At 32.8% G+C, this 72,089-nt stretch overlaps 1 protein-coding gene and 2 long non-coding RNA genes across 3 annotated transcripts in view; all 3 read right to left on the reverse strand.

Annotated features, from left to right (window-relative positions):
- The window catches only part of LOC148614892 (uncharacterized), a 3,687-nt gene extending 3,167 nt beyond the window's left edge, over positions 1–520 (reverse strand). The window contains exon 1 of the long non-coding RNA XR_015923791.1: positions 1–520. This exon is cut by the window's left edge and continues 1,225 nt beyond it. This is a non-coding gene — a long non-coding RNA (uncharacterized LOC148614892).
- Positions 521–37,796: 37,276 nt separating this feature from the next.
- LOC148614893 (uncharacterized) lies at positions 37,797–43,680 on the reverse strand. Its single transcript, XR_015923792.1, has 2 exons — positions 43,544–43,680; positions 37,797–40,913 (listed from the first exon to the last, which is right to left on the reverse strand). It is a non-coding gene; the product is annotated as an uncharacterized LOC148614893 (long non-coding RNA).
- Positions 43,681–50,437: 6,757 nt separating this feature from the next.
- Positions 50,438–53,982, reverse strand: LOC148614894 (uncharacterized). Its single transcript, XM_088589390.1, has 3 exons — positions 53,442–53,982; positions 52,408–52,510; positions 50,438–52,052 (listed from the first exon to the last, which is right to left on the reverse strand). Exons 1-2 carry the CDS (start codon positions 53,887–53,889, stop codon positions 52,437–52,439), a joined length of 522 nt encoding a protein of 173 aa, XP_088445516.1. The 5' UTR covers positions 53,890–53,982; the 3' UTR covers positions 50,438–52,052; positions 52,408–52,436.
- Positions 53,983–72,089: the final 18,107 nt, after the last annotated feature.

A 72,089-nucleotide genomic window follows, 5' to 3' on the forward strand; every position in this document is an offset into this window, starting at 1 on the left:
AATGAGAATAAAACCGATTAACATTAAGGACATTTCCGGTGATATAGCAAGAAAAAGAAAAACAACCGTATGTTTTCCGGACGTTATACTTACAAACGTCATTAAGAAATTAATTAAAACGAATGACGCCCTATCAGCTGTGTGTAAGTGGGTCAGGAAATAATTCGAAATTGTTTTATAGACGAATTAAACACGTTGTTCCGATACATGTAATCATCCTTCAATACATTGTACACTTGACTTACTCAAAAAAAAGAATGTTCAATTCATGTCTCGGTATTGACCTCATAAACTCATAGTGTCTTTAGGGATTGGGTAAGATGATACGTATCAAAACCGTATTCAGCTTTGAAATTAGTCCTGAATTTGACGGAGAAGACGTGTCAAAATGATATATAAAAAAGAAATGATCAGACAATCGATCATGAAATATTCTAAAGAATGACCATCATTCTTTTAGTTGCAATTAGACATGAAATATTGTGACAAAGGAAACTAATGTATTCAGTAAAATCCTGTATTGGCGCACTTCTGTATTTTGTATTGTATTGGTTGTTTTTATCACATTTGGGCTACTATCCGAGTGTTAGTCAATAGAATATAATATTATTATATTTGTTGATACCAAAATATGCGCATAACAACAAAGATCTTTTGTATATCTGCTTAGTAACTACTTACTATTTGTAAAAATATGAACTACAAATTGTAACATAAATCGGAGGCGTCTCATATACATTATTTATTTTCCGATGAAAAGGTGTATGTTTGCTTTCTCATGGTGAAACTAAAAATGAGGATTCATATTCAGATTGGTCAGTAGCAAAATGCTTAAAATCACAAATGTTGATGTTTGTTGCTTTGATCTTTGTCAGATTTGACAGAGCAGCTATGAAATATTAATGATATAAATGATCCGATAATTCATATCAATCATTTATAGAGATCGAAGATTAACCTTAACCTGACCACAGGTCGGTGCAAAAATAGTGAGCGACAGGCTTATATGTGAAAATCTTATTTGTTTAGAAACAGGATACAACTCATATAATGGTGAATGCTTTCAAGAACTAACATTGCTCATTTTGCAATGATGCCTTTTCATTTTATTTGCACAATACCACAATTCAAGATGCAAATAAAATAACGGAAGTTCTCGTTAATCTCATGTCAAAGATGGAACACATCAGTTATCACAAAGACATGCTTTCTAATCACTTCCTTACTACGGTTTTTTTTACATTTCTTTATGTAATTAACACATGATGAGAGAGTATGTCATCTATAGAGAGTATCCAGATGCTATCCTCGTCAATGTTTCTTTGCACTTAATACACTTATATATCAGTTAAAAAAGTTTACTTTATCTAAGGATAAAATTGTACTTACTGTGTGATTTGGTTGAACATCAGGACAGTTTTACCACAAGAGAATGCTTTCTTTGAAAATCAACGAAAATTATATCAATGACCTTTCTTTGACGTATTCTTAAGTGATTCCGGTGATAACGAGAAACGTATTACGAACCAGCTTTTGCAACTGCTTAATTTTATTATGTAAATATCAGTCTAAGGTTATGAGTGAAGAGCAATATAATAAAACAAACTAGTCTGATTCATTGGTCCACATTGAAGACGAGAATGAATGCAATGATTCTAATGAACTATGCATATCTTTGAGCAACGCCTCTTGGTGTCCATTGTGGACCAACAATTCTATTATAAAAGTCCTTCATCAGACAAACTTAATGTTGGAAGAACTTCAACTGTGTCCTTTCAACCTAAAACTCCTATTTTTCATAATTGTAAGCCCGCTTTTCTCGCATGGGCTACAGATATACAAAAATATTTAATGTATTACATGAATACCATATAACATGTTATGTCTCTATATTGTATTATTGTGTAATGCCTTATTATGTCATCTGATGAATATTAATGCTGAATGGCAATGCCTTCCTCCGGGACCATTACTGGATTAATAAAAAAAATTGAATTTGAAGTTTATGCATTAGCAGAGAAAATTTTCTTACTAGTTCATCACTAACACTTTGGAAAACTACATTATAACACTGATTTAATTCTAATAAATTACCATAAATATATAATTTGTGAACGTAACATTGCATCAGTTTTATTTTTAAAGGTAAAGATAAATCGTGTCATTACATGTTCTTCCTTAAATACTAAGTATAGTTATGGGTTTATTTGTCATACAGTTTTAAAATGTTAAAGTACTTTTAAAAACACGTTCATTTAATATATTAAAAATCTGAAACCTTTATACTTGTGATTAAAAATTTTAAAAATGAAATCAGACTAATAAGTGGTATTTGTGATTTTCATGGAACCTCACCATTTGTTTGATCCATATGGTAACTAAACCAATAAAGTTATTTTATTTTTATCATTATATTAATAATAATAATGAGAATAATAATAATTATTATTATTATTATTATTATTATTATTATTATTATTATTATTATTATTATTATATAGCCATAACTAATGAAGATAAATTCAATTTATTTGTGTAACGACTATTCCAAACTTATCCTACCCTTGTTTTCCCTAATAAATCACCTCCAATGAATGATGTTTATCCATTGCCTCAAGTGTTTTGCACTTGAACCAATTTGTTTTTATTATAAGCACTAAAATTGACCCAATTCTCTCATTAGATTACGTCACGATTAATTTCATAGATAGGTCGTGTTATAACATGTTTTTTATATGAAATGTAAAAATAGAAAAGGGAAAATATTCTTCTATTTATACACTAAAGTTGTCATATACACAATTCGTTGTCATGTGCATTACATTTCTCATTTTTATAGATTTATTGATATATTCAGACACATATCAATCAAGAAGTTCTTTTTTGTCAATTTAATACAAAGGAAGTTTCAATAACTCGTTTCTTCTCTATCGAATGCATTATTCATTTATGATTAAAATATTTCATTCTTCTATATTTTACTTAGAATTACAGCTACCAGCCGCTGGTAACATTGCTAGTGTAACAATCTAGGTGTATATTTAGACCATAATTATATAATTTGGTATCACAATATATGATCTACTTTATGACCATTAGATCATATCAATTTAACACTTTAATCCGAAAATATACTAATTTGAGAACTGTACAAAAACCAAAAACTTCGGATTTTTTTTCCTTACATTACTTCATTCTTCTCACAATGATTAACGAATATTATTTCAGTTTAAGAAAGTAACACATTTGATAGAAGCATGGTGAGTCTATAATTTGTTATATATTTTGCATGTGCATGTATCAACAAATGTCCATTTATTCATTTTCTTTCCAGTTTATTTTTTTTTATTTCATGGCAATTGAGTTCACAACCAATGTTCCCCTTAAAAAGATGTAAAACTATACATTAAGAATGAAATAGATTTCAATTTCTTTTCTCTTGACTATTTGAAAGCTTTGAAAAAAGACTGAAGACAATACTTGTGTAAAATAAGATTGTTTCTAAACCTTTTGCAGACGTTCATAAACTGTTTGCAAATTACAGACTCAATTTTTTTTTAAAATTCCGTCAGCATGGACATCCAACATAAAAGTTCAAGTTTTGGTCATGCACACGACAACGCGAATAATTTTAAACATCAAATCATGTTTATACCTATATTCGCTCGTCCTTTCAGGGAAACATCCTTGTTTACATCAATGTCAAAGCCACATTTGACATAGGTCGCCCTTCCATCGGACAAACTATTAGCTTCCAAATGGCAAACACAATCTAATGTATATGTAAACTTAACGATCAAATTCAATTTCCGTTGTGTTTATGTCCTGATACAAGTTTTGATGGCCATGTCTGACCAGTCACTGAATTAAATGTACGTACGTTTGATCTCTATGATTTGGCGTTTTTTGCTATAGTACACGCTAAATATTTATTCTGTTATCTGGAGAACATAAGTTTACTATTTGTATGTGTGTTCTTTTTATTCATTTTGTGTTGTGTGAGTAGTTGGTCGTCTTTTGTCACTTTGGTGTTATTGCCATCGGTTTATTGAAGAATATCACTTCCTTCCTACCTTCAGAATTGATACGTCTTGTTTTACTGTATAGTTAAAATATACATTTACTTGTTTCTTCTTTTATAATTAATTTTAAAACCCTGTAAAAGAAAAGAAAATATAGATAATGCATGTATAAATTTATACGGCTAAGTATGAAAATTATACTTGGTTTACATGGATGCATAAAAAAATGATTTGTTTGTTTGTTTTCTAATTTACAAGGGTAGTATATGTACCTTATAAATTTTTATTGTGTTATATCATGCGAGACCCTGTTGTTTCGAAAAAAATTTGCCCACAACAGACTTCGGCATGTCGAAGGAAACGACTAAGAGTACTTATGACGATTTTCAGTGATCACATGGTAATTTAGCAATGTTTTAAGGTGTTTACACAAGGTGGCTAGATCAAATAATCCTAGTTCCGTGTGTTGCAAGGCCATAGAAAATCTGATCACAGACCATGACGGTACCATAGTGTACGCAGAGCACCAAGCACCAATCATGTACATAAAAGACACCATCGTTAGACTAGGGTCCATGTGGCCGATATATATAAAGGGGACACAATTTTTAAACTTACCCATTTGTCTGTTTTCATGAAGTAAAGTTGAAACTTGTTTCCTTTATTTCCCATTATATTTTGATTTCTGTTTCTGTTTTGAAAACAAAATCTGTGTTTTAAGTTGTTTTCGTTCTGATTACGCATGAAATATTTGCGGCGGCTGGACACAATGAAGCAGACAACAATCTTTGTTTGATAATTACTTTTCCCCCATCAAAGCAAGATGCATAAACGAACAAGGGCATAGTAAGTTTCATGTAAACGATTATCAAAAAAAATGTGTGTTGTGCGCGGGGTCACTGGTTGTATTTCTATTTGCATATTTAGACTTACAATTTATATGAAATATAACCTTTTGACAATGCACTTATTTATTGTTAGTCTCTGTTTTCAAATTAATATATGTGTGGACCATCTTCAACCTTTCATAATGGTTCGTCATTTCTGACTATTACACGGAACGCTTATACAATGGTATAATAATTCAGCGTAGTTATCTCCGTCAATACCATTCTCACCGTGTAGTTGTACTTCTACATGGAATGCAGGTGTATATATCTCTGTTTTATGTGATACATATTGCATTCCCGTGAGAATATAAGATTTTGTTTTCCAATTTTCTTACCATGGGCAATACCTAAGCACGTGTATAAAGCCTTTTTAACGTAATAAACCTTTTTTTTATTCAGCACAAAATTTCAGTTGACCAATGTGAATATTTGAGATTCCCTCAGTTTACATTTAACTTATTGAATGAATGAATGAATGAATGAATAAATGAATTATTGGAAAACATAAATATGCTATTGCAAACATACTAGATCGACAAACAAAATACAGATACAATGTAGACTCGAATACTCTGGGAAAAAATCAGCAATTGAATTTTGATATACCTGTTTCTATACTATTAATCGGAAAGACGACAAAATTACTCAGGTGTTATAAAACTAAAAGGTAAAAAATTACATAACATACTTTGCACTAGTATTTGAATCCATCATTACAAAACCGCGGGAAATGACCACGTGGCTTATTTTATTGTTTATTCATGAACTGTTGAGTAATTAACAAAATAACAATAATGAACATAAAAAAAAACAAATTCTGACAAAAACTTAACTTTCATTAAAATATAGCTGTTTTTCAGGTGTTCATTTGGGTCATTATAAATATTATCGCTTTGTAACGTGATATGAATTCTTGAAAATGCATTAATATTTCCACAAAAAATACAGGGGCCTGATGAATGTTCTTTACCATATAAAGTTAACTCAAGTAATAATACTTTTTTTGGAAAAGTAAAAATTAAAGGTTTTACTACCATGAGGGATTAACACTAAAATGAAATTGTTGCTCCTCGGTGTTCTTAAAGACTATTAAACATTAGCTTGTTCGACAACCCTTAGAATATATGACAAGATTAAGATACACATGCAGTTGTTCTCAAGTGAATCACAGCTACCTCGATTATTTACACCTATTGTGGAGATCACTACTGTGTAATGTAATATAATTAATTTCAATCCACCGAGACGTATCAAACTTAAATTCAGTTGGGTAAGTTGGTATGTTCTCTAAAACTCTGATATAGAATCAAGTATTTCGTGACTTTGTTTTCGTTATGTATGGACTTTTTTATTTTCACATTTAGTTCATTAGGTGACCTACATGTTAAACATGTGCTCGTAACTGATGAAATATAGAGATTCAATGTGAAGTTATTTAGTAGTTATGTGACATTTCCTTCCATTTCGATTTTCGTGGCTGATTATCTACTATACCAATAAGTATGCGCGTTTAAGGAGTTATAACTTAATCGTGGAACAAATGTAAACCTCAAAGTACCTAATGCGGCCATACTTAGTGGGAGCAAGGGTCCATGTTCTTTGAGCATAACTTATCTTCGCTTCATCTTATAAATGGCATTCTTGACCATGTGATAACGAACACATTCGTTCTATAAATCATGCAAAACTTTAGTACTGTCGTTGTTTTGTAACAGGCTATTTTCTTGCAATTATGGACACTCTGTTCATCTTTATCGTTGATGACAAGGGTGTAGTTGAAATTGTTCGCTCATACATAATGGAAAAAATATTCAATGAATATTAATAGGATAATTAATTGGAAAGAGTGAATAACCAAAATATTAACACGAGTGCCAAAGAAAGTCTAGATTTAACTAGTGTGAGGAACTTGTTCCGCGCACGGGTTAAATCTTCAAGCGTTCTAGGCACGAGTGATCATATTTTGGTTATTTACGATAACCAATTGATTATTCTTTTTATTATATTGATTTTCGTCATAATTTATAGATATTTTCAACATGAATTTTACATTGGTGATTGGCGGATTGATATCAAATTTGTGACGTTTTGGCTGGAGTAAGTCCGTGAGTGAAATTCCCAAATTTATTTCACATTGCGAATTAACGAAATTTATTAAACTGGGAACATTAGATAAAACACAGCTCTCTATATAATACAATTATATACAATGTATACATACGGCGACCTTAATTAAAAAACATCTAGTCTAACTTATCAGAACTCAACAATTAATGCAGCCTCTATGTTGTGAAGTGTCTTTGATGTTTTACGAATAGTTATACTACAGCTTATATGACAGAAATGTGCATATATAAATTGTATCTTTCAAAGATCAAACAAATGCTTGATAAAACTATCGATAACTTTGAAATAGACATTTTTATTGCACTAATATTTGAAACAAGTATGCGTAGCAAGGGGCAGCAAAGGGCAGCATGTTGAAGAAATAAGAGTTTTACTTAAGGGAGCGTTAATATTGGACTGGGTCCACTGTATTTACGCCCAGAAAAAGTATTAATATCCGGATTATAACTTCAATCGGGAGCTTAGAAATAGCATCAAAGCGGCTCTATTTTACTATACTGTTGTTTCGGAATACTTTCGTAAATTTCAATGATAAAATGCAAATCGAGTCATTAGCTTTGTCCAAGATAAATGGCCAAACTGTCAACATTATAATGTCGCCTATATACGAAAATGACGTCATCATTTATCCGTCATTCCTTATGAATGCCGGACAATTCGGTCCAAATACATTTTCATTTACTCCAAAAAAATCAGTTCCTATTCATTTGTATTATCAAAGCACAAAAGCTCAGTGAATTTACGAAAAGTGGATAAATCATGAAATATGGTACGCTTAGGACTTTGTTTGATCGTTTTAGAAGTAAATCTTTCAAGTCTCATCTGGAAATCTTCATTTACTTATCCAAATTAAAGGAAAAAATACTCGTTTCCACTCTTCTGTGTTTTAGTAACAAAAATATTTTCATTCAATTTTAGTACATTTGAATTTCGGATGCTGTTTTAAGTCTCATTTTTCCCTTATGTTGATTATAATAATTAATGAAACTCTTAAATTTCCATCGTAGTTTATTTTCTGTAACTTCCTTTCGTCACTTGCTGGGGGAATTATAAAAATAAAAATTGGTCATTTTCTTGATATAATTGACAGGCAACATTAAATATGTGGCTGCACCTTCTAAATTATCAAAGCAAATGAGGTCAATACATCGTTGAATGGACAGTAGCGAAAGATTGAAATCTGAAAAATGGTTTCGCGTGGCTTTCATCTTTGACAAATAGACAGCACGCGTATCGATTGTGACACATGGACATTAGCATCAGCTTAGTCAATCATATTAATTATAACGTGCCATATACGCGGCAATTTTAGCAACCTAACAAGTATCTGGTATGAATATGGAGAAATGACCGAAACTGTTTATTTGAATTTTATATGATTAATTACTCATTACACAAGGAATGTCGAAAATAATGTTATTAAGGAAACAAAATTCGAGCAGAAATCAAAAGAATAATATATTTTAAGGATAAAGACTGGGGAGAGAAAATAGACACACATCAAAGAACATTAAAAAAAAACTCTCCCGGACTCCAATAAAAAAACAGGTGCACCGGTCGAAAATTTGTTGATATTAAAATTGCTTCATTATAGGAAACAAGGCTCAAAGACCGACACAAAATTTAAAAGAAATCAATTAACTCTGAACAAAGCTAGTAAACTTTTTATAAATTTGCTTGATATAAACAAAAAATCGAAAGTGTCAACAATTAAGGTTCCGAATCAGGGTATATATTCATGTCTTCGGAACTACTGTTTGTTTTCTTGAATTGACCATACTTTAAGCAATCTCTGTTTATCTACTTAGTCAGTTAATGAAAAATAACCACTCAAAATGTCTTATCTACTAACATCTGCATCATTAGGCACTAATTACGATATTTTGACAGATTCTATTTGGAATTGGATGTTTTATCTCTGGCAGAAGCCAGAATGCCATTTCAAATTACACTGAGCCATATACCACAGATGTATAGTTAGATTTAGATACAATTAATGTCTTTTATCATATTAATGGACCGCCTAATGGTGGTCAATGTCCGAGCTATTAAAATGTCCAGACACACGACCTACGGAAGTAACAATTGAAGTAAATTAAAATTAAACTGGTAGTTCTCATTTTACTTCTTGGTAAATAAAATTTCACTTTATATACTTATTTCAAAAAAATACTTGTGATAAAAAAACTATTGTGTAACATAACTCAGAGTCATATAAATGTTATTTTCACGAGTTAAGTTTTCTTTTGTGAGTTATCATATTCGAAATTGGTAATGCAACTCCTGACAATGTTTTATCATCACCAAACTCACTTCACAGATGTGGAGGCGTTATATACAGTGGACAATAGAATTGGATAATGGACAAGTTCATGCTGAATATTATAGATCTCCTGAAGTCCATTTAGTATGTTGCGTTCATTTCTTTTGCTCTTATTATTAAAACTTAGTTCAATGATTTCTGTTTTAGTTAATGAAATGTTTATCGATTTTAGATTGAAAAGGCTTACAAACAAATATATTATTTATCACGCAAACTTTTAGCTCTGTGTGATTGACCTGTCTTCGTATTTTTTTTTTTTTTTTTTTTTTTTTTGTATTTCTATAAGTGGCCTTGTCGGTTCACCAACATAGCTTGAAGCTGATAAATAATGTGTTAGGTAAAAATTGTAATAACAAATTAAATATGAAACTTAATGAAAACAAATTAAATCGTAATCTGATCTGGACTTTGCTTGTTTTAATCACACTTTCAAGTACGTAAAGGATCATACATCCATCATCACAACACTCAGCAGATGATTATGTTTGTCAAATATCCGTCCAGTCACGCGATCAACGTTTGCCCAGATATCATTTGCACTGTCAAAATTATTTATATATCTTCGTGATTAATCAGCAACATGTTGACCTTTCAGTTATTTATCATTATAAATCTGACGATAGTCGTGTGGTTTTTGTTTGAACCTTTTCTCAACATATGTCATTACTTATTTACCATTAATGCTCATGTGATTTCAATATTAAATCATTACTATTCTGTTTCAATGTATGTCTATAATGATCAAGCATATAAATAATCCTAAATCGGTCAGGTTCGGTTTTGATATTCTTTTTCATTGTCGTTTTGAATAATTACTTTATAGTGTTCGACATTACGAAGTAACCATAAATGTATAATGCCTATTACACGAAGTTCTCTTTTTTGGCATCTTGCAAAATCAAATAGATATACGTTTTTTTTTTTTTGTTTTTTTTGGGGTTTTTTTTTTTTTTTTTGTTTTTTTGTTTTTGTTTTTTTTTGTTTTTTTTTCAATTCACTTATGTTTTTGAAATCATGTAACATTATTTTAAAAGAATTTTGGACAAAAAAGTGTGTACGGTAATTTTACAAACATTTAGTTGAAAAAAATCTTTTTCGAGGGGAGTAATAAACGCAAATTTCTTTCAAAGTGGAAAAAGGAGTGCGGTCCTCTTGTACACCTGCTGTGTCTGATGCTATCATTAAAATCTTGTTACACCTAATTTTCTTTTTGAAATTTGAAAGAATATCGAATATGTGTTAATTGTATATATTACTTAAAAATATATATACCTGCTTTAACAGTTTTCAAAATAGTGAAAATTGCCTAAAGAATCTTAATAAAATGTGAACAATACCTACATTAAGGATTAATTACCTTGGACTTATCAAATACCTACATTAAGGATTAATTACCTTGGACTTATCAAATACCTACATTAAGGATTAATTACCTTGGACTTATCAAACACCTACATTAAGGATTAATTACCTTGGACTTATCAAATACCTACATTAAGGATTAATTACCTTGGACTTATGTCGTTTACATTATAATTCTATGTTCACAAATAAAATTAAGTAGCAATATAAAAAAAAATGGAAGAATTCTGGTTTGTATCAGTCATTACAAATTTTTATTGATGATGACTTCTGCTACTTTTCTGGATCATTTTTATGCACTAAATAATAGCCAGCACCATTCTGGGTGCGGCAACATGCAGTTGCAAATTATTAGGGTGCAGAACGATGAAAACAAGTGATATGTTAGGGAACAATATAGTAAAACTCAAATACATACATTAAATACTATTGAAAAACGATGTCACGAATCTCACAAAATCTAGCTTAAATAGCAAAAAGAGATTATAAGCACATCACAGTCAATATTATTCCTTTCACTTTTGTCCCGAACTCAGTTAGGAAGACAAACAATATCAAAATGTAAGAATTTTATTATGTTGAATTGAAATGAATAAAGGCATTTGCGGTTCAAAATATTATTAGAATATTAGATATTTTTCAGTGAAATATAAATATCAAACGTTTTTTGTTGACTACGCCTACAACAGTGAAACACATGCTGATTGATCCAGAAGAAATGCTTGGTTGGCTTATAGACAACGTCTGGTCCATATAAGATCCTCAATAGACTCAAATGTTTTAAATCCAATATCTTTAACACGATATACGTTTTTGAAGTCATAAGATCAATGTTAAAACAGAGGTAACTTAATTAAGAGAATTATTATTACAAAACGAAAACCATTAGTATATTTTGTACACATAAAATAATTAAGAAAGGCTACGAGAGGTAAACGTAGCTGCCACGTCAACAAAACATTTTTTAAGTGTGTCAGACTAATACATTCATATAAACTGTGTTTTTCTTAATGAAACATCATGTCGGTATTTCTCTGTGTTTGCCATTCAAAACCTAATGAATGTAAGTACATTCAAAACATGTAGTAACATTGTCTTCTAGTGTAAGTGTCAGGGACGATAAATCTGACTGAACAAAATATAGATGATAATTACTCGTTATAGTTGTAAGTCTTGATAGAAACAATGTCTAGTTTCACACACAGGAAATGTCCATTCGTAATTAGCTTATCATAACATCATCTTTTAAATGTATACTTAAATCACAAACATGACATAATTCTACAATAAATCAATTGTTTACAGTTGCAGAATTATTTAGAAATCGTTTGTGATTCAATGTTTACACTATTCATTTTGTCTTTGTGTAATACTATGAAATAAAAAGAGTGATAGTGGATACTTTTGTATGACTGCATTCGTCCCTGGGTTGCTTATAGTTCAATAAAGCTTCTAACGAAATATATAAACTGTTACGGATATACTCAGTATAGAAGTAGTAGCACGATATAAAAAATATTAGGAAGTAAAAACAATTGAAAAAACGATTAGTTGTCGATAAATAGGTAAATAATTCATTACTAGTACAAAAATGTGTGATAAAAAGATTACTACATGGCTTCTTTTTAATATTGTCCTTTTTATCAGTCCTCGGTGGATGTAGTTGCACGGGCTGATACCAAGAGCAAAATTAGTCTAGTAATATCAAAATACTAATACGCTGCATATTTGCACATTGGTGATAGAGTTATTTAAAATTGATACATAGGCTGGTAGCAAGTATGAACTGCCTGCATATTTACATTTAATTCCTATGTTTTAATAGTGAAGATACTTTTCTGACAGGTGTTTTAGTCCCACTCAACCTGCAACCTTTCAACTTACGAATTATATGGCAACTACTCTTATGTACCCACTGCACTGACATTAATAGTTTGTATTTCCTTTGAAGATTTCACTTGAGTCCAAACAAATTGTTTTCTTGAATTTACGGAAATAAACGTTCTTCAAATATTGTTCTTTAAGATCTTTAAATCACAACTTTTTTGCGATTAAAAGTAAAAAAAATGTACTTTTCTTTCAACTGTATGGACTAGCATAAAAATTAACACAGAAAAACAGTAAACCCTTTAACAGAATATAAGAAATCCATTATGGTGCAGCGAATGATCGGGTTCCGGTTGTACGATATCTGCTGAATAAACAATGTTTGTGGACACTTTAGGGTTTTGAATTTAAAATATGGCCCATGAACGTGCGGAGTACATTAAATTGACTTAATATCAAAGTAGTAAATCACACAGAATTGAACTATAATCCATGATTAATCGTCGGGCAATTTGACTGAAAGATAAGAATACTTGGGTCGTCTACACAGGTGTTACCGCTGAAAATAATATAACTGATCAAAAGTGAGCTATTTATGTGTGAAAGAGTGACAATGTTGCCATTAGATGACAAAAGATTTCTTTAATCTATCTTGCAACATTTGTCATTCATTGTAATTGGTATGTTGGCCAAATATTGATGCTAACTTTTTCCCATGTGAATTATAAAGTTCAATTTTATTTTCTTTGACTCGTGCTATATTAAGTACAGAACAACCATCTGATTACTTTCCTTATTACTAACTTAATCGATGGTTTGACCAGAAGTATTAAGTGCTCTAGCTTGAAATTCGGGTACAAAAAATATTGTCTTGCCGACCCACAATCAGAACAGAAAACAAATAGACTTGACTATGCTTACTTTTTACTCGGCAGGATGGGCAAAGGTCACATTGGTCAAGAAAATAATTATCCAAAATCCTTTACAATTACTCTAAAGATTTAACTCAATTAACTCTGGCAAATTCGAGAATGATACTTAAAACGCGAGGCCATAAACCACAATAAATGGCTACAACTGTAGACACATCAGTAACTCTAAGTGTCCTGGTGGGTTAATCGTGGAATTTTAAACAGAACAGATTCACAAACCCTCAATTACGGAGTAATTTTTCTAAGTTACTATCTGCTTATGTCAAAAGTAATTTAAACAGTAGAAGTGACCAAACAATTACTGTCAACATGACCGTTACTTATCTTTTTAGCAAAAAAATCTGGAAACGTGTAGGAAAAGAAACGCTGATTTGCAATTTTTTAATGTTGCCTGCTTTATTCCTTTCATAGTCAATAAAATATTTTGTATATTTTTCAACAGATACTTAATTTGTATTTTGTTATTGGGTGTTTTAGCTAAGACCAGACAATGTACATTGACTACGCATCACAATGAAGAAAGGGCATAACTTTCATAAACACTTTCACATTGTCAGGATTTTCATTATGGTTCTTTTTTATTCTGAAACTGCACCTTTGTGAATCAGAATGGAGTACATTCTTATACATAAAGACGCCATGAAATCAGTGGTCAAGGTCACAGTCTTTTCTAAAAAAATCATCTAATTGATAGCTAATTTGTCACTTAATTACATGATTGATTTCAAGACGATGAAGAAAATCAACCCATAAGACAGTTCATTACCGAAGTCATAATTTAATGATGTTACTATCAGTGGAACTATTTTTGTTGATGATGGGACATAACAAATCAAATGTCTTTTCTCTTTATAATATATATATATTTAATAGTATATATATATTTAAAAGTTTTACGTATCTTATTCGCTATTCAAGTGCGATAAAAAGATGAATACTGATTGTTTCTTGTCACATTGTATAAGTTAATACGTTTGCGAAGTTAGTATATGGAAGACGTGGTGCAAATCATTTTTCCGCATTTCATACACAGTCTATATATTTTTTTCTCAAAAATGAAACAATCGAATTAAAAATCTGAGACTTCTTGTGTTGTCTGTAGCTTTTTCTAGATAAAAAAATAAAAGTGAACCTTTATGATTTGTAAATTCACAAACACAAATATATACATATTTGTATGAAAATAAACTTTCTTATTATTTCGGTTCATAACGAGGAACGTTTACAAAATGATGAGGATAAGAGTTTTTTTATTTGTTCAGAGATGGAAAATGATATTAGGAAAACAAAGACTAGTAAACAATACAAAGCAAACGTGACAAAGACATACCTCAAGGAACGTAAACAAAGTAGGGTAAACACAGCTAAGATACAGAGCGTAAACACACGACTTTAGTCGGCATCTCGCGCTTTTTTTTAAACTTTGACAAAAACAATATAAATTAATAAGAAGTTTATTGTTTTAAAAAAGACAATCCTTTTCTATAACATTTCAGCATATCAAAATTACTTGTATATTTTAATACAAACTGTAAACAGACGAAGGGGCATAACTCTTGAAATAAGTGATATGTAAGTATCATATTTAATTTCATCAAAGTCTCCAAGGATTCATTTGAAATAAGTCTAAGTTACTAAGATGCTTACATGAACCTTGTGTAAATTGGCTTAAACGAATATGCCAATGATTTGTAAGAGTTGTGGCCCTTAGCTTTGGTTAACCTTTTCAGGCATACATCGAATGTGTGAAGGGTAACTTGATAAACATAATTAACTTGGCAAGCTGAAGACCATTAGAAGTCGTAAACACTATTATGTACCGATTGTACTTTACATCAGTTAATATACTTGTGCAGGGATGAAATTAGAAATTGACTCGGTAATAACTCGCATAACTGGAATGACTTAGCTCAATTTAATACCCGCAAGTGTCAAAAGTTGTCTTCAAATGACAGTAGTCTTACCAGTTGTCTACCTTATCAATTTTGACATGAATAGAAATCCCAATACTTATTTATGTATAATTTTATTTTAATTATGAATTGAAATTTCGAACTCCTAGCTATATTTCTAAATTTTGTTGTTCAAGACTGTAGACATATTCGGTATTACCACTTCGTACTTCTTCATGATAAAAACTGGTCGCAAGAGATTGACTCTGCAGACGTCACAAATATGTTTGATATATCAACATGCGAGAACGACAAATTATTTATGGTAATAATTCAATTTTCTTTATAAAAAAATGAGAAAAACTATAGCTTTTAAAGCTAATCTCGCGATACGATTATTGAAAAAGTATTATCTTCAAAAAAAAAGATAGCCGACGCAGTTTACCTAAAATGTTTTTCAGGAAATAATAATGGCAGGCAATTTCAATTTCCGATACAGTTTTTTTTTTTCTCCGAACGCCATTAAGTTTTCAGTGGCTGTAAGGTCAAAGGGTAAAAAGCGAAACAATACCGACTGCGTCGGAAAAACAATTTAATCTTTATGTATGTTATGTTTTTGTAAAAAAAAAACTAAGGTTGTTGATTTATGACATTTGACCTACAAAAACAAAAATTATTGTACAAATTAAACCACTGCATATAATTTTTAAAATGTCTTACCTTCATTTAAAAAAAGTGAAATGTGGTAACTATAGCCATGCTTTATTGTATTTTGATAACATGTTTGATATTCATTTATATGGACGGAACGGCAGCGACGTCCTACATATGAAAATTCTTTATCAAAATGAATGGCTCAAAATCTTTCTGTCTGAAGCAAGGTATGCTGTAAGGATTTGATTGTTCTTGGAATTGTTAATTCAGACACACGTCATATGTCACAGAGAGTTTGGCATATTCCAGTTGATCGAAACATCAGTGGTTAAACAACATAAAGGTTCATTATCAATATGGCTTTCAGCATGTTACTGAGTAAAAATAGTCTGGTCCATAATTGGCAAAGCCTAAAGTCATGTTTAATACATAAACGAAAATGGTCCGTATTTCATAACAGATTTGTTTTTAAGCACTTTTTCTACGGATGTCATTACCATCTAGTTGCATATACAATTAGTTTAACCTGAAAGAGATAGTTACAAGTTTCATCATCAGTGAAATTTAAATATCGCAAAATAACAACCAAAGTCATTTAACTTCAATATCATAAAAAATGAGCCTCGGCGAGTTTTTATGATGTTGAAATTATATAAAGCGAGTACAAACCACTTTTTTATATGATCCCTTTGGATTATTTTGGCCTCTCGAGATTTGTCATCTGACATGGTAGAAAATAGCGATCGCCTGTTTATGCTGACTATGACGAAGACATTGGTTCTGAAAAACAACTAAAGAAAAGTCAAAACGTTGCATTCGGCTTATTCAGGTTTTATAGAAAAGTGATGTACAATCACACAACACTAATCGCAACAGCGAATTTCTCAAATCACAGGTTCGTATCACAAGATTAGGTGTGATACCTACCTGTCCGAGAAGTAATTGAAACGACCAAAACATAGAGAATCAGAATTGAGACTGTGAAAACGGCTGTATGGTAAATAAGTAATAAAAACCCGTTTATATGATCCGATAGTGTTAACATTCTACCTTTTCATACAAATCGTGTTACACTTTTTTTTATTTTTTATATATATATAGGTCGGTCTGAAAAATTCCCAACGATGTTGGAACTGTCAAATTTGCATCGCATAGCTTCCCGAGTGGTCTAGGCCTCTGGACTTTGTGCAGGCGGTGTTGTCATAGATGTCTCAGCGGTACGTGTTCGAGTCCCGCGCGGGGAACAACCAAAAATTTGCATCGCAAATTTGACAGTTCTAACATCGTTGGGAATTTTTCAGACCTTTCTATACGTTTATATATCTTCCCAGTATCAATTTGATCCGATGGAGCAGTGTAGCGAAATATATATATTTTAATGTTAGGAAAGAAAACTATGACACAAGAAGACAAGAAAGTCGTCTTAGTGGAAAATGTTTCACAATAACAATTGACAAGAACCACAACCATCTAGACTTTTTTTCAACTGAGCACTAAAATTATGATACAACTTAGCCCAAGGCGAATTGTAATCTGTAAGAACGTTAGGCACAGTAATAAGCTCACCCCTGAAATATATATGATTTTCAAAAAAATGCTTGGTTATTTCAACCAGACAAAATTTGAAGTATTTTGTCTCTTCATTGAACTTTTATCTCTATCAGTTATTCATTAAATTACAAATTACACCCCATCGTTATTTATTGGTCTAAAACATACGGCTTTCGACCCACGGGTGGCGTGATGTTCAGAAATGAATTTTAATTGAATTGATTTAAAGTCACTAATTCCTTCATGTAAGTCCCGTAATGAGAGTGATTCTAGTCTTATCTGTGGTCAATTTATGACCCAGACAACCTTTGGTCCTTTATACAGGTGTTCAAACTAATATGTGTAAATGACTGAACATTCCTTATTTATGAATAAAAGATGATCATTAAGCCCTATTTTCCTCTCGTTACCATTGTCATTAACGGACCAAGTTCAGGAGATGACACTATTTAATGTTGGTAAATCTTACACAATTTAGCCCACAGAATTTTTTTTCCTGACTTTCTCTAATATCTTTTGTGTTGCCTGGACAATATGGGAGCGGTGTCATACATATGATGTTAATAACATACATGGTACGTCAGCAAATTGTATCCTTTTAACCACTATGTAAGTATGTATTGAAGAGTAATTTAAGATAATGTTAAATCAATAAGCCAGATTAACATACAACTGACAATTTGTTCATCCTTTACCATTTTTCATCATTCTAAAGCAGAAAGAAATAGTTTTACTTAGAATAAATAACAGCTAGCATTGTTTTGTCAGTTCTAGGGTTAGAGATAATTTAGCATCTGCTTGATTGAAACCGTTAAAAGATTCTTCTACACCTAGAACAGTTGTTGTATTTATTCGAAATTGGTGATTAACTTAAGGAGTAATTTAAGATAACGAATGTTTCAAATTAATACAACAGTATAAAATAAAACTGACAATTTCAAGAGCGCTGTTAGAAATTAAAGCCCATACAGCACAGTTATGGCGATTTATGTCCGGTAAATTGGTCAGCAATTAATGTCATGGTGTGTGTAATAGGTCTCCTGATAAAAGCAACAACTGTCAACAATTGTAAGAGAAAATATTGGTTGAAATGAGAACGTTTATTCATACAGGTCACATATAGCATTTATCTTGGTTCATACTTTTTTAATTAAACACATGTCTCTTATTTGAATACTTATATTACGGCTTGATGTTTTTATTTATCAATTACTTACAAATGATACGAAGAATCTTTATCTTCACCCTTTCAGTAATATGAGGATTGTACAGGATATATTTCAATAAAAAGTTATTATATGTACTTCTTGGTTCAAAGGATTATGTTTTTTCTGGATTGTTTTTGATACACACTCAGTTTATTTAAGGCAATGAAGAAGGTCATTTGTTGACTGAAAATTTTGCCCATTATATACTTTATTATAGTGTGTTAACATCTTTATCGGTATCGTTGTACAATCCTTTAGACTTATATAATTATTTTTGTTTGTGCTGCATCGTCATGACTGGACGATCCGATACCCATTAAGTTTGCTGGTTGGCAGATTCCTTTAGACTTTATATATATATATATATATTCGTAGAGAAAAAGTTGCCTATGCCATTATGATATAGTACTGTCATCGTTATCTTTCCAGTTGTTTATAGATACAATTGTCCTTTGTTCTTACATTGTACTCAGTATTTGGAATAAATTGTAAATCAAAACATGTTTTCAAAAAGGTACCATTTAAATTTTAGAAAAACGTAAATTCGTCAAATGGATAACGAAAAATTTAAAGTTTAAGATTTACCGACGCCAACAAGAGCTGATTTTCAAATCAGTAATATTGTCAAATGATTCTATGCAACCTATGCCTGTGTCAAACTTTTTGAATACAAGCATCTATTCGTAAAAGTAGCTTTTTTCCGACGCAGTCGGTATAATTTCGCTTTTTACCCTTTGACCTTTTAGACGCTCTTCTATGGAAACTCCAGTCACCTGATCGCAATGCTGTTTCCCGATTGGCCAAATATTGATAACTAAAAGGTATAGAAAATTATGTGTCATGTGTCAATGTAGAAAAGAACAAAATTTTACTACGTCGGCTTTCTTTTTTAAAGATAGAACTTTTTTTCTTTAAAGACGCGTCTATTTCTGACTTTTTATGAGCAACTCAGCGGGTGTTTCTAGAAAAGCAGAGGACGCTTACCCTACCGGTGCACCTGGTCCATGCTCACAGCTTTTAGTGGAGTCCGAGTTGCTCATTTGCTTTTGTTACTTTGTATGTATGATTTTAGTTACTTTATGTTCTTTTTTGTGTATGTCTATTTTTCATGTCGGGTCTTTGTCCCTGGATTACAATTCTTTTGATTACCGCTATAACCTTGGTTCCCTTGATTACTCTTTGATATCATTTGTATTTGACTATAATTCTTAACTATCACAGTGGAATACAGTATGATATATACCATAAACTCCTTTTTTCATTCATTTGAATGTTTTTGCGTATTTCTTCACCCTTTACCTTTTGATTTGAGTTGTTATTAAGTTATTTATATATTATCTGAATCCATTATATGATGAACAGTCTACATGGTTTAGTGCAAGTAGAAAAAATATTTACCTATTTTTTTTTTCATCAAATGTGAAAATATATCAAATACGTATAGATTCTCCTTCACTCTCGAGGGGATTACAGGATTTCTCCACCCCAGATAGTTAAATGTTAGATTTTAACCCACGAGCTTTAGCGAGTTCTGTAATTTTGACCTTTTAATTATTATACACAGTAATTTGGAAAATAAGATTTCTAATAAATTCGAGCTTAAAAACAGAACCTATTCGAATTTTAAGTTATATTTAAGCTATTTTTTCAGACTTTTGTAGCCTAGCTATAAAACATTTTGCGAAACTGATTAAATGGCCATGATCATGTAAAAGGGGTTACTCCTTTGAGTCATTACCTGCTTTACTAAGGAGTACAGTAATTCTATAATTGGTTTATACTGTACATTACATGCTATGTGTTACGTGATTGAAAGTAATAAAGCATGACATGATTCGTACCATAATCAAAAGTAGCATGATGTCTAAGATTTATCTCATTGAATTACCATTTGATATCAATATTTCAGTGATTTCACACAGAGTTGTCATAACAAAAGTAAACATTGACTTCTAATTATTTTTAATTAAGATAAATATCCATAACTAATTTAATAGTGATGGACAATCCTTGGAGTAGCAACGCCAAAAGAACAACATCAGAAGAAAAAATCAAACAACGCGAAAGAATTTAAACAGTACAATAGTAAAAATGATCATCACAACCCCCATTGAAATCCGAAGTTAGTTAAGGTGTCCCATATGATTTATATTTCATCTTGCTTCTTGCAAAATATTTGCCATTCATTAAAAGTCAGGTCCGTTAAAAGAGGTAAAATGGCGGTTGTTCGTCATATTGAAAGTTGACATTCCGTACATCTGTCAAGTAGATAGATTTTTTTGCAATGACAACTTTAATATTTCAACATTCCTTGTCTAAGTAGTTGCTGCATAAGTCGGAGAGAAGATCTATAAAATCGGCGTAATTATTGCAATTTCCAGAACAATGAAACGTAAGTTAAGAGACAAAAGGTTCATAACCTGGAGCAAGCAGGAATGTTTATTATAAGTGGTCGCTTTTGTCATAAAGTTTCGTCGAATGTTTTCCTCTTTGGTCAATTTCAAAAAGTATGACAAGAAAAGAGGGAAATCTGAAGTCTGTGGTGACCTTAATTTCAAACAATTTTCGATAGAGGAAAGATGAAGGTGTCACTAAATCTAGTACAATTTGATGAAAAAACATCCATAATATATTGGATGCTAAATTTAAAATGCTCTTCCATTTCGTGCTCTTTCTGCAGATTTGAAATAGTAGTATAAAGAGAAAACAATTGGATTGCAGTGTGAAGTCACAGATAAAGTGGATGTTATTTGGCACCTTATTTACAGGAACAATAACATATCTTATATGGGATGCGAAAGTATCAGAATGTTTGAAAGATGACGAAGAATGTAATAAATAATAGTATGTGGTGTTTCATTGAATTAAATTTATACTGTCGTTCGTGTGTGTGTGTGTGTGTGTGTGTGTGTGTGTGTGTGTGTGTGTGTGTGTGTGATATTACTTAAACACTGTTGTTTAATCAAAATGTTTCCATTAATCTTAAATTGAAAACTATTAATTCATGGTAGACACAAAGTAACAAGAATTCTAAAACAATCTTAGTATCTAAGTAATAAGACGTATTTTTAGAATTGTTGGAATGTTTTCAAGGAATGTAAGTTTATATCTATAAGTTTTATGATATTGTTTTTTATTGAAAGTATGCAAGCAATCTTATCATGATGTATGAGACTGAATCATTCTATTCATATACATTGATCCCATCAGTTGCAAGTCAATTAGATGTTTTTTGCACTCTTTACAAAATTTGACACTTTACACCTTGTAGGTAAAATATATACCTACCATGAATTTTAATGAATTTACATTATCTACCAAGTACCATCCCACATATTATCCTATTTCTGAATACGTGTATGATAAAATGTAATTCTAATATATATTATATACTATCATTTTTTGTCACGAATGTTTACGAGAGAATATTAAAACTACATTGATATAAGTCAGTCTGTGAATATATAACCAAGGATGGTCTGTTGTAGTGCGCTGATACGCTTATCAGAAAAAAACATAGAATATGTGGACTATAAAAAGACTTGAACAAATTATTTTGAAATATCGGTAGTTCATTGACATTGTGTTGCACATATGTTTAAAATTTAAACAACTTACAGAAAAAATAAAGATATCTTGTTAATAGTTTAAACGTATAATATATACTTGGAAAACTACTGCTTCAGATGTCGCTTCTTTTCCATTTTCAAAAGAGCTTCGTTGATATTTGACACCCAATAAGTAAGAATTTACACATAACATTTTAACATTTAGATTTTAAGAACGTCTATATGAATTTGAACAATGTATTTCATCAGCAGACATTATTCCTTTTTGGTTGTATTAAGTTTTTTTAAAATATGTAGGTATCAATAACATATTTCTACTTTTGTTTAACATAACCAGTGTAAGGTTATATAAACGTGAAATGCTGTGTTATTAAAATATTTCATACATGAATTGTATGATATCTCTCTCCATGAACCAAATTCGTGTAACTCGAATTTTCTTTCTTTCAAAGATTTTTTTCGTTTATGCATTTCATCATAGCTTCGTTTGTATACCTTCAGTATATATTGCCACTACTTATAATCCACAATTGACTTTAGACACGTTGTAAATTGTGCATTTGTTTCAGAGTATTTACCTATATCCTGCACCCTGTTCTTTGGATAATATTATCAGCTGTTTTGAAATGCTGACTTCCGGCAATGTACTTTCGGGAAGTATTTTAAGGCAGTAGACCTAGAGTAAGGAACACAACTCTTACAAATAATTGAAACGTTTGTATTCAACATTTGGCATTGATCTCATGTAAGCATCAAAGTAACTTGGATTGATTTCATTCTGTTTTCAATGAAAGCATGATAGGCTTTGGTTAAATTGAATATGATACAAACATATAACTGATTTCAAGAGCTTTGTCCCTTACCCTAGGTCTACCTTCTTAAGTGATGACAAAGCACATGTATGGGACAAAACTGTATTAACAGCCTCTGCGTGTGGTCTAGTCAACAAAATTTAATTCAAAATTACTTGGGAATCATCGGATATGCTGTCTGATTTCTACATAATCTCAAAATAGTCTTAATAGTAATTTATTAGTGTTTTAAGGATGATAAACATTGACTTATAGCTATCCTTCTTGGCTTGAGAATATCGTAGTGGTTTATTATACATGTATACATATATAAAACAAATAAAAAAATAGATTTAAATCTTAACTTCCCTAAAGTGTTTATATATACCTCTTGATTGATATCTCTATTTCTCATGTGGTAAACGTGAATAATTTACAGTATGCTCTCCTGCAAAGTCTTCTGTAACCAATATAGCTTGATGGTAGTCCGTGTTGTAAGGAAGTAGACGTTATATCTACAGTCTTTTCAGAGCATCAGAACGCCGCCTAGAAATAAGAATGCATAACGAAAGCATCTTCTAGTAATGAGAATCGATAAACTAAGCAAAGACCTCGAGAACCCTATTTTTGTTTGAAAAAAAAGTATCTTTACGTGCATAAAATACATGAAACTATTCTGTATGTGTCATTTTGTTATTTGTTGTCATTCAACATTGTGTTTACAGCGTAACCATCTGATTCTTCTCTTTCAGTTTTGCTTTGCTTACCAAACTGTTTGTGATGTGTATTATTTCGTTCGTAATTATATTTTGACTATGTACTTTTTCTTGTTTCTGATTCTATTTTCTTTGTTCTGTCTTTGTCCATGTTGGCTATCTATATATATCATCTGATCTTTGCAGTGATATTTCAGTTAAACACTTTCAAATAAATGATTTTGTTCTCCTATTTCGACTTATTTATTTACAGCGTATCTGACATGTTTTAGATTGTTTCTGTATATAACAGCGCAATGATAAATCCGTATTCTATCACTATATATAATTGTAGCGTGTACTTTTTTTTTAATGTATGCCGCCCTAACAGTCTACTATACATTCCTACAGTTATACATTACTCTTCTGTTCTTTTTCTTTGATTATGTATAAGATATAATTTAACACTAAGTAAGTAAGTAAGTACTCAAATACGTGGAAGCCTTTGCTTTATTCATGCCTTGCATGTGTTCGTGGTATATTTGAATTATCAAATGATTGATTGATTGTTGGGGTTTAACGTCCGAGCAGCAAATTTCAGCTATATTCAGACGATGAATATGAAATGGGTGATACAATGAATATGAAATGATGATGAAATGAAAAAAAGGGGATGGGACACAAGGATAATAGGGTCGACTACTTTTGATTGCCACTAGAAAAAGAGAGGGATGGGTAAGGTCGGGTAATTTAGCCCCCTGTGGCGGAGCGCAAAGGTTCCTACTCCTATCGAATACCACAGCAGGGTTCTTTAACGTGCAAGGAACGTGGCATCTTTCCCAACACGGTGCACCATTATGGTTTGCGGTCAGGTTTTCCGTATTATAGCCTGAATTATCAAATGTATGAATGTCTTGGGATAGTAAAATTCCCTAAAGATTCTGCAACATATGATATTTTTTGTTTTAATTTTTAAGCAACATTCAAACGTCTGAGAAAAAAATTGTCTTGAAATACTCGACTCAATTTTTCCACATACTAAAAGCATTTAGTTTGTATTTCCATTTCGTACGTTTTCTGAAAAACAACTCGAGGCATTGTGTCTCCGACACTTGCTTTTTCGTTGTCTTGTATCTTACTGATTTAAAAACACGGATTTATATTCAGGTGGCAAGGCGAAGTGTAAAAAATGCCTTTTTATTTCAAAATGTTATGAAATTTGCATTTAAACAAAAACAGATGCACAGAATTACGGAGAGCTGTACGACTATGCATCAAAAATATTACATTTGTTACATCAGTGTCTCCATCATTTTGTCTTACTATTAATTACACCTATATATTGGTGGAATACTAGTAGATTACTGTCATTAATTAGAATCCATTTCACCTAATTTCATAATCGTTTATCAACAGATCCACATTGCGAAATTCAATGGTTATTGACGAACATGATAAGATTGACTGATATAACGTCCTATATAGCATACCACAGATGTGGACCATAAAAACAGCTGTTTTATCTGACATGTAATATGGCTTCATTTCACTGAAATTTCATACCATATAAGTTATTTTTACACGATATATAGGTATGTAAGTTTTAAAGTTTTGTGTAAAGCAAGTGTCATCTTTTATGTAGGAAAAATTATAAGGACTTGTACGTTTTCCTCTTAAATGATTTTCCACGAACACTATCGTTATTGTACACTATTTCTCGGTCAAACCTTGTAGTCGAAAACTAGAGTACATGTACTAAAGTCAGCTGTTCTGATGTATATTGTAATATTTTAATTTAAAGTCGATAAAACTATGTATACTGGCTGTAATACCGAACTTCAAAGGGGCGGATTCCCATTCCCATCTAGGCTAAAAACCACTAATTCCACTTCCCATAGGCTTCTATGCTAATTTCACAATATTCAATAGCTTCTCTGGACTTTACCTTAACTTTAACCTGCAGAGGACTATATATCAGCATGATTCTACATATGTCAGCTCACAATCCTCAGAATGGCATGTGGGGTTAGCAGACTTGCAGTGCAGTACTGGTCACCGGAAGTGAAGGGTCTATAAATAGCATGGGAAATGCCAGTGTTTTCACAAGATAGGGGTATATTTAAAAATCATTATGGAGATTAGGCTTCACATCACAAGAAGCAAAATGCACCTCTAAATTGTACAGAAATGTTTTTCCTTTCAGAAATTGTTTAAATTTTTTAAATAAGATGAGAACTTTTTTCACAGCACTATGAGGAACAGGGGTAATTTCTGCATAGGACTATTTTTGCGTACGTTCCAAATGCTCATTGGTTGAATTGGTGGTCTGTAACCTAAATCTAGATAATTTTTTCTTGATCTTTCCCAAATTCTACGTACAAAATTAACTTGCCTCGCTTCCCTAGACCTAGAATTCTATTTACGCCCCTTAACCTGATATCCTGGACCCGCCCCAGAATTTTTTTTTCAAATATCAATCTTTGTAATGATAAGATTTGGTGTCAAAATTTCGATGGCAAGAAACGCGCACAAGCAACATAACATAGATAAAATATAAGAGATACTATCGAGAAGAAAGATAATTTGATTTGCTTTTAACTTTTCCAACCTTCCTTTCGGTTTCACAATGTTATTTGTTGTTCCTGTATCAGTTTACTTCGTCTGAGTTACTTGACTTCTTAAACAGATATTTATAGTAGAGTGGTTGGTTGAATACCCTTAAAATAGAATGTACTTTTTGAGTGACGTGATGCCTGGTTTCATTTCCATTGCAATACGAGATCACTTTCGCCAACATTTCTGTTATGTTTTCAGATTTTAAAAATTCCAATCATAAATACAGTTTTTTTTCAAAACCTTATCTTCCAAATGCATTACACAGAATAAAAGAAGTTGTGTGTTCAGAATAACTTTTTATGTTACTGCCAATAAGATTGACATCTTTTGCAGAGGTTGATGGTGAATAATTTGGAGAGATAACCTGTCAATATGTCATTTTTTTTCTATTTATTAATTTTGGAGAATTGCTTTATACATGTACTTGTGGTGTTCGATCTTTTCTATTCATACATTGTAAATTAATCACTTATTGTACAAAGAGGAGTACTGTGAAAGATAAAGTGATTTTCTCTCGGGAATTTATAACAATATCCGCATAATAATTAACAAAATATTAAGTCTCTTGTAAATAATGCACATTATAGCATGTATCATATTGTTATTTTTAGGTTGTATTAGCATTCGATTATAATGCATGTAATCTAGTAAATTACGTCCTCCCTGGTCTGGGTTTTTAACCCATCTTCGATCCCTTCGTTCAAAATAAAAAGGAGCGAATGTGGACCCAAAACCCTGACTTGGATTGATGCCTGATTTATTACCAACCATGAATAAAAGGCTAACATACCCCTATACTACTCAAAATATTGATATCTGTTTCAGTGTTTTAAGGTTCCGCTGTCTTTATAAAATGCCAATGCGCACCTTTCATTAACTTGACTGCTGAATAACGCTGACACTTCCTACATTGGTCTTCTTTCACCCCCTTCAACTTTGTTGAACGTCATTACCCGACTTACATGTACAGAACACAATAACTCTTTCCCTTTTTTGAATATCAGCCAAAACCCCCTACTTCATATGTGTAATTAATCTTCTCTAGTCATCCATGTAAAATTAATGACAAGGATGAACCACTGTAATACCGTCGGGGTGGGAGTCTTATTGTCCGTGTAAATACAAACGTTTTGTAGACCTTTTCTTACTGACACTTGTCACATATCATATTGACACAGAGGAATGTATCAGAGAAAGGGATAAGGAGAGAGAAAATCCATTTTACTTACTGGATAATGTTACCATATGGTTAAATAGAGACTTTGATAAATTTACTCTGCGTCTGTCATATCCACATTACTTTTCCCTGTTGTCAATTGTATTGGTTTTCTCTTATATTAATGATGTTTATAAGTGTTCCAATTCGTTACAGTTTACCTTGAATGGATGCATCTTTGGAATGATTAATGTATATTTATTCATTTGCAAAATTACATCCATATGGGTCAAGCAAATACAAAAAACAAAATACAAAAGACAACACAAAGAAAATAATATAGTACATCTAGAAATTAATTTAATTTTCACAATAGGAGAAATTTTACATATATATTGTTGGCACTAGCAAAATAGTTTGGATATTATAAGGGTAAATACGTCATTCTTGGAAGTAGGGCATGCTTACCTTTCCGGAGTTCCTGATGACCTTTCCGGAGTTCCTGATGACACTCCCGTTGTTTATTTTTTTTATTTATTTATTTTTGTTTGTTTGTTTGTTTGTTTTTTCTTGTTTTGTTTTTGTTTGTTTGTTTGTTTTGGTAGGGTTTGTCTTTTTAAAGTTCATATTCCTAGTACATGTTTATATGTGATGGTTTCCTTATCTTATGTTCTTATATGTAAGTGTATTTTACTGGGGAGTCACAAGTGGTAAAGTCAGTTGAAAAAGGTACACAATACTGTGAAACGATCAGTTAAATTTTGAGATACTATACACATATGCCCAAGGTCTATCTCCTCTTTTTTGGTGCTTACTTCTATTTTTTGTTTTTTCTTTAATAGTCATCAAAAGAAAAGTATAGCATGACTTTGGAAACTCCGTGCATGTATGATAATCTTAGGGGGTTAAGAAGATGAGGCTGTCATAGTTTTTTTCCTAGAAAACATCTTTGAAATACAGTCAAATATATTGTTTTTACCGAAAGGTCTGAAAGAGATATCTCATTTATTCTATTCTGAGTGAAAACTAAACTTTCCAAATAATGGTTGGGACCACGTGGTTCGAACTTAGGTAATGTCATTCTTCCATTGGTTGAACGTTCCCTCCCTCATGACATTGCTTATAAATACTAGTATGAGGTCATGGTGTCTGAATCAATTTCCGGTTTAATACATGCAATGTACTACATGTGGATCGATTCTATGGCATGTCAGTTTGGTTAACACGGTTTGTTCTTAAAACAGACGCTCGTGTATTAACAACGAGCTGGTGATTAAGTAGACTTGCTACAAGTCCCTCTCTTTATATCAAAGAAAAAGTTAATTGATTGCATGTATTCCTCTGATATCAAATCAACTAATTATTACGGGAGAAAGTATTTGTGTTATCAGAGAGGTTAATTACATAGATTTTCTGTGTCATATATATATAATAAAGAGGGACCTGTAGCAAATATAGTGATAAAGTTTTTCAGTCTCTTTAGAAATTCGACTTTTTAAGGGTTGGTAGATCGGAACATCTATATTGAACGTATTCAATACAGTACAGGACCGATGTATAAAAGGGTAGAAATTGTAGATTCAAATGGAAGACTGAAGTTTTAAAAACAAAAAAGGTTGATGATGAAAACAATTTGATGTATGTGTTCAAGTTTGATCCCTGTTTATTCATTACTATAAATAAAACTCGAACACGTAAAAAAAACTCTTACAATGAAACAAAACAATTACTTTAATTCCTGGATTATACTGAAGGATAGCTGAAATGTACTTTTATAACTTCCTGCAGATTACATGGAAAGATAGTTCATTACAGATTTAATGTTCTAATGATGCGATAATGACACGATTAAAAATGTACTCCATAAATACTTAACATTATTGTCAGTGACATACTAGATGACAACATCCATTAGGGGTAATAATTACCGTATAAAACTTGTTAATGGTTCCAGATACATCATATAACCCGATCAATGTATCATCTGACAATCACACAACTGATATGGGAGATGATACCAAGACCCGTGGTCCAACGAGATAAATGCTCAGTCCATGGGGTTTCGCATATTTCTGTAGGAAGCGTACGAAAGCTCAAACTTCTTTCTCACCAAAATGCTGGCTTCGGCCTCTGGCTAACAAATTGTTCTTCGGAAGTAAAGTCTGTATTGTTTGTTTGTTTTTGTTTTTGTTTTTGTTTTTGTTGTTTTTGTTTTGTTTAACATATCCAAATTGAAATGTATTCACGTGAACGTATTTTCCTTGATTTAGTCTTCGCGTTGTCTGTATTTTGTTTTTTTAAATGTATGTTGTTGGACCATTGATTTTTGTTTGAGTGATGACTTGCTTGGATAGTTACAATTCATTTACTTCAGAAATATATGGTTATTAGTCATATTTGAAAACTTAATTTATGAGATTTATTGCCTTTTGTGTCTCGCTTTTTCGCAATTAAAGGAAGTTTATATACTTCTCTAGTTTTTTGTTTCCTTTGAACTGTGTAGTCTACGTTCTTGTGACGATAATGATATTTCGAAGTATTATGGCCGTTATTACCAGGGGCGTACCTAGGCCTGTTTTAGTTATACGCAAAATTACGGCGAGGGGTCTTGGGGGGTCGCTTAAGGCAAAGTACAAAATTTCCGGAATTGATGGTTTTGATATCGCGAATTACTTTATGGTGTATATTGGTGTATCATTATGTATTGAAAAGGATTGTCATTGCATAAAACCTTTATTTCATTTTTAAAATGTGTGTTTTTGTTTTTGTTATTTTTTCCGAAAGTACGCAACTGCGTATTTGCGTATAGGCAGCTACGCCCCTGATTACTGTAAAGGGTCTGAGTTTCCTTTCACTGAATTCAAGCGTAGTCGGGTATGACTCACTACACGTGAAAATAGCAGGCGTCAAATGAACTCTGTAGCAGTCTTCCGCGTGGAACCAAAACCATAGACACAGATACACGTCAGGCGTATTACCATATTTGTCAATTTCCCGCAAAACCTGGTCATACAATGACTGTACATAAAACTTAAAAACAATGATTTACAGTTCGAGATTTTGATTAAGTATCAAAAACACCATGAATGTCATAAAAGACACAAGAAAACACATCATAATATCTGTTTTTATCCTTGTGACACGTGCCATTTCTTGTGACAAGGTAAGATACTATTTTTAGAAAATAAATTTTAATTGCATGTGTAAATGTCTTGGTAATATAGCTGAAAACCAGCATATGCATAGTCTACCTCGGTGTAGGCCAGACATGCAGATGTAAACGACGACCGGAAGTTGCATTTTAAACATTGTCCACTAAAGTGTACGTGGTTGGCCAGAACAAATAACGTGTTATTTCATTTGCGAAACTACACTCGATTCTAATATGATTTAATTAATCTAATATTAATCTAACATTACATAGTAGTACATGGTGGAGAAAGACCTCCTTCACATCTAGTTTTTTTATCATCCGTTGTTCGTCAATCCGCGCGTAACATTCATGCACTGTCTAAAACCGACATTCTTCATCGGATTTTGCCGAAACTTTGCATATAAACGTAGTTCATAGGGATCTTTATAAACTAATTTATCTACAAAGAACAAGATAAAAGCCATCTATTATACTGTTGGGATCGGACTCTTGTTTTCCTTGTTTCAGTTTTTATGGATATGCAGAACATCCAGCAGTGTCACCGGTCTCATAAAATATTAAATACTTGTATTTGCTTTCATACTATAATAAATCGAATTCTGTAGATAGAAACTAGACACCATTTTATTATATATCGAACGATTCATCATAATTTGTTAAAATATGTGTATGTATGTATTGACTTGTAATCCATCGAGAAATGAACTTAATCATTAATATTTCATGGCACCTGCCATGTGTAGTAATAAAAGCTCATGAGAGCTTATGTTATTGATAATATGAAAACACAGCTATGAGTAAAAATTACTAACTTGCTTACTTGCTTACTTAACTGGTGAAAACCTGACTGCTTATAAAACCTTATATTACTGTTTCGTGAAATTGACCGGGTCTAGTGGCCCTACACAATTAGCTCGGGAGCTTAAAAAATCTTGATAGATTATTTGCTGTATCCAATTAATACATGCAAACTTTGATACTTCTATCACAGAACACTGAAGCTGTATATGCATGTACATAAAAACATACCAGTTATTCCTCTATTAAGTTGTCATAGTAAATATTTTTTTCTCTGATACTTCAATCATCGATCTAGTTAATAACTTCAATTTTCCCTGATAATTCAATTATCCATTTAACTAATAAGATTCTTAACTGATTTATTTTTGTCTTTTTTTTTAACTTTTCATCTTTAAACATTTCAAATGTTGATATAATGTTTATTCATCCATGGAGTTTATTTGTTTTTGTAAATATTTCTGTTCGACATGATATAAGAAATAGACAGTTACCACATCATACATAGTAGAATACAAATTAGTTTTTAAACGACAGATTTTATCTTTTTCCAAGTTACATGTCAATGATATACTTAAGTAAACAGGATGTATAATTGCTCAAAAGTACCTTTGAAATTTATATAAAGAAACATAGTTTCTCTGGACTATTGTTTAAATTTATCACAGCTGGTTTTGTTTTTAATTATAATTTTCTTTGGGTAGGGTTTTTTTTGTTTTTGACTGTTTTTATTTATTATTTTGTGTATGGTATTTTGTTTCCTGTATTTTTTTTTTTTTTTTTGAAGGGGTAATATTCAAAAAATGTATCATTATTTAATTGATAAGTGGTGATAGCTAAATCATTTCTATTCTTGAAGGACGATCAGCGTTATTCAAACAGTAACGAATTCGGAGGAGGTCCGGGTGTAACAGAACTATCTAGCTCTGGAATGCTTCAAAGCCGAGAATAAATACATGTACGACTGAAACTTTTTAAGATAACAGTAAACAGCAATAGAAGAACCTATATTAAGAAGAGAGCGAGAGTCAGAATTTGTTCATTTCATGAATTTTTTAAATGAATGATCAAAAATAAGTCTACAACACGCCTCTTCCTGTTTGGACCCCAAAAGAAATCAGTGGATCACCCGTGTCCCGAATAAATTTAACGTTTACATTTTATTTACTTTATCGGAGCATGTACTTTGTCCGTATCCCACAAATGAACCTTTGGTGTACAACATAGACGACTTACTTGTGAAACAGTACGGTTGTTTCCGGCTATAGTGCATTCTCAATTTACGACTTCCGGTATAACTTGAGGTAATAGGAAACCTCTTAAAATTCATAAGTTATAACGAATTGTGATTGTTTCGTTGTCTTCTCTATTCAATGCATGTAAAACACAAAGGTTCTAATCATTTGTAACAAGCCTGTGTAATTGCAGTGAAAAAAGAATCTGTATCTCTTTATAGACAATTTAGCTGAGAAATAACTGTTCTAGAAGCAATAAAAAGCTATTTATATCTTTTACTTTCCCAATAAGAAAGTCTGCATTTTATAGAAGTAAAGGGTACGTAACAGCCATCTATACTATATCGTTAAGAAAAATTGAAAATACTTGATATTGTCGGGGCCTTCCATATCTTACTTAAAAGTTTGTTTACACTGAAGACCTTTTGTTGATCTTTGAAAGTATGAACTATATTTTTATTTAGGCTATACGCGGTGCATTTGTCACGTTTCACCATATCAGTTTTTTTTCCTATCATGGACAACCAATTCTGTATAATCGATGCTTCAGATTCGTCCAAAATGCAACTTCGTTTAAGGCAAATTTACTCCATCTTTAGGGTTTGCATTCTACGTGACTTTACTTTGGAATCTATTTTCTGTACCGTACGCAATGTCGAATAAAAATTGAAATTATCTCACACGATCACCATCACTCCCTTTTTTACGGGTAGTCTCTAGTTACTGGTCATAGTCCAGGTTTCGAAATATTCTGAATGGCGGAGAGCTCGTCAGAACATGTTCTGTTCGCGTTTCAACTTATGTGTCAAAACGCTGCGACTCTAAAATTTCACGTGGATCTAAGAGTTTGCCAACCCCAACTACGCGGAAAATGAAAACGAAAAAAAACTTCAAAATAATGTGTACTATACAATAAAATTTTACTTCCTTATGTACAAAGTCAGGTAAATTTATACCATCACATGATTGTCCAAGTTATGTCAGTTTTATACAATATATATGTTATCTATTTCTGCTTCAAGGAAATTAAGTTCAGTGTTTTTATGTTATAAGTGTCAAGCATGTCGACAATGCATTTTAGTTACAAGTATAATCAGTTTCCCAACGAAATAGTTCCTTAAATGCGAGAATCATCTTCAGTTGTAAATGACAAAAAAAGTTATTATAACTTTGTTCTTTATTCAACTCCTCTATCTAAAAGTCATGTTTAAACTTGTCCTGTCACACTAAGGTCGCACTTGTGTATGCGTATAGTCCCGCATCTTTGTCTAATCGGAATTATATGACCTTTAGAAAGCCCTAGTCAACATGCACGAATTTTGAGACGATCTTAATAATGACGAATCGTGTCCATTACTGTTAGGGGACACATGCAGGTGAAAATGTTGAACGAATTTACACAAATATGTGGCATCAAATTGATAAATGCGCTGAAGATGAGCGATATGATTTATCTTTGGTATGTGTCAAATTTTTCACCAGTGATGGCCAAGGCTTGCCGTCTGATTAATAGAAGTGAAATGTAACATCATGTCCGGGTATACACATACGTCATCATAATAATTACATTCCTTTGAAATTAGCATCATCACCAACCTTTCAATTTATGTAAAACTTTTCATGGTGGATTGGCACTGATGATAAGAAACTGATAAGTTGAAAATTGTTGTACATATAGTTAGACTGAGGTTGTAGTTTATTATATGGAATATGTGTTGTATTCTGCTGGAAGAACACATTTAATAGATGATCAAAGCAGAACACATTATTTTTTCGTTTAGTATTATGTGAAAAGGTTTTACATGCGTTTATTTCCACTTCAGACCAGGTCAGATGGTTCTATACCGCCAGATATGTGCAACCCTTTCAACCGTTTTCAACAAATGCTCATGGAAAAAGAAACCGAGCCTGTTAAGAACCCTGACACAAAATACACATATAATACACGTTTCATGATAGATACCACAGTGAGCCTAGAATCAAACGGAGAACTAATAAACGACGAGAGTGTAGTGATACATCCGAAGGGGACGGAGTTTATATTGTTTATATAAATACAAATAATTTGTCCATTTACCTCTGTGACACTTGTCATAATACCAAAATGACACAGAGGAATTTGGAAGAGAAAAGGATGAATAGAAAAGGAAATTTATTTAATTGATTGACCAGATAAATTTACTTCTGTAATTTCAATAGAGACATGGTGTCTTTTTACGGTAATATTGACTGAACAATTACGAACAGTAAATGGAGCTGCCTTCAGCTGTATCTTATTTCCGTTCATAGCCATATTTATCTGCTATTGAAGTGGAAGTTACTTCCCGATGGGCGTCTTTACTGGGACTATAACCCAACTTATTTATAAGATCGTCGTCTCTGACGAAAGCTAAAAGGCCGGTAATAATGATACACATGAGCATCATTAGCTAAAACTACATCGTCATTATAAACCATATGCGCTGGATATCAACAATCCAAGCTGACGAAGCTTAACGTTTTATAACCGTGATATAGGTGTGTTTGTATAACCGTGATATAGGTGTGTTTTATAACCGTTATATAGGTGTGTTTTTTTCTATCCAGCTCCGTCCGTGCAAAACCCGAAAGGTTAGTCTTTGGCGTCAAAAACCACTCAGTCAGTCTATCCATCTAAAACATACTGCCAGATCGATGGTAAGGAGCTATAGATAACCCAGCATATTACATATACGATGGTCCGATATGGTGTTAATGAACCCCTTGAGAATTTAACATAACATGGCACGTTCTAATGAGAAGAGAGTATTGTCTTACAGTAAAGTATGATGTACTTTATAGTACGTAGAGGATATTTACTACTAGTGATACTTGTCTGGAGCACCAGCTTCCTGTTTTGATTTTCTTTTGCAAAGAGGGTCATATTTTGTCTAAAGCAATTAAATCCAGAATTTTCGTTTTTATGATGTTTGTATACGTTTAAACAGCAAATGTTGTTTATGCACTTCATTAACGTTTTGTATAAATCTTTTATGATCTGCCTGTATTTTTAAATAATTTAACCCTATATATCTGAAAGTGTGGGTAAACCCAGTTAAACGACATTGTATATAACCCGAGGACTTCGTAATCAATGCTTTACAACTTTTTAATGTACATTAAAGTTATTTTGACATGGTACCTTTTTGTTCGAGTGTCAGGGTCATTCTGGTCGACAACACTGATTATGGATGATAATTGCCATTTCTGTCGTGTTAATGATTATCAGTACATGTTAAATTATTTGTTCAACTCGTAAACGGTTCTTTGTTTGAATCTTCAAAATTGAGTATGACCTATTTTTATAATTTATACATGTAATAAAGATGAACGTATAAGTTTATAAGATGTTTTTATCACAATACGACACTTCACCCGTATAATGTTACAAAACCCGTACATAAGTTTCGATCAGTCAGGAACATACAAAACCAAAATTAGGGATTTTTTTTCTTTTTTCTCCTGATTTTATGCATGCTAAGATCGATCCCCTACCAGTTTATTAACAAAGCAATTGCCCAAAAGATGACACTTTATTATGTTGTATAATATTTACTACAGTTATAAATTAGTTATATGATGTAGATGATACACTAGTCCATATCTCATTAGGTAAGACATGCTGAATACTGTACGGTATACATGTTGTTCTATTTTTATTTTGTAGGTATTACAGATGATACTTTTTTTGTAGTAAAGATAAGTCAGTGGCGAGTCCAGCCTCGAGGTCCGGGATTTAGAACATCGATCCCATTTTGTTACAAAATGTTGTTTCATTTCGTGCATTTTTGTTGCAAAAATTATATTGTCCAACACTAGCCTGGAACCACCTTTTTCTTGCCCACCCCCCACCCCCATTTTTTCATGAATAACCATTGCTGTCTTCTGCTGCCATTGCCATTCTTACGTCATTTTGTCTGTGTTCCTCTAAACTGGATTATTTGGATTATATTAAATGAGGTGTTAAACCCTCAACGTGATCTGGTTCATCTGACATAATTTGGCACGTTCTTCAGTATTGAGAAAGGATATACCCCCTGCGATGATATCGGTACTTGAAGTAATGTTATATAACATTTTACTATCTTTTTAACCCATGAAGAGACATTTAATTTCCTTGACTTTCAACCGTAAAATGATATTTAAACTGTTGAATGCCAAACGAACGTGACATCTGGTCATTACACGTGTCAGTCTAATGAATTTTCTTCTCCTATCTATTTTTTTCTATATTTTGACCAGACGCCATTATTTAGACCCGCGTTTCAAAGATTTTTTGTAACATTTACAGCGTAGGTGGTATCCATAATTTTACAATAATATACTAAACATGTCATGAACCAGCAACTTCAGCTGTTTTCAAGAAATCTACTAGTATTTAATATTTAGAAAAATAATTCACAGTGAATTATTCATTTCCGATTTTCAGATCGGTGTATTTTAATTTGTCATGATGATTTTACTATTTTACGTATAACAGAAATAATCTTAAACGCGATAGGGTGGTCAACATTGCAAAATTACTTAATTGTTTACTCTGTTTTCTTCTAAATTGTCTCCAGTGTCTATAATAAATGTCCTCGTTTGTAAATCCCAGACATTGGTATCCAAATAGCAATGATGTATTGATAACCTGTCAATAGTTGCATAAAATTAAACGCATTATGATGAATGAGACATATAATGCAAGATTTATGGTGTCTTTGATGAGGGTTTTTAACGACCTTGAATATCGATGCGCAGGCCTCTTATGGTTGATGTTAGTGGTTAGTAGAACCAACTAGTGTTGGTAGCGCAACCGTCTCCTTCGGGATACCTGACCGAAGAACTCGGTCAGAATATGTTTTTGTTTAAACATATTTTGTTTGCAAATAAACAAATTTGGATTAGACAAGAATTATTCCAAAACATGGTCTTGTTCATGCACGGAATATAACACATAATAAATTGTTGAACAAATAAAGACAAGTGCAGTGTACAGCAATTTATAATTTAATCTTTTAGAACAGTAGGTCCAAATCACCAAAAACAAATTTTACAATTTGGTGTAAAACGTTAATAAATAATTAAAAAATAAGAAACATGCCAAAAGTATTTAGATCAGTCTAGACAGAATCGACCTGAGTGCTAAATAAAATGTTGTATTGTTTTAAAGTTGTCAGCATTGCTGGTGTTATCAAGTATTGCTCTACCAAAGAAAATCATAGCTATTCAATCTTCACCAGTATCCCGAGGATTGTCTATGAATAATTTACTTTGTTCTACATACAAAGGACATTCTAGAAAGTAATAGATACCATCCTCAATAGGCCAGCCACAGGTGCATTTCTGGTCAGGCACCAAACCCACTCTGAACTGATCAGCTTTGAGTGCACTACTCATGTGACATTGTCTTGTAAGCAAAATATTATGCTTTTGAATTCCATTCTAATAATATGAAGGTGGTTTGAACACGGAATTCTGATTTCTCAGTAATTGTTTGAAATTATCTAAGGTTGGTACCTGTCTCAATCGTAGGTCTAAACTATCCCACAATCGTATAGCGGATGGAAAGAATGACTTCGAAAAAGTTTTAATACTGCTTTGAGTGTAAACATAGTTAGCCTCATTTCTTAAATTATATAGATAGTTTGTGCCTACTATATGCGTTAAATAGTCTTTTAGACATGCTGGTATCTTACTATTGTGTACTCTATGGAATATATAGGGAGTTTACGTCGATGATCTCCTAATGTCTCCCAACCAGTTTCAAAATATAAAGATTCAATACTGGCATATCTTGGAAGACCGGTTACAATTCTGGCAGCCTCATTTTGTATTTTATTTAATTTATTTGCACATTCTGCAGAACATCCATCCCATAGTTCACAAGAATATTCCAGTAATGGTAAAATATTAGTATGATAAATCTTATTCAAATTTGATTTGTTCAGAGTGAACTTGAGCTTTCACAGGACATCTAACTGTTTTGTTGCATTCAGACATACAATCAATTTGGGCTGACCACTCACAATCCGAAGACAACACTACTCCTATATGCTTATGAGTATCAACCATCTCTACTCGTTGGTCATTTTAATATTGATTGGTTGTTCTATTACTTGGTTTGTAAAACATACAGCCTTGGTTTTGGCAGGGTTGAAGTCTACCCTCCAGTCTTCAGACCGTTTTTGTAGTTTAACAAGTTCTGAGTTAATGGTATGCTCTATTGTTAAATGATTCTGTGACGAACAGCCTAGGGACGTTTCAGCAAATAATCTACTCTAAAACTATTCAAATCATCAGATATATCAGTTATAAATATAAAAATAGTAAGAGTCCAAGAACAGAACCTTGCGGAACTCCCGCGTTGATAAAAGACTCGGATGACATAGAATCGTTAACAAGACTCTCTGCCGTCTTTTATGTAAATAGCTTTGAAGCCATAAAAGTACGTTTTGGTTAATTCCATATGATCTAAGCTTTACTATAAACCCCTTATGCCATACCTTATCAAATGCCTTCGAAATATCACAGAACACAACACAAGAACTATATGTCTTGTTTAGAGCTTCACATATATTATGATTAATCTCATGCAGTTAGTTGATTGACTGTAGTGTGCCTAGCCATGAATCCTGACCAAAATTTATATAACAATGAGTTTGTAATAAGATAGTTGTAAAGGTACTTATATACTACCCTCTCAAAAATCTTTCCGACGCAACTTAATAACGCGATCGGTCGATAATCACGGGGAGAGACTTCTACACCTTTTTATAGCAAGGCATAACTGAAGCAAGCTTCGAAAACTCCGGAAGTACTCCCGTTGATAATGATTTAATAAATATGATCTATTAGCGGCTGTGCTGCAGTGTTAACGCCCTGGCCTACTCCCAGACCCCACGTGGGTCTAAGTGCGTTTCAATGTTGTTCCTTTACTTAAACGGTTAAAAACTTGGAAATTATTTGTAAGAAGCCATATGTCTCTATAGAAATTATATTTGTTTTGACTTCGACTGCCTTCTCAAAGTTAAAACTCTGCTTTTTTTCCATTTTGTCAGATATGTTAAACGTATCAGTATTTGATTTGAAAGCTATTCATTCGATGATAAAAATGATCTACGGAGAAAAACAAAATTAGATGTTATGTATGTAATTATTGCAATTACAAAGTGATTTTATTTGATTCTATCAATTCTTATGATAGATCTTAACAATAAAATCGTTCATATCAATCAAACAATATCACATCATGTTTTGAATACCATGTGTCCATTATACTTTTATATCCTGTTGTAGATGAAGATCCATTCCATCTTAGATGGAATTCATATTCTTACTGGGTTATGTTGCTACAAGATTGAAGTTATTTATGGTCGTTATCATGAACTCGTGGATCGTTACGGTGTATCCATCTGTGAAAACTGATTTGTTCAACGTGTCATAGTTATCCTTTCCTCTTTTGACTACCCCGGACTTGACTCGGCGGGTGTTTCTAGAAAAAACAGAGGGCGCTTACCCTACCGGTGCACCTGGTCCATGCTCCCAGTTTTTTAGTGGAGTCTGAGTTGCTCAGTTGTTTTTTACTTTGTATGTATGACTTTAGTTACTTTATGTTCTTTGTTGTGTATGTCTGTTTTCCATGTCTGCGGTCTTTGTCCCTGGATAACATCCTTTTGATTACCGCTAGGACATTGGTTCCCTTGATTACTCTTTTACTAAACTACTATTTTAGGGTATACCAACAGAAGTAGAGTTTGGCCTTACCGAGAACAGTTTATCCCAAAAGTCACATAGCAGTCATTACAGCAACCGAGACGTGCCGGACGACCTCTATGTTTGACCAGGGGTAGTCGCCGATCATGCTCCGAAGACCGTCACCAAATTTTTAAAAAAGCCGTGAGACCCCAAACATAACAAAAAATTGAAAGCTAAGTAGAGGATTCTATATATATACTCAACAGTTTTATCATCGTCGTCAATCACAGGTTTTGAAAATATCCAACCTGGTCCTGAAAATAGCCGTTCTAAAAGCTATCACTATCAACACAAAATTCCGACTAGTCATAGTACCTTCCAAATGCATGGGTCATCTTTAATCCTTCCCAAAACTAAAAAAAATATTTCAAAGGCAACAATGGATCGGAGAAACTTATTCTAGGGCCGTTTCAAACAGACACAATGGGTAAAAATTGCATAATACGAATGCATATATGAGAAAATGTCTTTTTGAACAATTTGAATTCATAGTTACAATTACCTTGAACCAAACCTTATAATTCTAAAACAAATTTTGTCGATTTCACGGTCCTCTTTACCAAGGACATGCGATGCAAGAAAACAAAAAAAATGTTTTATGAAATATTTATTTTCGATGTATTATCTTTTGAAGAATCCCCGAACTGTGTAAAAAATTGAGGAGCTTTAAAGTCTAGTCATGGTGGAAGATTTCAATATATCTATTCAGGATTGATAACTTATGGGGTATAGAATGGCCATTATCGTGGTAAATCAAAAACCTAGTGAACACCTCTGAATCATCTTCTTATTGTTCTTCTTCGCCGGAATTTAGAGAAATTGTGCAACGTTGAAAGGTTTAAACAAAAACCTTTAACCTTAGTTTTGTTTAAAATTATTACATTTCCTTATTCAAATTGTTTCAAAAAATGGCTACACTTATTGTTTCGTATTTATGTTTAGGAAAGTGCAAATAGTTTACTTACATGCATTGCACGCACGTGTCTTCCTTTAAACTTTTTTAGCAAAACACTCGGATTAAAAGGTGAACGTTCCCTAAGCCATCCGTGCATTACAAACTGCATAAAAAGTAAATATCATGAAGCTAACTATATTATGTATAAAGTATTGACAAGGTCATTGGTCGATGGTGAACCCTGGCAGTGGGGATGGAAAAGTCATTTTCGAGATAATTTGGATTTGAAAAAAATAAACGATGAAGTACTAGGACAGTGACCTGTCAGTTTTGTGGGTGAAAAGTGAAAAATTTCAATTCACGATTGAATAACTTAAGATTGAGTTTTAAATCTCCATTCCCGATTTAATATGTCGACAGCTGTTGAAGTCCGAAAAGTGTCATGATATAGCTAAAATTCATCATTACCATTTTTACTTGAAAAATACTGCAGCATTCAGCGATATCATTTGGTGGCATATTTTGGTATGTAAAGCAGTGGGTGATTTGTCATAAATAAATCAATAGACCCTCCAAAACCATGTGCATGGCATTCTCGTAAAGACATTTGGGTTAATCGAAAATAAGTCGATTGGCTTCTGGAACAATAAAATATCGATGTCAAACATGTTCATTGTTTTCTAAGGCCTATAGAAATCTCGTTTTCCACACCGTGCTATAACGCGTGCCAGATCCAAAATTACAATTTACACGTGCTATTGTATGACTCCTTAAGTGTGCATCACTGTCCGTCTCGATTCATATAAGTTAAATAATGCTTAAAAGAATGTGAAAATCGTGCCAAAAGTAATAATTTATCGAACAGAGTATAGATAGCGCCTGCTGTTATGGTAGATTCTCGGAGCCATAATTAAAAAAAAACGTTCGCATTTGATCTTAACAAAGGCTTAAATTAGTAGCAAAATTACAATTTTAATTCTCGATACAAAATTTAGAAACCGGGTGTGATTTTGTTCGGAGCCGGATCGTAGTATGAGTGTAGACTAAGTGAAGGCAGATCCTTATAGCTACAGCTTCCTCTCCCGTTTATGTTGATATGTGCGTGCCTTGAATAAAATATTTTCTCTTGGTGCATTGAATAGGGATAGGACATTGAACTATATAGATATCATTACTGCTGTTGTTGACAGTGTTAAGTGTCATGTATCTACTAAAAACTTGGACCCTGAACATCACCTGCCATAATAATATATCCTCCATACATCAGATAATGACCCCTACAGTTTTATCTACATTCTTTTGTTTCTTGTGTGAAGGAGGCTATCATATTTCTTTCTGAGCACGTGCGGTTAATATCTATTTTACCAAAATATTGGTTGCCATGACAATTAACGTGCTCATCTCCACCAAAGAAAAACTGTTCCAGCTGTTCTCTACTATTGTTTTTTTTAGTTCCAGAAAATTTTGTTTATTTTCTTATGAATTCAAGCACGCCAATTCATATGCATCAATTTGAAGAAACATTATAGACTTAAGCGTTAAGCGTTCTTTTTTTCATATAAAAATTTTGCTGATGAAAAATTGTAACATCATTTGATTTTTGTAGATCCTGTACTTCAATATAGTGAAGTTGGGTTGACACTCGTGAAAAAATGACAAGTGTCATTTATGAAATATCCTTATATAAAGAGTTTTCGACCAATTCAAGAGATTAATCATAATAACATTCATCGTAAGAATACAAAGAATGAAAAATTAAGATAAAAACTACCAATTAAACTATGATTTAAGATGTTTTAATAAAGGGAGATAACGCTTTCGATGGTGTTCCGGTGACTTCCATCTGGGGGTAAAGGTCGAACTTTTGTGCTTCTGTTTGGACAGATAAAAGAAGTCTCGTGGTCCCGACCGTTAAGCAAACAATTATTATCTGATTTTATGTACCTTTGATCCATCTTTGATATATTAAATCACTTTTTATCTGCTTATGCGAATGTCTAGTATTATTTAAGATAGATAAGCTAGGGCAAAGAAATCCACTTAAGAAGAGGGATGGATTTGTTTTCTTTCCAAATAATTAATATTTACCTCGCCCGCTGGCTCGTCTGTTTCAGTCTAATGTCCATGTTAACCAGTTACGCCTTTTATCCGCCGGTCGTCTCTCCGTCATTGATGTTGATTTAATTTGGCTCGAGATACAACGGTTCGTTTGTGAATCATTATCTATATAATTTATTTGTGGTTTTCTTACGTGCTTTAACATTTTTTTTGTCGACTAAGGGAGATTTACATCTTCAAATCACTTAACCCCAGTCTAATATTGATACTTAACGTCCATTTCTAAGTAAAAGCCTTAATATTTTATGGTCATTTGCCAAAGGATCAGTAGTTTAAACGAATAAATTAAACATAAAGTGACACCAGCCATGTTTATTGTAAGTTTTAAGATTAACTTAAAAAGATGAAAACTTTATACTATACCACCGAAATTATATACCACTCTAATGGCGTTCAATATTATCTTTAAGGTGTAATGACCCATGCCATTGGGCTGGGAGGGTCCACCATGCTTCCCTCTAAACCTTAACCAAAAGTCGCCAACTTCATTATGATCTTCATTTATTTATTTTACCTCCCATTAGTTGATTTTCTGTATCAGAGTATTTTGTATCCCGAATACCGAAGGAAGTAGATTTTTTACGTTTTTTTTCAACCTCTACGACGTCCTAGGACAAAATATTTCTACTCGGTAGCCCAATATCGGACCAGCAGCCTGTTTTAAGGGCATACAGAAAGTTGCAATGGCAATTATTGTTTTGGGGTCAAATACAAACTGTACCACTACCCTACACAGACAAATGTGCCACATATGATAATCATATGGTACTCGATTCATATGATAATCATATGGTAATCATTTGACAATCATATGTTATTGAACATATGATAGTCATATGATTATCATATGATTCTCATATGGTAATTTTGGCTTAAAAACATATGACAATCATATGTTTGTCAAAAACATATGATTATTATGCCATAATCTTATGTATACCGAAACATATGATTATCATATGGTGCTCGATTTACATGATAATCATATGATGTAAATCATATGATTCTCATGTGTGGCACATTTGCCTGTGTACCGAAAAAAATCGGTATAATTGGCATATATTTCGTTGAAACTAACCATGAGGCTTTTAACGTCCTCGACTACCTTGTCGGATCTCGCACGGACAGCCCTGGAACAAGTCCAGTTTGGAGCTTTAACATTTTGCAGAACTTGGTGGATCAAATGTGTCAGAATTGGAAGGAAATTGTTTTGTTTCTGGTGATAGTAAATGTTGGATTTACAACCACTATTTTCACTTTTAATGTCATAACCGCTCGACCATTTATGCTTCAGTAAAATGAATTATTGATGTTTTTTGATACTAGAGTATATTCTCAAGTTCTCTTCTCAATCGCTGAATGATTTTTTTACGAAACGGTGGTTTTAAGGTAATATCTCTCCCTGCTATTCACATATTTTGTATCCATAGTTTCCCAAGCTGCTCGGTTAAATTGAAGACATTTTAAGATTTATCATAAAGTAATGCTCTTGTGCTCCTGTCTTTTGAATATTTGGCCTGAATGAGTTAGGCTTTCAACCATTGTAACATGAACCCTACCTTAAACTCAGATGCATATTGTAAAGGGTATCCACTTTATCTACAACTCTAGAATTATATTCATGTCCATCTATAAGCTTTCTTTTTAATGAATTATAAAAAGTCAATTAAAACATCATCAGATAACTTCCGATTATTTTTGTCAGTTCTTATTTTGTTTTGTATTGTAATGTTTTGCTTTCGTCTATTTTGGTTGTTTTTCATATTTTGGGTTTTTTTTTCCAAACGATAAAGAAACACATTTGAAGTCAGTAAAAAATTACTTAGAAAACAAATCAAAGAGAGACGCGTGTCCTGGAGCAAATGGTCGGTAATTTGCCAGAAATTGTGGAGAAAATGGTGATCTTGATGAACAGATGCCGTCTCAGCATGTTATAATTGCGTAAATTAAAAGGTGAACGATAATGGCTCAGATAGATCTTAAGAGTCCGTTACCATCACCTCTTCAGCACTCCTGTTTTTCTCGTCAATTTTGATTGAACCGGAAATCAACTCATTGCCGTGTGTCAAATACTATAATTTTACCTTTATAATTTATTGTTGCCTCATCGCAAGCTATAATGTTTTGTTGATCTTTTGGGGTATGGTCGATCTTGAAAAAATTACTATATGAATTCTAGCGAAACCAAACATGCAATGAAAGTACAAATTAAGTTCACTTTACTTGTCAACTGATTTTTATCACCTTTACAAGAAATTAGTTCACGTTCAATTTTACGAATGTTGGGAATGTAAAAAAGAAGAATATAGAAACAGTGAACGATTACGAGAAATAAGTCGATGCAAATTATCCATTATAAAACATACAATGTACCTCTTTCTTTTTTTTCGTCTCCTATGATTATTCGTTAATATTTATTCTTTTAAATTTTTTGTCGTATATGTTGGCTAGTCTTTATGAGGTTTTTTTTCAAGAAACCAGCGTCAATTTAATCTGATTCATAGTTCAGTAACGTTTGACATCTCTAAACATTTACATATCAAGTCTAAACATGTTTGTATACATTTATTCGTGTTTAAACATGAAACTTAGTATTTAAATATTGACTACAAACAAAGAACACAAACAATTAGCATTCTTCGTACATTCTTTTAAATTATTGTCATTTTATCTAAAGTCATCAGGCGTCATCAAATTTAATATCAATATACATAGTCGTGAGAATACCAGCTTTTTGAGAAAAAAACGGTTCCGTGAGAACATAATATGAAACAAATTGTTGTCCTGAATTCTGGAGAAAAATGACAAACTACAATACTGGATGGCACAATGCACCACAAAGTTTCAATTATGACCTTTTTGAGCCTTTAAATTAATTGTGTAATTTGATTCAGTTATTAAAAAAGGATATCTTCAGATTTGTGATTTTCGTAACCTCTTTTTATTAACCCCAGCCTGTTGTTGTGCATACGTAGATTTCTCATTTCTTTGTAGAAAAGTCGTTATACTGTTGCCATTGAAAAACAAAGAAAAAGATAGCAATCATGTTTCTGTAGAAGTAAAAAATGGGGCACATCTGGTAAAAGTTGTCCTGAAACACTGCATTAACAACAGACAATGCCAGCAGTAGTTAGCGTGTTATCAAAACCAGAAATGAATATGAACATTGTAATAGCAATGCATACCTTTTGCTGTTTTCTTTGATTGAGAACACATGTGGTTAATTGAATGTTTTCTTCTCTGATCAAGGAAATGCAACGCGCTGCTTCGACTTATCTATCGCGTGCCCTACTCGTGCAGTTGGCAAATTTATTTATCACCGTCTTTTTTCTATGGTCAAATTTCAAAGAAATGTGAATTGACAGGCCCAGCCAGAGTGCAGATCAAAGCTGACCGACTCCGGTTTGACAAAAAAAATGCAGATTGATTCTATCGAAATTTCTTTCCTCCTTAGGGGTCAATCAAAGAGAGTACAGAGAATCATAAATTTCTTCAGACGATTTTTTTTTTTTGTATATTAATTTTTTAAATAAAAATCTCGAGCACTGGACTATATCGAAGGTTATAAACGTTTCTATGCATATGAACAACTTGACTTCATTAGAAACATCATTTGAAGAAACCAGCAATGACAAAAACAAAAAATAGTAAAATGACATTCATTAATGCGTTTTGTTTTGTTTTGTTTTTTTTTTTCGTAAGCTGGAAAGGATAACTTGGTGTGTTTGCAACTACAGAATCCAGCAGGAAAAGTTGTGTATACAAATTGCAACAAAAATGCAGATAATGAGAATAATGATAAAAATATTGCAAATTTACATTGTAAAAAGAAAATTACCAAAGTTTTACACTTAACAAACTATTTAAACCATCGACAATACGATGATGTTCCCTCTATTGACTAGAGCCTCGACTTCGGGGTACATTCGGGAAATATTTATATAGTACTGGACAACTACTGTCGTTATCACTCTACACGTAGACGTACTCCCAAACAGGTAGAGTGGGGAAACGCTCTCGGACCCACGTGGGGTCTGGGAGTAGGCCAGAGCGTCAACACAGCAGCCCAGGCGCTAGTAGGACATACTCTACTACTAACTGACATTACTAACAGAATCCCCGTAAGGGGCAGTCGTGCGAGATCCGTTAGGATAGTCAAGACCGTAAAAACCCCAAATCATCATCACTGTCGTTATGCTATACCAAGGTGAGTTGGTGTGTAACTTTGCGATATCAGTATAGTACATAACGAATGTACACTGCATGTAAAAGGGATACAACCGACGAAGTTGAAAATAAATTGCAGCACGTCCTTGTATTTTACCGTACTACTCACGTTTTTTTTTCGACGCAGTCGGTACAGTTTCGCTTTTTACCCTTTGACCTTACAGACGCTATTCCATAGAAACGCAAGTCACCTGATCGCAATTATGTGTCCCGATTGGCCAAATACTGGTAACTTAGTTGCGTTCGAAAAAAAACGAAAATTAAAATTGCGCGCCGCGTGTTATTTCCTGAATGAAATGTAGACAATTATAAGTAAAAAGAACAAATTTTACTGCGTCGACTATCTTTATTTTGAAGATAGTACTTGTTTTAATTTCCCTTAAGTAATGCCGGTCTTTAAATAATATTCTACAAAAGATCAATATCAACGTTTTCCCTGATTCTGTCTGCTCCAATTTAAACGTTTACGTAGCTGGTTCAACTACAATGCACCTTTCTGTATCAAACTATGGCCGGGTTCATTATGCAACAGCATGAAAGTGATTAACATTCTGATTAAAGGCTTGACAAACCAATTACATGTACTTGTATTTTGGTACATGAACATTAAACGTCAACCATTAAAGTGTTGTTTTTCTTTTTTGGTTTTTTTTTTTTCAATTTACAGGGCATTTACAAGTGGGTTTTTAAAGACACTTGGTGCATTATTGCATATTAAATTGCAAACATTATGCACATAATGTATGTTTATTTGTATGTGCGCTGAGGTATTGAACATTCACGCATGATATCTAAGCATGATTTAGGATGTTTTAAGGGACTGGGGCTTTTAATTAGGTCTTGTTACAAATATAATGAAATTTAGGCAGTGGAAGAATACTTAGGTGTACAGTATAGTATAACATTCGCTTTCGGGGATGTCGTTCTAGGAACTATCTCTGTACCGCATGTTACCGAAATGGGACCCATACAACTCATGCGATCAAGAGGCCCCGGTTTTATTTACTGTTACCTTCAGATCTGAACTCGGGCCCAATATTACTCATGCGAAAATAACCTAAATAGATATACGGTTCTTGTATCAGTGTTGTAAGATTGAGTCAGTCAGTCGGTCAACTTGTTCCTTCAAAAAGATGTTCTAGCCCGAGGGTATCCGATCATCACTATTGATCAGTTATTCGAACACCTCAAGAGTGATCAATCATTTATCACTTAAAAGTGAAGTTGATGTAAAAGATCACTTGTACATTGCTCAGCGTTACAAGGTCTCTTGTAACAACACGTCGTATTAGGTATAAACTTAAACGTACCTACCGCAAGAAAGTTTTAGATAACAGGGCTCAAGAACCGTAGAAAACTGACGATTTGACAGCGGAGGAGGCAGACGTCTAATGCCTTACGACTCGATAGGGTGGCTGAAAACAAGATCACAGACTGACTACGAGACCGGGAATGAAGGCGCGTCTCCAATAAGTGCTAAACTTAATACACACTGTAAAAGTTATACTAGTTTGCGATAACCTAATGGTCTTGGGGATTATGACAAAATAGTGCGCTTAACATTTTTGGTATTAAAGTACTTTTATTTCTGCTGCGTGCAAATCAAGTTCGCGATGTGTGATATTACAACAACAAAAATAACTATCATTGGTTGTAAATACGAAGGCTAGTAAAATATATATAGAAAGTAGTTTGTTATGATTAAACGTAATGTATTGTAGTAGAATTGAAGACCTAAGCAAAATGAGGTGCGTATGACTCATGTGTGATGTTTACAAGCAGATTATATAATCCTTCAATGTCAAGGACACGTTGTATTTTATTCTGTAGTAGTAGTATTTTGCAGTCAACCATATTTGATGTTTACGACTCAGGTGCGTATCTTGAGATTGAGTTCCAGGTTCTTCTTTGTCCGAATTTAGCACGAAACAAACATAAACAAAGGAGTCCAACCCCGACTTCTGCTAGACCGACCGATTCTGAAGTAATACCACAAATTTATGCATACTTATCAACAACTGTCTGCGCGACTGAATGATGTACAATATAGTCTCGAGTAAGCATTTCTAATTGACTTTAATGTTCTTATTAATCAGGCTCTATTTCGGTTGGGAGGGGGGTGCTGCACGTGTTCTTTTTCCTATTACATATGTATGTTTTCATATTCTGTTGACAACCTTATTCTTTTGTAAAGAAATTGACAACCCATTGGGACTAGTTGACTGCAGTTGTTGACAACCCATTGGGACTAGTTGACTGTAGTTGTTATATATACTGTGTGATGATCTCTTATTATCAATAGTCATTTTCATTTTGGATTGAGATGTATTTCAGTAATTATACTAGTTTTTTTTTGGTTTTTTGTTTTGTTTTTGTTTTTTTTTTTTGTTGTTGTATTATTCTTTCCTTGGTATTCTTTGATCATTTAAGGTTTGGACTCTTCTTATGCAATATTTGAAATAGTAAATGTAATGATGATAACAAAATTCGTGATATGAATTCTCTTTGTATAATATTTTTGATGTAAAATCTTAAAGGTGTAGAGACACTAAGATATATGTACCAACATGCAAGTTCCCAATACATTTTGTTGTTTCAGATAAATCCCTGGTATAGACAAACAAAAAACAATACAAATTAAAGTTATCATTTTTACTTTCCTTTTTGTATCATTATACAACAAATAAATAACAACAAGATGTCTTTGACATCTCAAAAACAAAGTATGATGACTTCAGATAAACTAATTGTCATATCACTTGACATAATAATATACTAGTTACTTCCCTTAGAAGTGCTCAGCACTATGAACAATTATGGCAAAGTAAGTTCCTGAATTTTTCTCATTTTTTACCCCAATTTTGCATGATTTTAACAAACCTTTCATAAAAGGACAGTTCAAACCCTAGAACCCTTGAATCAGCCTCCATATTGCTATTTTTGTTCAGCATATACTAATTTGCTAAATGAAAAGAAAGGGTATTCAGTTTTTCAGTTTTACAAGAGCCAATGTACTAGTGCTTAATAATTTACTTAAAACGAAAAAATATCCATATGCTTATGCATATTTACCATTAGGATAACAAACATATCTTATAAAACTGGCATGCAAAATATTGAACATGCTTTTCTAAAAAAAAAAGATTTTAAAATCCATTTAAGCAAATTAATATTTTTATGTCTTTTCCAATGAAACTTCATATTGAAGTACATCAAGTCAGATCTTAATCATATAATAAATATCTTCCCTGTAGATATTTTAAAACAAATTTCAAATATGTTTCTTATGAACAGATATATTTCCTCAACTCAAAATAATATGACAGTTAGTTCACTGAATACAGAAGATAAAAATGGTGGTAAATGAAAACATTTGATGTGACAATGCTGGAACACTACATTAGGATGGTTGGCCCTATAATATCTGCTTAGTACTGTTGTACAGTGTTGAATCTGGTTTACTTAATTTGTAATGGAAGACACTTGACAAATTTGTTTAATTTCATAACATTTGAAGCATTAATATTCAGTCAAATTAGAAAATAAAACTTGTCTGCAATTGATATATAGTGCTCCTTTCTAACAGTAGATGAGGACTTAAGAGATCATTATACACTTTGAAACACAAAAAGAAATGTAAACTTCACAAGTTCACTTTGGTCTTCTGATTTTTGTTTTGAACATACATAACAGCACACAAAACAAATATTGAATATAAATCAAAAGGTTCCTGAACTTTAATATTGCTTCCAAAAAAATTCCATTTTTCTCATTCTGATTTTGTAGCCTAATTAGAATACAAGGAAGGACACTAACAAAATAAATAAAATCGCAACACAAAAGGGAAAAAAACAACTACAGAAATATATTAAAACATATCTACATTTTTCGTTAAATAAAATCTGGTTTTTCACCAGTTGGTCTTTGATAATAAATACTTAACCTTTCACAAACCATATTGTCTCTCATATAGTTATAGTTATATAATATTAATATAAATTAAGTGAGATCATAGTTTTCACAGTTTTTAACAGTGTTTGTTAAAAAATTGCACATATTTTGGGTTTCAGTAAAACACAGACAGTGGCTTTGTCTCTGACTTGTATGTATCTTGGCAAGATTAAATCCTCCTCAACAAGAGCATCATTTTTGGCAAGCTGAGTTTACAATATCTTCTTCTCTATCTGTCTGGTTGTTATGGTAACCACATAATCCATAATTCTCTTTACTGTCTGCATTTTTCTGATTAGCACTATAAAAAAAAAACAAACAATCAATACAATTTATAGAAAGAGGCTAAATCATTAAAATTATTGCAGAACTAATGTTAGCTCCAATACAAGTATGAATCATTCACTTGATAGAAGAAAATAAAGTTTCTAGGAAAATGTAATGATCAATGATCAATAAAAACAATTTCAATATGATCCACATATTTCTCACACAAAGAAACACTCTCAGGCTAATTCTAATCAAAAACCTGTGACAATGAACATTGATTTCACTTTAATATATTGATTAGAACAACCAGACAGAAGACAAATGTGACTGATTTAGTTAATTCTTACAAAAATAATTTTATTCTATGCAATGACAATAGTACTTACCTATCATATACTGAATAAATAATTATCTTTTATAATCTGGGGGCTTTGCTCCTTACTGTTGATGTCACCTCTGACCGACTTCTCTTTCGTTTTGGCATAAATGCTGAAACGGGAAAGGCAATTGTCAGCAAATGTCAGTTTCGTGCTACCAAGTTAAAACACATTTTTCAATATCATCAACAATATATGATTTGTAAACTATGTGTACAACATGTAACTGTATATACAAGCAAAGTAGTTCAAAAATTAAAACAATGTAATAATTTCAGGACATCAATATCATAAACATCAATGACTATGCCATGAATATTGGGACATTTGTCAATAGAAATAAACAATATTGATTTAAAAGTGCCGTTCAACAGTTTATGACGGATTTATAATACTGCCAAGTCTATTACTCAACCTCTGTTGATGTATCTCCATGGATGAATCAAAATAAAACAACGGCGCGAAAGTAAAAAATCAGTACAGTGCCAATTTCCTTTTGTTATGAATGGAACCGCGGGGAGGTACAAAAGTCTACTTGTTCGCCTATGAAGTGTTCAGAAATGGACAAGTTCTAACATGATACACTTGTGTACCAATCATATTTTACAAATCAAATTTAAAAGCCATTTCCCGCAAATAAACACACAACAATGTATAAACACGTTGATCCCAACAATGGAAGTCATCCTAATTTCAGATACATTTACTCGATCTGAAATCAAGATGAAAATTTACACAGTTTTATAGTTCACCTATTTCATCGATCTGTCAGTACACAAAACTGTGTATTTCTATCAAATGGTTATTTTTATCTGACACGAAGCAATAAACATAAACGTGTCATGACCGACCATAAGAAAGCTGTTTTGAAAGCAATTTTCCCATCAAAATGTAACACACGTGTTACTAGCGAACGATATAGTGTATATACTACTGGGGCGTAGTAGATGCGTAAATTTGAGATAAGTGGATGACCTAGCTTGTCGAATAAGTGTCAACAGCACTCCGCAGTAAACAAGTCATGGCCTAGATAGAGTACTCACCAGATATTTGCGTCTGTTTAATTTTTCTCTTTTCTGTTTTATTGCACACATTCACACTGCTCTGACTAGAAACTGAACCAGTATTTTCCTCGGAAGACTTGTCCGAACTGTTACAAGTTTCACTCTCACATGATTTAAAGGAAAGAGAAGATAAATTTCCTGATGCACTCTTAACACTTGTGTCATTCACATTTCTTTTCACTTTAACGGGATATCCACGTGTGTAGAAATTAGGAATATATTCTTTCTCTGTGTCCACTATTTCCCATTTGAACTGACCATCTACATGATCCAAGGGTGAATCCTCGTCAAAATTGTAATTCCATTTGTTCTTCGAATCACTGTTGTTAGGAGCTAACGCTATGTCTAAGTCCTTTCTAAGAGCATCGTGGTCAACGGGTCCAAACAGACATCGACGGACTTTTGAATCGGCTGCAAGTGTTTGCATCTTGAAAATTTTGTTTTTATCCGTGTGTATTTGTAAATGACAATGTAGTAATTCTCCGCGATCCTTCTGTTTAAATGGCTAACACTAAACTGCAGCTTGTTACAACACGCAGCGTTACTTTAAGATAGACCAACCAATCAGATGCGTGGTAGGCGTGGCTACAAAATAATTTATCGAGGCGTAAAATGATAGTATGAAAAAGAAATAAATATATACTTCAGTCGCACACAGGTACAGCGATTAATTAGTTGAAAGCTTTATATCTTGAACCTCGGCAGTTTTTTTTTTAGTATACCATGTATACTTTTATAACCAAATATACGACGTTATACGACATAAGAACGAAGGAACAGCAAACGTTGGTCTAATCTATTAATGTAATGCTCTAGTGATTATGATCTAAATATAGCTACGATTGTAACGTGTTGGCACTTGCCTCTAGGTCAGTGAAGCGAAACGAAGCTAAGAATGAACTCGTTATGACACATGAATGGATCAAATAAACTACGTACAATAAACAATGAATTTACATCCGATAACATGATTAGGCGTGAAAAATACAACGATGTTGATTTAGTTTCAATTATATATTTAATGAAATTAACAGAGGACAATTGTTTTCGTTTACGTGACCTTTTGAAAAACGATTACCTTATGCATTATTTGTTCCACCAGTTAATAAAGAGTCCATTTACTACAAGAGAAACAACTTTGCAAAGAAAACATTTGAAATAATGGACGTATTCTTGTAAGCCGTGACACCAGATGGTCGGACGAGTGTGAAGAGTAGTGCTGTGTAAGGGGATAATGGGGCAATCCAGTAAAAAGGAAAGAGTTAAAGTCGATAAATATGGCTTCAATTTCACCACATATTTCATGATGACTGCATACAAACATGAAATTGAGGTCATATTTGTCGAAAGGTAATAATGAACCTTAACTAACTTTTGTGGTACCAAATATCTATATACACAACATCAATACCCATATTATTGTTTATGAAACTGTCAAAATGTTTTCGCATCAAAATATCACAAATACATGTAAAGATACATCAATTTTTATTACGACTGTACGTACAGTAACTTAATTTCACCAAATAACGATTTGATGATCGCAATAAAAAACAGCAATCGATTGCTCGTTGCAAGGAAAATTCAAATATTGCAAGGAATATTACATTTGTCAATTTTTCATTTTGAATACAAACGGATAAAGAAAGATAACTCTATATTTGATAGTGTCATTTCAATAGTCGCCAATAAACAAAGGAACCGATGGCACACGACAGATGTTTCCCAAATGTATTTATTGAATATGCAGAAATTCAGTTTGTGTAATGTCATCTTGAACATTCATTCCTCAATGTATATCATTGAGATTAGCCTTGGTATTTGACTTTTCGTGTTGACGCTTATGTACTCTGCAACAGGTGGCGAGATATTATGGACATATTGCATTATTTAACAAAGACTTTTCAAGTATTTATGTCCATTCCCAATGATTGAAATGAATGTTTGTAAAGATTATAAGTTTCTTGTGCTAAGATTGTCTTTGTCCTAGGCTATGATATTAAATATCGACGTTCTTGAACTGAACTGGGTAACGGATGGTGGAAACGCAGGATTTTCTTTGTCAAATCTTTCAAAAAAATAGAACTACCTTTTTTTTATTGAAAAAGAAAAATGCATCATAGCAGATTGTGGCATAAAGTTTTTTTTACGACAGGACATTATTCGATATTTTGATCTTATAAATGGACCTGTGAATGACGGAAAATTTACCATTAAAATCAACGCGACAAAGGGCCTATTGATAACCCCGAGGGAAGAATAAAGAAATAAAGTCATTAATTGTGCATTAAACAGACAATTAATGTAATTTCCGGTCATTAATTCTCTGTATTGCCCCAAAAGTGTGAAATTCTACGTAAAATTAAAATTCGGTACACTTGAACAAAACGACCATCAAAATTATAAAAGTTGTCACACAAAAGATTAAATCGAGACTAAGTATTATGGAATATTAACACCTCCAAACCGTATGCTTTTGTTGTTGAATGGTTTTCAAGATCATAAGATATGAAATATTAGCACCTCCAAACCGTATGCTTTTGTTGTTGAATGGTTTTCAAGACATGTCGTGGCAAAATTTGAACTAAGATAAGATTGTAAGAAAGTTGCCATAAATAGAGTCAACATATTGTCAATGCAAAATCCATTAAGTAGAAATTTTATGACATAATAGTAAGCTTTACTCGACATAGTCTTAAAATTCATCTTATGTTGGTTGCAAAATGACAGCTGCGTAATAAAAAGGTTAGATGTCTTTACGGAATAAAATATACTAATATAAAGATATATTGATTTGCGTTCGTGAAGCATTCTGAACCGAAGAGCTACTACAATGGCGGATTAAGGGGGAGGGTTCTGGGTATTGTAATCCCTCCTTTTTATTGGGAATTTTTTCATTTTCATGTGTAAAATTGACAAAAATGGCAAATATTGTCCTAGCACCCCCTTTTTCTTGTGAACCGCGCTGGCACCCCTTCTTTTCAAACTGTCTAGATCCGTCCCTAGACTAAGTCTGATCAATGCAGATATCCACCACAATAAGACAAACCATACTTAACACAGAGAATAAAAACTATAATGACATGTGAAAACAATAATCCCGGAATTAAAATGTTTATCCATAAATCACATGCATGTAAAATCTAAACAAACAGGAAAAACAACTAGGATTTACAAAATAACAGGACGTTTGTGTTATATTTTCTTAATGCTTAATGGAGCAATGAAAAGGAAAACAGACGAGAAGACATTAACTTTTTAGTGCTGTGAGTGATAAAACATTCCTAAATATTTACTTCAATCAAATACAAAAACACCAATCATACAATTACAGAAAATTTCGGTATAATCTCTCATCAACAGCATTAAAATCATATACATAGGAAGACCTAAATTCAAATATAAATTGTAAACAAGAAGTGTAAATAATTATAAAGTATCCGCATTGCTTAAAAAAAACCAATCAACATATTTTTTACACATTTCTTGCTACGCGCCAAGCATAAATTATTCGTTTTCGCACGCGAATAATTATGTCAATCATGATCAATACTGAATAAATATTGACCCAATACGAGACACTGACGTGTTTGCTTAAAGTTTAAAATGACGTAATTTTGTCATGTCGATATCGTATCCTATCTGACACATATAACGGCCTTAATCAGTTAATGTAATTGACCATAATATTTCGAATGATGTAGATTAAACACAATTTATATACTTAAGAATGATTATAAATATTTGAAACAAATAAATTGGACCATAAAAAGATAAATAGGGACAGACGTCAGTCAAGGATGTCAACTTAAATACGGTATGACGAGAGGGTAACGGTACGTCGAAATGTACATCAACTGTAGATAAATACTGCTGCTAAAATATAATTTGTTTTTTGAACGCTGTGAATTGGAGGTCAAAATATGTGACCACGATCCCTACAGCAATCAATGCTATATAACGATGCCGTCTGTCCCTCTAACGCACTCACCACTTTGGACTTGTTCTTAATTAGTCCTCATTGACCTTCACCATAAACTGTTCAATAAATTGCCGTGCTAGACTAAACGGATAGTCGTGATTCCTTCAGACGTGATGCCACAAGGAAAACGCTATTTCCTGACTCAACAGTCAGACATTTCGAGGGGAACGAACTCGACAAAGGTTAAATCTATCCCGTGGTCAAAATATTCTTTTATGCAAGACCTTGTAGTTACATGAATAGCATCAAAGTTGTATAAACGAAGGTTTTGCATTATAAAGCGCTTTAAAGTATTATACGAAGTCATTTATCCTACACTCGTTGTGCAGTACAGACAGTTCCGGTATTAACAATGATTATCAAGGATTAAGTAAAATTTGCATATACATGTATGTAAATGAAACATACAGATATGTCAATTATCCGCAGAACACTGCCGTCTGTCTTGAACCCGTAACTTTCTCTCTTTTGTATTTTATTCAGCGGGTTCAGACACCTCGATCTATAGTCGAAAATGTTCAACCAAATTTAATTATCCAGTGATACGAACTTCGATAATCCGAAATCAACTTGCAAATATATTTAGTTTGAAGAATTGTTTGTAAACATGCCGGATGAAACAAAGTACAATTAGACCAATCAATAGGGTGTCAGAAGATAGACTTTATCCCGTTTTTACCGACAAAAGGTGTTAACGTAATGCCCTAACATCGTTTTTATCTAAGACCACATCAAATATGTGACAAATTACGTAGATAAGACAATCTACAGTTATCATGTGTACTATTGACAACCAGATCTCTTCGGAATACCTTTGATCCATATAAGTAACATAAGTGTAATCCGAAAAGATACAATCCTACCTTTAAAGCTGAACAGTTTTTTAGAATAGCATATTTTTTTAATTGTTATGCAATTTATTTTTTTTAATCTATGCTTACTCATTGCACAAAACAAAACCGGTCTTTCAAGAAACTTTTATCTTTTTTTAAGACGTTTTGCGGGTATTGAGAGACAAAGTGAATTTGATACATCTTAAGCTTGGATTCTTGAAATGATAGATGACAATTCTTATCGAATTTATAACCGTTTGCGGGACAATGGTCACAATTTGTTTGCTTCCTCGTTTGACAAAGTATTGTAAAATGATAACACAGCATGGCACCTGCTATCTGGTACCTGACGGCCTGTCAACAGGTGACTAGTGATCGATATGACAAACTAGTGACCGGTATATTGTACTCCAATATTAACTAACGACAGGTCAAGTTCAGAACAATGAAAGCGAAAGCATCGGTATTGTTCGAAGTGTGCAAAACATCTCAATTTTTTTCAAAAATTATTTGACATTTAGGCGTGCCGCACGTGGCAGACGTTTACCAAGAAGTGGCTGTAATCCTAAGAGAACAATTCATGTCTAAAGAATTAGCACAACCATGGAAAACTGTTAAAAAAATCGTAGTCTTTATGCAGATGTTATTTCCTTTTTTGTTATCTTCACGTTTTTTCCCTTTTACATTGTAAATGAACTCACAATTGCATGGAAACATGTTTTCTTCAACGAGTTAAATGTCAATTTAATACTTTATTCCCGAAGCAGATCAAAAGCTTTCTGTGTATCATTACTTGGTAACTTGGTAGTGATACACAGATAACTCAACCTCGGAATTGCACTTTTACGCATTTTTTTTTTTTTTTTTTTTTTTTGTTATTTTCAATTGTCAGAGAATGGCACAGATATATATTGCATGTTCTCACAGTAGGTTAAAACCGTTGTCAAAAAGACAAAATCTTATAAAATATCCTCAAAGGAGATCGATCTTAAAGATATTGTCATCACTGGTCCTTTCTGTCATCAAACTTCTTGACCACAAACAACAAGACGGACTGTACAACACTACCACAGGCATTTCGATTGTGGTTAATCTGACCTATTTCATGGTCAGTCATTCCGTCGTTAAGATTCTAATTATGATAGAAAACTAATTTTATTTAACAAGTTTACACCTGTAAGTGGTAAACATATTTATTGTTGTCAGAAAGTTAAAGGTAGGCTTTGATAATCTCCTATTATGTGTCTTCGTGGCCAAACTTCGTCCTTCGATCACAGATGTTTCTCATGATCTCTAGCAAGATCTTGGTACCAATGAAATATCATGGCATGTAATTCACTAATTCATAACGGCAACCTAACGATCGCTAATATGAGCCCCTCATGCATTTACACACACACACTACATTTCACTCTTATATCCTCAGTTTTAGGCTGTGTAATATAAAAAAGTCACTTGCAAAGAATTAGACCTTTTTACATCCTTTTAAATATACCGACTGGTATGTTTTTTTTATTTGGTCATTGATAACACGAATGTTGTTCTAATACGGGGTTTTGATTTTGTTTTCATTTGTTTTACTTTCAACGGTGTAAACAGCATCACTGAAACTATCTCGTTGAGGATCATGCACGATTTATCCGTGAAAGGTCAGAGGTCGATTACCTAACGGTCGCTAAAAAGTAGGGACGCCATATTGTGCAATTCGTGCGCAGATGCATTTAAGCTGTTCTTTGATCTCAAAATAGTTATTTGATAATGGTTTATACATGGCAAATTGATACCACACATGCCCCTTGACTTAAAACCAACTTAACATTTCTGTTTATTTTTCTTTATTAGCACTCTATTGAAGGTTTATACAGAGTTTTCACACCCATGTAATCGCCTCACTGTTCGTTTTAAACATAAGTGTCGTCACTTACATAGCCAAGGGACACAACTCGCTACTTCAAAACGCGAAAGGATATATAAATATGATACAATTGATATTTAATGAATTATTACTAGTTATTATGTATTGTATCATAATACGGGTGTTAAATTACTTGTAGTCATTAGGGGTCCTTTCAATACAAATAAACCGTAGTTTTTTACTTCACCGCCAAATGTGCCCCTGGCAGTGCCATTTACAACAGTCAAAATATTGTCATTATAGAAAGAACAATGAATATGAAGATTTGCCCCCACATAGAAGGGTCTGCAGCTGATTTTTTATGGGAATCGCTGTACGTGTGTGTGTGTACAGCAGCCTAAATGAGGCCACTGCTCTTTGTTAGGGCCAATGATAACATGCCAGGAAACAATAAAGTGGAAGTATACCTTTATAAAAACAACAACAATAGTGCGACCATGCAACAGTAGCTGTCAACTATTAAACAAAAGAAGAGAAAAAATCGTGATTTTTTTGGAGTTTGAAACAAGACAAAAGGATAGAAAGTATGATAACCAATGATACACTATATATTTGATCGTGATATTGAGTTACACCCCCCGCGTATTTTTTACACGTAATTATCTCTTTTTACATCCACTGCCTCATGTTTTACGTTCAAATCAAATATCAAACCTTTGTATAAACGATGATACATCCCAATGCCATATAACCCTCCACAGTGACACTGCACGACATGCTTCTATACCGTCGCCAAATGTCTACAAATCGTTTCTCTCATTTTACAGACTACGGTTGCGCAATACCGGCTCGCTTCAAACTTTGAAATTTTACACCGATACAAACAAATTAATAGCATTGTAGTCTCTATTTACCAACATAATTAGTTGTAAATCGACTTATTACTGAAACTAAGAAAGAATTTGCCACTTGAGTGTAATATGATAGTAAGTCGTTTATGCTATCAGTGTTCAAATAAACCGCTTCCTTTCAAGCCGAACCGCTACTTGCCTACAGGAAATTACTGGAAAATGGTTGACGTAATAGAACATTACAGTAGTAAATGAGATTTATTCTCAATTTCAATAGAGTGTTGGGACGCTCCAAAAACAAATTGAATGCTAAATGTGCATAAACATGATTGTATAATTTAATATATTTTCATTTCAGAAAATCAAATAGGACTCTCCGTACGAAATTGAATTTTACATTAAATGCATTAACGAATTAACGCATTGTACATGAATTGTGACTAACAAAGCGCATAGTACATGTAACACTGTGGTAGATTATAGTAAACCCCAAACAACGTTCTGTCAAAAGTTCAGATGTTTTGGTAGCGAGAATGGACAACTTCTTACATGCGCTAAGTATTCGAGAACCATGCGTCATTTCGCCGTGCATGTTGCATTGTCGTCAACTACAGGCGGTATCCAAGTAACATTATTAGGGAGACCATTCGATTCTGAAAGGGGGGAGGTTCTCGCAAATTTTGTGTAGTCAGAATATTTATTTTTGAATTTTTTCGGGTTAAAAAAAGTATTTTCAACCACATCTGCGCAAGATTATTTATTCTCGATTCACTGTATAAAGTATCTAGACTGAGATCAGGGAATTTATTCACTTCCTAGAAGGTGTAGGCCAGAGTATTTATTTTCAACCTTTACAGGGCCAGACTCTTTACTTCCAAAAACTGTCAGGCCCCATCCCTTCAGTATCTTATGGTTGTTCCTCTACTTTGGTCTCCAATTTGGAAAGCTTTTTTGCCCTGCAAATCCGAGTAAAGATCGAACTGGTCAAAACACGCAGCGTACTTATGTTCATCCAAAACCCATGAATCTCAATTAAAAACTGTACTTAGTGTAAGATCGTTCGTTGTTTGCTATATGATTTTCGTTCGTCATTAAAGTATCCACTTCTTACTTAAACCCTGTAAAATTTTACAGATTTATGAGACTTTTTATGTTTCGGACAACAGTTGCGTAATATTTGTAAACTGCTTACCTTTGAAATTTTATTCTTAAATCAGACAATGATACAATTATACACCCTGGTTTACCGCAATAATTTGTAGTTAATCGATTTATTACAGTTGGTACAAACTAATTCATCACTTCTATGTAAATTGATAGTAACGCAATTACTAGTATGGCCACTCAGATAAACCGCCTTCTTTTAATATACCGCAGTTGCCGATGGGTAGACTTATGTAATAGGACATTAATGTAGACCATGAGACTCTTCTTCTATGGGATGTATATCAATGCCGTTACGATTTCTTCGACAAGCCCGGTGCATCATTTTCGTAATAACAAAACTTTTTGCGGTATTCATTTTTGATGTAATGCATGTACTATTTCTTAAACACCTTTTCACCTACGAAATGTTTACACTTTGTTTACAAATGAAGGTTTAGTATTTTGGGTCGAATACGAGTGCAATTAGTTAATAATATCATAATGCAGCTGTGGATCCCGAGATTTTGGAAGGGAGTCCAGAAAAAAGGGTCCCAAGCTATTATTGGGCGATGGTATGATATATCCAACCCAAGCCCAATGATATTTTAGTGGTATAACAAATTTTTGTGATCCCAATATTGGATTGTTGTCATCATATTGAACCAGAAAATATCAATTTTTATCCATAATTCTTTTGTATACAATTATACTTTTAATCTTGATCTTATGTATTACTTTATTAGGTTCTAATACTGCCGATGAGTGGTTACCATATAAGACACGTGAACAATATGCCGAAATTTGCAACATCTATATCATTGGTATTTACAATGATTTTTATTTCCAAATAAAAATCCTTAGTAAAAACTAATGGATGCCGTTATTGGAATAATTGTGCTGATATTGAAAATTGAATTTCAGACTTTAACGTTATTCCACTTTGCAAACATTACATTCAGTTTTTTTGGGTCCCTTATTCACTTATAGGGTCATACCCCGCCCCCCAAAAAAAGATAAATAAATAAATAAATAAATAAACATAACATTCCTTTGCTTAAAACAATGAAAATAGACGATTGTCATATGTCATGGTGCATTATTTTTTTTTCTAAATTTCTAAAACTCGTATCTAATATCCACGTATTTCAATATTGAAATTTGTAAGAATCAGGCAAAATGGAAAACAACAATCTCGGATATAACACACGAATTTGACAATATTGGCAGATAGGTATGGTCTATTGAAGACGTCCAAGAAGTGTCAGAGAATGCACAAAAGCGAGTTAAAAGTTACTGGACGGAATAGAAAAGTAGGGTCAACCCTTTGATGATGAAATTGCAATGCATTTCATATAATTTATACCTCGAATTACAGACACTTACAAAAAATGAATGCCAAAGATCAATCAATCAATCTTATAGATGGAAAGGCACTTAATTACGTTTAACTTGGCTCAAACATTTACTTATTGAAGCCAGTTTTAACATTGGCAAAACGTATCATATAGTAGCTGGTCTTTGTCACCTCATGGCTGAAATATTTGACAAAAGGACACCAGTGTGTTGTATAACTTTTATCTCGTAAACCACTCTAATGACAATAAATTATTTCAGTTGGTACAAAAATACCGCACCGTTAAATATCTACCGCTACGACCCTCTGGACATAAGGAGTACAATATAAAACACTATAAGTAATTTACGAGCAATTATCATAAAGATCGCAATCTCTAGCAAAGTAAATGGATTATAATTTGTTGGCCTGTGGTTGGTCGAAGTCGTTCAAAGCCAAAATTATAAATCAAAGATAGCCCCTTCCGCTTTTCATGTGGTGTGCTAATTATCGCGTCCAACGGATTAACTGTTGGAGAAATCGTAACGGAATAGGTCTTTACCGCCTTAGTTGATAATTTAGTAAATGTATCCAGACACATACAAATGTAACCGCTAGACCCTCAAGATATAAATGTTCAATTATAGTACTTGGTTAAAGTGTTCATTTACACAGAGCGAATTTCTGGTCCTTCACTTACCCCGGGACAAGAAACAATACAACGAACAATGGATACAAAAAGGAAAAAAACTTTTAAAAGCCAGGAGCGGGGTTCTGACCATATATAGTGGACAAAGGTTGTTTAATATGTGTAAAACGTGTTGCCGCAATAATATTTATTCTATATTACCTTTTGAAACAGATGTTTAATCGCCACGTTTAAAACGTCATATAGCCATTTGTACACTTTATCGTGGTCACAATAATAATTTTGTAGACCAATATGAAAATAGCAATGTTTTGAGTTACGGTTGCGGTGATTAATATTTTTTGAGAATTTCTCTTTTTAATACGATTTTAGCAGGTTCGTAAATGACCAGCTACAATCTAGTTACCATGTCTTTGATCCTTTTGAGATGTTCATTAAATCCATGATAGTATTATCAAAGACCAAACCAGATGTTATGACCGTAATCATTACAAAATTATTATCTTCGGCAAGGTTGATACAGTTATAAATACCACATGGAATTGTCTTTGACTAGGCAGTCGTTTAAACAGATGTTACAACCGAACAAACATGCTCAGCTACTCTTAATAGAAATCTGAATAATTAAAAAAAAAAACAAACAAAAAACAGACCAACCTAAAAAATGCAGAAGGTGGTACCTCGATATTCTTTTTTTTTTGTAAATGCATCAGATATGTCCCTTTAAATATACATTTGAGAACCAATAAAAGGAACGAAGGAGGTTGAACAAGGGGAGAAGTAATATTGGTCGTAAAGTTATCTATACTAAAAATAATTGAAGGAAATATTTTCCAATAGAATAGAACGAAATTTTCTCGACTTATTTATCTTTACTGTCATAATCTCGGATACAACTTTTATATGTATCATAATTATAAATGTAACTTTCTGGTAGCATTACGCTTGCGGAGAATGTTTGCAATTCTGAGAGGAGCTGGTTTTAAAAAAATTGCGAATCAGCAAATTAATTTTCAAATGCTTTACGCTTAAAGAAAATTTATTATTTTTTTTATTTTCTAGGAAGTGGTGTCCAAAATATTTATTTCCGATCTTTCCAGGCAAAAAAAAAAACAAGAATCAAATGGTCATCACTTTATTAGGGACTTTATAGCGAAGCGGTATGAGCTCTACCGTTATTACGTGTACATTCTAAATTTCCTTTAAGGTTCCCCAATATACTAATGAAAAAAGTCATGTCCCGGAAGTAACAAAAAGTGACTGTCCTTACGGAGAAAATTCATCATTTCCTTCAGTCAAACAAATAAAAAAATATAGGTTAAAATTACGTTTCAGTAAAAATAGATTCATCTTTTCTGATAGTTTTCAAGTCTTTTCTAATTTGTTTTACTCATTTAAAGAAGTGAATGTTATGTTTATAAAACCTTCGGGGAAAACCACGTGGATGTACGTACGTGTATCTCCGCTGTTCCACTGTTGTTGTTGTCCAAACCTAACCTACCTCGGAAAAAAAATATAACTCCGATTATTTTATCAAAATCGAAGCAAAGGTTTTCTAAGATAGGAAAGGCAATCATTATCTTGTTTGGAAGCAAAAGTTTTCATCCGGGTAGCCCCCCCCCTCTCTGTAATGTCCACTATTATTTTTACGAGTCTCGCACAGACGGTACATATATAGTAAAGCTCACGGTGCTCGCTGATTTAGGCAATACCTACCCCATATTATTACATATTACACTCCTTAACCTTATTTAGTTTCGGATTACCATCCTTTTCTTTGTTTTCATAATTCTAAGATGAATTTGTACTTTTTTTTAATTTGTGATACAAGTACCTATTTTTAAAAAGGGTCATTCTAACCTAGGATAAAACCAAGGTTAATAGATATAGTTCAAAAATGTGTATAAATTTCACTAGATTTCATGGCTACTCTACAATTCAAACAAGGTCAATACTTCTGCTAATTTACCGCTATACCTAAGGATCAAGAATACTACATGTACTGCTAAGAACCATGAATGAACCGCCAAAGTTTTACCGCAGGTCATATTTGACAGGATAGTACTAACAAAGTGTGAAATTAATGTTGTACTACTAAATCATTTGATGTAATTGTCACTTCTATGTAAAGTATAACCATTTAGTACAAGTAAATCATGTGATTTAGGGACCAGTCGTTTTAAGTTAGACCGCTAAATGCCCAAAGCTAAAAGTACCTCTGATCTGAAGACAACGAACCGAGAATTCCGATGTCGTTCAGTTAGTCTGTCTTTGGAAATAGTTAAATTGATAAATGACGTCACACCATGTAATTAAAATGGAGGCAAATACTTAATGTTAACACAACATCATTTATGCATAATTTTTTTATGATCTTCATGAAATTAGGCATTATTAATTTGATGCAGCTTTGATATGAATGGAACAATGACTTATCTCGCCATGGTGTGAAGACTTCCAAAATATTGATCAGTTACCCACATCAAAGGATTATTCTCTAACACAATTAATAAAATCAGAAAGGTTCGTAATGATCTTAACGTAATTTGTAATTGGTTGAATGAATTAATTATAGGTTTATTTCTCTTAGAAACTTTCCAGACATCATAATGTGTAAATATGGAACTATCCAGATGCTGTGGTTGTAACTTCTAAAGATAACGTTCTTTTGATGCCGTTATCATTAAAGCAGATCCTGAAATAACTGGACACCTCATTAAAACCCAATGCGCGAAAAGCAGGAATATTGATTTTGAATGATCGCAATAAGAATTAGGAAGCTTTTATTTACCCAAGATGTACTATTTTTCATTTCTGACATTTTCTGACGTCCTAATTATACTTCCTATCATGGCAGATTTGAAATTAAAACAAATGAAAGTTTGTATAAGATACATGTGCATTGGTCGCAAGTATTCTATTCTAACCATGACGCTAATCTGTTAGTAAAATTACAACTGTAGACCAAATGGTGCATTAAAATAAGTGCGCAATTTAAGTTATAGGAATATGTTCATGCAGTACGATAGAAGAGTAAACAGGAATATTTCTTTGTGTTATTCATTAAAACATATGTAAGAGACTCAAACAAGCATGAACAACCACTGCAGAATGAAATAAAAAAATCTTTGTCATGACAATAATTACAAATGTTAGCAAAGAATCGTTTCTCAAAAATAGTCCATATATCAACAGAATAAAAATTTAATGTCAGTGGGGTTAGTGGAGGCCAGCAACCCTCACAGACAACATATAGTTAAAGTCCCTATGACTCCAGGCCTATACCATAACATGGTCAACCTGATAAAGAATATGTAGATTACGATAATGGAGGTTATCCACACATGTACGTGTACCTTGACCGTTTTTAGCTTTTAACGATTACTGGGGTTTAAAATCAGGCGCATTCTGCATATTCACAAACATCTTTCAAGTCTGAAAAAGACGGAACTCATTAAACTGAACGTAAACAGAGATGTTTGGTGAATGTTTACACACCTGTGTCCGTCTGAAGTTCTGTCTGTTTACAATACAACTAAACCTAACCTTAGCTACCCGGTCATACCACCTACCGGGTCAAAACATAATAAAACGTATCCAATGGTCAGACACTGGAGTATCAAACGGTCACTTCGGGTTAATTCGACCAGCCTTTCAAAGTTTGCACAGTAAAATGAGATGAGAGAATTATTTGTAAAAGATGAAAAATGCAGTTTAAACAAATAATCTGACCAGAACAATATCTCTCCATACATCCTGTGGCTACCTGACAGTTCAATTTAAGAAAAAATATTCCTAAATTCAAACAGAACAGCAGGGTTACGGACAGTTTGGAGAATAAAACTGAAGGTTGGTCATTATGTATGCTACAACGATGACTAAGCAGCTTTTAATTAAGGTTCTCCAAACCAAAGATATACATATCAGAACTATATTAAATGTACATATGTGAACAGTGTTTACATAACCTCTGTCATTCGCCTCGAACCGACCTAGAATAACCTCAGGACGCTGGTCAACGATCACAGTTAACTATTCACTCATGGTTAAGGCTTTGTGTAGAGATTAAAATTATGTTTAAATTATACAAAATTGTTTTTAAAAACCTTTTTAATGTAACATCTTTTTTATCTGATTCGTTTTCCTATTAAAAAGTGTTTAACCTATAAATCAATACAATTTGAGTCCTATAGACCGTTTGTAAAAAGTTTTCTTTAGCCCAGTGTTAAATGACTGATAAACAGGTATAACTGTCCTGTTTTAAATCATTAAGTTGTACTTCTCTACCTAGAAGGTTGTTTGCATTTACGTAAGTTCTCGGTACAAGCGGCCATGCATGTGCATGTACATACATCGCGGATTACCCAATACATTAAGGTCTTATCTATCTCCTACAGTAATGGATCCAGTAACTCTTTTTCTGGATACCCCCTATTAAATTTGTATTTAAGCAGATAACATGTTTCCTCTTTACAGCTAACATTGAAAATCCTGTCTTGTCCCTATAATAGCACGTAAATCCTGTTTATTTTTCTGTCATCTGTAACAATAGCCACTGACCATAAAGCGTTAAGATTTCCACCCAAAGGTGGACATTGATTAAGTGGCAGTGATTTGATTGTGATTTAAGAAAAAAGATCTATTCATTGTTGGGCGTGAATTGATGGATTTAAGAGGAGTATTAATTTGTTCCAGAAGATGATTCACACCGGTTATTTAACTTGATTTTCAATTGATTCAAAACGGGATACCCAATCATCATTCTAACGGCTCAAAATGCACCTTTACAAACCAAAGTCTGTTGACAATATCATGTTATTAATCTCGGTCTCAACTGACAATTTAAGACAATGTGAAAAAGAAAAACACCACACGCACAAAGAAACAATTATGTATGCCATAAAGAAGAGGACGAATGTTCGAGTTATTAGCAACAACGATGTTAATCAAACAGTGAAACAATACTGGTAAAACCTGTAAACCTTCAGCTAGTATATACGAAGCAATTATCGGAGGTATATTATGATTTGAAGTGGCAGAAAATTTACGAAATGTTAACGTTAATATGAGTATCTTTCATAAAAAAAATAATGAAATATGTATGCTACTACTCAACGCATCCTGCGATATTTTTCTATACACTTTTGGGAGTAATTTGGCGTACAAGATATATTGCTGAGTAGACGTCGAGCCACAATTTTGCCATCTGTTAAAGAGGATAAGTAGCGTGCGAAAGAATCGGAAATTCATCGACGACAAATGTTTTTGAGTATCCACATTTTTCAATATTTCACAACACAGAAAAGGTGTAACATGATATTTTATGCATGATTAAACAGTTCAAGAAGATCAAGTTTTGACAAAGGATATCAAAATGCTCACTTTTCTCAGTTCGATGGAGACTGAGCACTAATATTTACATAAAAATCATATCAAAATTTAACCCCAATAAATCTAGCAGAAATGTGTTACTTTCTTGATGATGTTGTTCAAGCTTTACCTTTCATGCCGGTAAAAATATGTTTCTGAAAACACGTACGAGGGGGTAATTCCTCACAGTTCACTTGCACTGCTTGTCACTACGGCATGATCGATTGAAAATGCTTTCTTTTCTATGTTATACTGTGCGTTTTTTTTTTTGTTTTTTTGTTTTGGTCATGTGGAAGACTACTCCAATATAAGGGCGATGTTAATACCGTTATAGACATGCCCAATGATTGACACAATTGTCTATTTAAACTTTCTTCTGTTTACTTCAAGCTTAAGATTGAATACAAATCTAAAGACTAAGTCTAATGCGATAACTATCTATTTAAATAAATATTCTAAACAAGGGAGTAAATCTACTGATTAAATATGCAACATAACTTTGATGAATCAGTAATCCGATTTCAAAGATTAAGCAGTTAGGATTATTTTAACTGATTATAGAATCTGCTTATCTGGTCAACAACAAGATTTCTGAACATCAAAGTATTTGGTATTCCGAAGTGAACACGATTACCTATATACGTTACAATATGCTCCCAAACATAACGCAAGGAACTGCATTATTGGTAACTATTAGAATTTTTGACGCTTCGCTTCTAAAGCATTGCCGTGGTGCAGATCTAAACCTTCCTCTGTTTTGGACAATCCGCTTCATAAAGACTTAACAGAAAAGTCAGGAACGACTGTCCTTTATTTACAATACAATTGTTTATCATATTACGATGATACCGTTATGTTAACATTAAATATGAACATATGTTTTTTCAATTTTTTCCATTAGCGACTATTTAAACAATTGTAATAGTGTACATCTGTTTAAATAACGGCAAAAATGAAGATGTTTCCAAATAATTCTTAAATCGGATTAAGTGTTACGCGTGATTATTTTGTCAAGATGTCTTCAAAGAATATTTATCTCCCATTTGAGTAGGATATTAGAAGATAAAAACATAACTTCAAGCAGTTATATTTGTTTTTGGCAGGTAATGTAATGGGTTTTAGGTTTTTTGAAAATTACTTATTTTACCGGCGAAGCAGGTGCTGGCTGATATTGAAATCCTACTATTTAAAATTAAACCGGAGATCACCCAAATTACCGAAACACGAGCCGAAACAATAGCGAGGAAAAACTGTCGAGTATCGCTTTTATAGTATTATTTTTTAGATCAATAGAAATTGTAGCCTGTGTCTTTGATCAGATTGTATATTGTCTAAGAAATCCTGGGTTTGTAACTCATATTTTGGAAATTTATATTTCTGTTGTAACTTAAGACATGCAACTTTGATCATTTGGGATGCAATGGATTGATACATGTTAAAGTATTGCTATCGGACGCCAAACAGTTTTGAATAATAGGAAAGTATAGAAGGACGCGATATTACTATACTACAGCCGAATTAACTTGGTGACTAATATATCCACAAAAATGTAGAATCATTTACATGATTGTAGTTGCTTTCTCGTAAGAGACAAATACTGTTTTACCAAACAGCTGTAACAGACAGACAAAAGAAATTCAATTATCCATTTATCAATAAATACGAACGATTTCTATTGATAATCGTTTTTGTTTACGCGGTTATGTCACTCTGTAAACATCATTACATGGTGTCTTGTAACGCTAAGTAGACCTTTATAATCCCCACCTATAGCACACTTTCTATGGGTCGTTTTTCCACAAATGAAGGCCGACACTACTTCAACATATGTTATCAAATATTATGCCATAATATTTTTGTTAAGAATTTGTAAATTTATCAAAAATAAATGAGTATTGATGCAAATAAAATTGATAAGGGTTATTAAGTGAAATCTGGTGGAAAGTTTGTTCACACCTTTGTTATTGTCGATGTCCATTGTCAGGTACAAAGCAGATAATTGTAAGATTTCCCGCCATTTTACCTATAAAAATATCTAGTATTTTCAACACAGGTGCGACTGGACAGTTCGGCCATATTGCAATACTCAAACAAAATATCAGAATGTTTAATTAAAATGTGACCAAACTTGCAAAATCGAGTGCTGCGGGATGGGTCCAAGTATGAAAATTCCCATTTGATTCATTTTAATGGTTGTTATCAACGTCTGTATTTTTATAAACAAATGGTAATTTTGTAATCAGGTCTTTTCGATGATTGACGTGGTTAAATCAGTATCTAAACTTGAAAGTCAAAGGACATAGATAAACGAGAAAAATAAACAGAAATCACGTCAAGCTATATGAAACCGAATATAAACACCGAAAACTAAAAATCGGGTTCACCGATAGTGTGAGGGACTTCTTTTTTCTTTTTTTTCCCTTTCTTTATGCTTGTTTGTTTTGTTTTGTTTGTTTTTAAACACCCTTCAAATTCATTTTTTCTTTGTTTATTGATAAATCGTCGAAAGCACAAAAGTCTTGATTAAGTGAAGAAAACAAATAGGTACAAACATTCTATGTAGCAACTGAGAACAAATACACAAATGCATACATATAACTGAAAATGG

The sequence above is a fragment of the Perna viridis genome, chromosome 6, assembly GCF_037379345.1.
Source record: "Perna viridis isolate PV_CMFRI_1.1 ecotype Kerala chromosome 6, ASM3737934v1, whole genome shotgun sequence".
Lineage (NCBI taxonomy): Eukaryota > Metazoa > Mollusca > Bivalvia > Mytilida > Mytilidae > Perna > Perna viridis.

Coding starts and splice junctions, on each gene's coding strand:
- LOC148614894 (XM_088589390.1), bottom strand. CDS start 53,889: ATGCAAACACTTGCAGCCGATTCAAAAGTCCGTCGATGTCTGTTTGGA. Junction 52,511..53,441: donor TAAACAGACGCAAATATCTG/GTGAGTACTCTA, acceptor TTCCCGTTTCAG/CATTTATGCCAAAACGAAAG.